This window comes from Eriocheir sinensis, chromosome 9, assembly GCF_024679095.1.
Source record: "Eriocheir sinensis breed Jianghai 21 chromosome 9, ASM2467909v1, whole genome shotgun sequence".
NCBI classification, from domain to species: Eukaryota; Metazoa; Arthropoda; class Malacostraca; order Decapoda; family Varunidae; genus Eriocheir; species Eriocheir sinensis.
Window position 1 is genome coordinate 8,852,614 of NC_066517.1, and position 72,089 is coordinate 8,924,702.

Consider the following 72,089-nt stretch of genomic DNA (forward strand, 5'->3'; position numbering starts at 1 on the left):
AGGAAGAGATAAAAGAACACTCCCTCTCTGTCCTCGTCTTTCTCAATACCTCCTTGGTCCTGTCTTTTATTTCCAGAGCTCACCGCAGATTTCCCAAGAATCAGAGGGGAATGGAACACACACACACACACACACACACACACACACACACACACACACACACACACACATGATCCTTTTTCACTTTATGCCTTTTTCCCTCGTCTCCTCCGTACCACTTTCCCTCTCACACCGCTCTCTCTCCCTTCCCTTCACTGGCTCACTGAGGTATTTCTGAGTTACCTTCGTTTTGAGCGCTCTCTAGATCTAAGGAAAAAGGTAAACTCGGTGCGGCAACGTCTAAGGTCATATGGCACCGAAGAGCAAAAGAAAATATAAAGAAATGTTAGTTGATAAATTAAATAAGAAGAAAGAAGTTAAGAAATGAGATATAAGAGATTAATTAATGCAAAATCAGAAAAAAAAGACTTGGTGCTGGAGTGTTTAGGGTCAGATGGCACCAAATAACCTGAGTAAAAAAAATGTATATATAAGTTGAGGAAATAAATAAGAAGAAACAAGTTAAGAAATGAGAAATAAGAAGATAATGCTACAATACACCTATCAAAACCTTACATAATTTAACGAGTCTAACGTTCAAGGGCGATTTTTTTCGTTATCATAATAATTCTTCAGTGATTTTGTTTCCTTTGAGTTCTCGATATTCTTTTTTCGTGGTTATAGCATAAGTATCCCTTTTCCCTGGTGGTGAGTGTGTGTGTGAGGGTTGGCTGCAGGGTGATTTCCATGAACCTCAGCTGAGGTAATGTGTTTGCCTGTGCATTTAAGGGATATACGCAAGTGGTGGTCAGTCGATATTCGGGAGGCATTAAAGGAGATAAGGAGAGAAGGAAGGAAATGAAGAAGGCAGGAATAAAGGAAGGAAGAAGGAAGGAAGAAAGAAAAGAATAAAGGAGAGGAAGAGGAAGGAAGGAGGAAGGAAGGAAGGAAGGAAAGGAGGAAGGAAGGAAATTAATGTCTTTACCCTTTTCCGTGATTATAATCTTGCAGTCATTCGCCCTTTTTCCGCGATCTTATCTCACACTCTGCTGGGCACCCTCATCCCGTCACCCGCCCGCTGCCCGGCCGACCCCCACTCCCGTCCCCCCCCGGGCCAGTACCCCCACTTCCGTCCGCTAGCCTGAGAGGGGTGGGGCTGGGGGAGGGTGGGGAGTTGGGGAGGGTCCAGCTGCCCCCTCTTCCGTCACCCCCCTGCTGACCCCCCCGCCTCCAACTTCCGTGCCCTCCCCACTTTCAACTACCCCCACTTCCGTACATTTGTTACTACTCACAAGAAGGAGGAAATACAGTGATATGAAAGGAATCCTCAGGTGTAATAGTAATAGGAATGAAAGTTTGAGGATAAAGCTAAACTCTTGCATTATTTTATTTTTTTTACAACAAAGCTCAAGGGTAACAAAAAGAGTGTAGAAAAAAAAGACCGCTATTTGTCGCTCCCACAACTGACACAAGTAACGAGTGGCCAAAAGAGAAGTCAATTTCGGGTGGAGAGGTGTCTTGATATGCTCTTCTTGAAAGAGGTCAAGTCATAGGCAAGAGGAAATACAGACGAAGAAAGGCTGTCCCAGAGTTTACCAGTGTAAGGGATGAAAGAGTGAAGATGCTGGTTAACTCTTGCTAGAGTAGAAAGCCGAGTACAGCGAGGCCGCGGGAGGGGGAAAGTCATGCAGTTAGCAAGTTCAGAAGAGCAATAAGCATGAAAATATCGATATAAGATAGAAAGAGAGCCAACGCGGCGGCGGAATTTAAGAGGAAGAAGACTGTCAGTATGAGGAGGGGAGTTGATGAGACTCTACTCTGTTCAAGAGAGCTGTTTGAGTAAAGCCCCCACACACAATGTGATGCATACTCAATACGAAGGCGGACAAGGCCCCTGTATATGGACAGCATCTGTGCGGGGGAGAACTGACGAAGACGATACAGAACGCCCAACCTCGAGGAAGCTGATTTAGTGTGAGAGGAGATATGGAGTTTCCAGTTGAGATTTTGAGCCTCCAGCCTGAAATCGTATAGTTCCTGTTGGGTTGGCCTTCTATCAAAAGAAGTTGAGTAATGCAGAGTAGGGTCATCGGCGTGAGAATGGATAGGATAGTTCGTTTTGAAAAGTAGATCATCAATGAATATGAGAAAGAGAGTAGGAGATAGGACAGATCCCTGTGGGACACCACTGTTGATTATTGAGTTCGATAGTATAACGACAGTAAAAGGACAGTATAAAAGTCTTTGTTTAGCGAAATTGTTACACTTTAGGCTGTGTGACGTTTTTGATGGTGTTTCTGTAGAGCTCCGGACACACAAACCAGGCGTCAATGGATCTTGTTCCGATGAAACGCATGCCTCGGGCTTCCATAGCCGAAACTAAATCCTTCTTTCCACCACTCAGATGGTTGTACTCCACATGCATCACGCGCACCTTCACCTTGTCCCACGGTAGTGTGTCCAGCACCTGTAATTCAAAAAGGGAATCCCGTTATTTGACTTTACAAACGCATCCTTCCACCACTTAATGTATTCACTTTTGTCGAGGCTTCCTTTTAAAACTGACCAATGATCACACAATATTAATTTGCTTTACAAACGTATCTTTCGACCCATTGGATGTCCCCACTCTTACCGAGTCTTCACATTTTTTACTAATCAATAAGCAGACAACTTGCAAGGACAAGAAAAAACTTGTTTTATAATCAGGCAAATTATATGGCGGAACTCACCCGATTATTTTATATCAGAGGAGTCAGGCAAAGGGAAAACAAAACAAAAAGATCCTGACGGTTAGAGAAGTGCATTAACATTCCCCATTTGATACAGGAGAGCTCGTCAGTCCGTTAGTTCAGGTAGCAGGTAAATGTTCATTATAAAAGTATCTTTCGACTCATTGGACGTCCCCACTCTTACCGAGTCTTACTTGAGACTAATCTATAATCAGATTTGCAATAATCTTTCTCCATCTTGTTCGGTCTAATGCTAATCCTTCCTCTATTTCTAACACTTTCAAGTCTTGTTGCACTGTTCTTCTACATGTTCTTCTTGGCCTTCCAACTAATCTACTTCCACGCACATCCATTTCCTGCACCATCCTCAGCATTCCGCCTTCTGTCTCTCTCTTTTCACATGACCGAACCATCGCAACTTTCTGAGTCTCATTATCTCTTGTAACTCTTTCAAGCCACATCTCTAAGCCACTTCCTCTTTGGACACCCTGCCCTACCATCTCACTCCAGCCATTTACCTCAGCATCCTTCGATCATATCTTCTTAGGATGTCCTCTATTCTTCTTGTCCATGTTTTAGCACCAAACAACATAAAGTATGGAGTATGCATCTCATGTGTGGGGGGGTCCACTCACACAGCTCTCCATAACTGAGTGGAGTCAAAGGCTCTTCGTCTCATCAGCTCTCCTCATACTGATAGTCTTCTACCTCTCAAATTCCGCCGCCATGTTGCCTCTCTTTCTATCTTCTATCGATATTTTCATGCTGACTGCTCTTCTGAACTTGCTAACTGCATGCCTCCCCCCTTCCCGCGGCCCCGCTGCACACGACTTTCTACTCATGCTCATCCCTATACTGTCCAAACCCCTTATGCAAGAGTCAACCAGCATCTTCACTCTTTCATCCTCACGCTGGTAAACTCTGAACAATCCTCCTTCACCTGTATTTCTCCTGCCTACGACTTGAACTCTTTCAAGAAGAGGGTTTCAGGACACCTCCTCCTGAAATTGACCTCTCTTTGACACTCCTTTGACCTCTATTCAGGAGCAGGTAGCGGCTTTTTTATATTTTTCTATTCCCCCTTCAACTGTCTCCTTAGCGGTAAAAAAAAAAAAAAGGTCTAATAATACACATTTCCTCTACTCTTCAGTGGGATACTTTGTTCATTAACAAGCTTGCCTATATATCTCTCCATTTTTTCCACGTCGTTGCCATTGTTGCTGTCACTGCTCCCTTCACTCCAGCATCACAGTCCAACTCATCTCCAAGGTAACAAAACTCATGTACTTCCTCTATTCTCCTTCCCACAGTCGTCCATCCTCTTTCCCTTTCCTCTCTTATTTAAGAACATAAGAACATAGGAATGTAAGGAGTCTGCAAAAGGCCGGTGGGCCTGTACAAGGCAGCTCCTGTAAACCTAGCTGCTGTGAATCTAACCCAACGTAATATCACTGTCCATGAAATTATTCAAACTATTTTTAATGTGACTATTGTATTCACACGACACACACACCTTTTCCCAAAATTCAAAATTCAAAATGGCGTTCAACAACAGTGCTCTGAGTCCCGCCTTGGGGGACCACAAATTCCCCCAGGGAGGACTCCCCTTCTGGCTGCCGACCTGAGAGGTGTCTTGATAACTCCTCGAGCCTTTTTCTTATCAATTTCTGCAACATTCACGGTCTTCGTTCTAATTTTCATTCTGTGGGACCCATCTTTCCTCCTCTAAACCTCACCTTCTCTTCCTCACCGAAACACAGGTTTTTGAGGCTACTGACAGCATTCTTTACTATTTTCCCTCCTACTATCTATTTCCTAAATTTTAATCCAAAGCTGGATGTTGCGTCTACGTGCACAACGACATCACTTGTTCTCGTGCCCACGACCTTGACTCTTCTGAATTTTCCACCATCTGCCTAAGACTTCATTGTCATTATATTACTAAATATTTCTTTGCTGTTTATCTCTCACCTAACTCTACTGACTATGTAAAATTCTTTGATTATATGAACTCTAAAGTGGAGCACATCTTGACCCACTCTCCCTTCGCTGAAATCTCCATCTTGGGAAATTTCAATGTTCACCACCAGCTTTGCCTTTCATCCTCTTTCACTGACCAGCCTGGTGAACAAGCCTACAACTTTGCTCTTCTCAACGATCTAGAGGAGTTGGTTCAGCACCCTACACGTATTCCCGACCGTTTTGGAGACCGGCCCAACATACTAGACCTCTTTCTTACTTCTAACCCTTGTGCTTTCTCTGTCAAACTGTTCTCTCCGTTGGGCTCCTCCGATCACAATCTTATTTTTGTATCCTGTCCTTTCGCCTCGGTACATCCTCTGGACCCACCGAAGAGGCGATGCTTTTGGCATTTTGCTTCAGCTCGGTGGAACGACCTGAGGATGTGCTTTTCCGATTCCCCGTGGAATGATTATTGCTTCCAGGAGAGAGACCCCTCTGTGTGTGCCCAGCGCATCACAGAGGTGACTGTCTCTGGAATGGAGGCATACATTCCACGTTCTTTCTCTACTCCTCATGCTAAAAAGTCTTGGTTTAATCTTGTTTGTTCTCGTGCTATTAAAGATAGAGAGGCAGCTCACAAAAGGTACTAGTGGAGTGTTGAATGTTAACAGTTACGTCGGTGCGTGCGGGATGATCAGCCATATTGAGGTAACTGTGGACATCTCTTTTTCAGACTCTGGCAAGGGAGTATTGCCAATTGCAATATTTACAACTATTTGGTCAAAGAATCAGTCAGGTGATAGGTGAAGCTATGCAAAAATGCCGCTATATTGGGCAAGAACATCCACCAGTTACTCGTCCGTAGATTTGCCGCGCTGAGCTGATATGATTTTCCACCAAATCTAGTGAAGAACCCACTCAATTGGCAATCCTGTGTTTTGAGAATTAGTGTTGGAACACACTCATACGCGGGAGATCTGAGTGCGGCTGAAGCTCGCAGCGAGCGTTTAGCGCCACCAGCAAATACGCCTAACGCCCCCTGCAAGTGTTTAGCAATGAAAGGGTTATTAATTGACTTTTGGTCATCCTCTCTTAGCCGTTTCGGTGAATCTTTCTCTGTTGCGCTAGAAATATCGACAGCCTTCGATAGAGTCTGGCACAAGTCTTTGGTTTCTAAACTCTTTCGGATTCTATCCCTCTCTCTGTTCCTTTATCTCCAGTTTACTTTCCGGCCGTTATATCTCTTCGGTGGAAGACGGTCACTGTTCTCCCTATTAACAGTGGTGTTCCACAGGGCTCTGTCCTATCACCCACTCTCTTCCTGTTATTCATCAATGATCTTCTTTCCATAATAAACTGTCCTCATACGCCGACGATTCCACTCTGCATTATGCAACTTCTTTCAATAAAAGACCATCCCAACAGGAAGTACATAACTCCAGACTGGAGGCTGCAGAACGCTTAACCTCAGACCTTACTATCATTTACGATTGGGGTAGAAGGAACCTTGTGTCCTTCAATGCCTCAAAAACAATTTCTCCACCTATCAACTCGACACAGTCTTCCAAACACCTATCCCCTATTCTTCGACAACACTCAGCTGTCACCTTGTTCAACACTAAATATCCTCGGTCTATCCTTAATTCAAAATCTTAACTGGAAACTTCACATCTCCTCTCTCACTAAATCAGCTTATCAGCTTCCTCGAGGTTGGGCGTTCTGTATCGTCTCCGCCAGTTCATCTCTCCCACGCAGTTGCTAGTCATATACAGGGGCCTTGTCCGCCCTCGTATGGAGTATGCATCTCACGTGTAGGGGGACTCCACTCACACAGCTCTTTTGGACAGAGTGGAGTCTAAGGCTCTTCGTCTCATCAGCTCTCCTCCTCTCACTGATAGTCTTCTACCTCTTAAGTTCCGTCGCGATGTTGCCTTTCTTTCTATCTTCTATTGATATTTTCACGCTAACTGCTCTTCTGAACTTGCTAACTGCATGCCTCCCCCCCCCCCTCCCGCGGTCTCGCCTCACACGACTTTCTAACCAAGCTCATCCCTATACTGTCCAAACCCCTTACGCAAGAATTAACCAGCATCTTCACTCTTTCATCCCTCAAGCTGGTAAACTCTGGAACAATCTTCCTTCATCTGTATTTCATCCTGCCTACAACTTGAGCTCTTTCTAGGGTAGGGTATCAGGACACCTCTCCTCCCGAAATTGATCTCTCCTATTGGCCACTCCTATGTACTCTATTCGGGAGCAGTAAGTAGCGGGCTTTTTTTTTTCATTATTGTTTTATTTTTCACGCCCTTGAACTGTCTCCTTTTCTGTAAAAAAAAAAAAAAAAATGGCGCTCACCAGCCCAGCCTGTTCCACTCTTCTACTACTCTGTCAGTAAACCAATTTATGTATATGTTCCTGTTGAATTTATCCAGTTTAAACCCATTACTACGTGTCCTACACGGTTCTCTTACTTTCAGAGCCTTATAAATATCCCCCTTATTAAAGCCCTTCATCCATTTATAAACTTAGATCAAGTCTCCTCGCACCCTTCGCCTTTCTAGAGAATGCAAGTTTAATTGTTTGAGTCTTTCCTCGTATGACAAGTTTCTTAACCCGTGAATCATATTAGTCATCCTTCTCTGTACCGATTCTAAAATTTTGATGTCCATTCTATAGTAAGGTGACCATAACTGAACCAAATGACCAAGATGAGGGCTAACTAATGCTAAATATAGCTTGAGGATGACTTCGGCGCTTCTGTTACTTACGCCCCTTGAAATGAATCCGAGTACCCTGTTTGCTCGATTTCTAGCATGTTTGCATTGTGCCCTTGGACAGAGATCAGAACTCACTAAGACCCCTAAATCCCTCTCGCACCCATTTAAACAATACTTATGTGAGGAGTTGTTCCCACCTACACTAAGAATATTGCAAATCTTTACATTGAACTGCATCTGCCATTTCTCCCCTCAGTCATACAATCTTTTTAGTTCATCCTGGAGAATACTAGCGTCCTGATCCGATTCAATTATCCTACCGATCTTGGTATCATCAGCAAGCATACTAACATCACTACTAATACCTGTATCTAAGTCATTGATATAAATGATAAACAACAGTGGACCTAATACCGAAACTTGTGGGACCCCACTCGTAACACAGCCTCAGTCAGATCATTTACCATTGATTCGCACCCTTTGCTTCCTATTGCTTAACCCCCCCCCCCCCTGACCCAGTTCAAAACTTTACCCTCTACTCCAAGAGCCTGTAATTTAAGCAACAGTCGGTGGTGAGGAATTCTTTACCTCATATGTTGCACTCTATTCAGAAAACTGAATTTACTCCCACTCCTCTTCCGCAACATCCACAAGGTCATTTTCCTGACTATACTGTGATTAGTGCCCTTTCCAGTTACCATTATTTTGTTTTCTCCAAGTTGATTTCCAATTCTCTTGTTTCCTTTCCTCCCAAACGCTTCTATTATTGTTTCTACTGTCAATAAATCATCTACGTATGACAACTCCCATGAAACTCCCTTTCAGGTCTTTCTAGCTGCTCCTGTCATTTTATATGATGAATAGTAGCGGGCACAAATATCAAATTCTTCTGATGTTCCTGCTGTTTTTTTCTTGTTACCACATACAGTCATAATTATTGTTACCACCATTCTTTCAGGTACCCCATTTCTCCTTAAGTCCCACTCTATTACCTCCCTTGGTACTCAGTCAGAAGCTTTCTCTAGGTCCAAAACAATGTGGTAGCACTTTTTTTCTTCTGGCTGTATTATTTTTTTGTAGTTGCCTCTTGCTAAATATTGGCGCTGTAGTGGATCTGCCTGGGTAAAACCCAAACTGATAGTCACATATATCAACCAACTTTCTGGGTCTCTTCTTCAACACACCTTCTTATACTTTAACCACATGTCCAAATAGCCTTACTCCTTTCTACTTGGTACATTTCATAGTATCGCCCTTCCTCCTTACAGATTGGTATGGTACTACTACATCTACATCTCCAATCTTCTGGTACCCCCTCTCCATCTAGCCTTTTATTCATGATGTTAGTCAGTACTCTCACGCCTTCTTTTCCTGCTGCATTTAAAAAAAATTACGTGTTACTCCACTCGATCCTGCTCCTTTCCTGCTCCCAATTTTTTTCCAAGTTGCCTCTACCTCCTTTTCCGTGACCTCCTCCAACGGTCCTTCCACTTTTGCTGTTTCTTCGAATTGCTCTTCATTTTGTTCGTTTAGTAGATATCTGAAGTATTCCCTCCATCTCTCCATGATACCATCATTTCTACTCTGATCCCTATACTATTGTCTTTTAAATAATTTCTTACTACTATATCTTCTCTCTCTCTCTCTCTCTCTCTCTCTCTCTCTCTCTCTCTCTCTCTCTCTCTCTCTCTCTCTCTCTCTCTCTCTCTCTCTTTTCATCTGCTTGACTATTCTGAAAAGATCTTCCCTCTTCTTTGTTACACTCAAACTTCTCATCCATTCCTCCGGAACAAATCATTTGACGCTTGCCACCTCCCTCTTTGCTTGTCTTTTTCTGCTGCTTGTGTGTTTCTCAGTCGATCTCTGCTTAACTTTGCCATTTTTTGTAAGCCTCTTTCTTTTTTCTTGTTACCTGCCGAACTTTTTCATTCTACCACAAAGTTTCTCTTCTTCTGAAGTTTCCAGCCGTCTCCCGACAGATTTATCTACCAGCCTCCATGATAATGTCGCAGTTTCTCCCAAACTCCTTCACTTTCCTCCATTCTCTTTCTCACATTCTCTTCAAAATTTGTCCTGACTGCTTTCTCCCTTAGTTTTTTACTGTTTTATCTTCATATCTCCTCTCTTCCGTCTGCTTTTCGTCAAACCTATTGCCCTGACATTACTACACAAAAGTCTATGCTGTGGCATTCTTTCAGAATAACCTTACAATCCTTTAACAGTATTTTCTCATTCATCCTTAATTATATGTAATCAATCTGTGTGTCTGCTCTTCCGCTTTTGTAGGTGATTATCTGCCCAGTCTCATTCTTATAATTGTATTCAGTATCCTCAGCTGTCTATTCTAGCGAAACTCTCCCCCATAACCATTGATCCCCATGACCTCCTCGAAAAACATAATGTCCATTTCTACGTACCCATCCAGTTCCCCACCAGTCATCATCAAGTCCTCTTCCGGTATTCTACTCGGTATTCTACTCAGCACTCCGTTTGCCAGAGTGCTGAGTTCTTAGCAACTGACCACAGGCTTGTTGTTGCAACACTAAAGCTTCATGTCAGGTCAAGAAAAATCTCGAGGTGCAACACTACTGTGTTCCATCTCGAGAGGCTGAAGGACCTAGCATGTGCTCAGGAGTATGCAGTGACAGTCTCAAATCGGTTTGAAGTGCTCGGCACCCTGGAGGAACCTGTTGAATTGTGGGATACCTTCAAACGTGAGACTCTGCAAGCTGCCAAGGAGTGCATTGGAGAGCGCCCGAGATCTAGGAGTAGCTTTGCCTCGGTGGAGACGCTGGAGTCGCGCTGCCAGACTTGCAGGGAACCGGGACCAATAGAGGGCTCTGTCACGTAGGACTAGAGCTCTCCTTAGGAGAGACAAGGAGAGCCGAGGAGGTCGAGGGCCATTTAAATGCGAATGACCTCCGACCTGCGTAACAAGCCTTGAAGAAACTCTGCTCCAGGTCTTCCTCTCAGGTGAGCGCTATCCGAACAGCTGATCCGAACATGGATGGGCAGAGGGCTCGTTGGGCTGAGTACTTTGAGCAGCTCTACATGGCGGACCCTCCACGTGGGCAGCTTCCAGTTAGTGGGTTGCAGGTGGCGGATGCTGACCCACCCATTGACGAAAGCCCACCCTCTCTGGGCGAGGTCAGAGAGGCTGTGGCCAAGTTGAGGGGTGGGAAGGCACCTGGCGCCAGTAACATCAGTACGGAGCTGCTCAAAGCTGGAGGTTAGGCCATGTCCCACGGGTGTCATGCGGTCTTGACTGCCGTATGGCAGTCCGGTACCATTCCTCCTGACTGGAAGAGGGGGTTGGTCGTCCCTATCTGGAAAGGGATAGGGGACCGCCAGGACTGCAACAACTACCGTGGTATTACACAGCTCAGTGTGCCAAGCAATGTGCTTGCCCACCTATTGTTGATGCGAATTCGCAGCCAGCTGCTGAAGCTGAAAAGACCTGAACAGTCTGGGTTCACGCCCGGTAAGTCAACAACTGACTGTATACTAGCGCTTCGCGTACTGGTGGAGCGCCGACGTGAGTTTCGGCAAGGGATTCTTGCAGCCGATGTCGATCTCAAAAAAGCGTTTGATTCAGTGCATCATGAGGCACTCTGGGATCTTCTGCGACTCCGTGGGATTTATTCAAGGGCTATTGGTTTGCTGACTGGCCTGTATTCTGGGACAGAGAGTGCTGTGAACTGTGTGTGTGTGTGGGGGAATGTGAAGGTAGGAGTGAGGCAGGGCTGTGTCCTTGCCCCATCGCCTTTCAACACTTGTATAGACTGGGTACTGGGCAGAATCGTGAACCACAGTCATTGCGGAGCAATGGCAATTGGCAATGCCAGGGTCACCGACTTTTATTTTTTGCCGATGATGCAGTAATCCTTGCTGAGTCGCCGGAAGTTTTCGTGATGGCTCTAGAAGCACCTCACGAGGAGGCGAAGCCCTGGGACTTCAGGTCCCCAGGGCTAAGACCAAGGTACAGGTGTTTGGAGGCTTGCTAGATGAAACAGTACAATGTGTTCATGCGTGTGGCGAGGACGTTGAGATTTCAGAAAGTTTCACATATATTGGTAGCGTTGTTCATAACAACGTGGCACGTTTTCCGGAAGCTGATCCTGCTCATCGGGTTGTCTCTGTATGAGACAATTCTGAGTGGAGGAAGCCAAGGGGACGCCCACGGAGTTCGTGGCTGGATCAAGTCGATAGCTCCTGCCGGGAGGTACTCGGATTGGGAAGGGGGCCTGCATGGGAGACTCACCCGGTGAGTCCCCCGGGCTTGGCGTCGTAGGGTGGGCGAGGCGTATGCCCTCATTGATTGACTGATTGATATTATCCAATTTTTCACAGAACCTTTCCACTTATGACCTTCTATCTGATCCCCAGTATGGGTTCCACAAGGGGCGTTCTATTGGCGATCTTCTTGTTCTCTTAACTAACTCTTGGTCATTTTCTCTTAGCCGTTTCGGTGAAACTTTCTCAGTTGCGCTAGACATATCAAAAGCCTGTGATAGGGTCTGGCACAAATCTTGTCCGCCCTTGTATGGAGTATGCATCACATGTGCGGGGGGGGTCTCCACTCACACAGCTCTCTTGGACAAAGTGGAGTCAAAGGCTCTTCATATCATCAACTCCCATTCTCATACTGACAGTCTTCTACCTCTTAAAATCCGCCGCCGCCATGTTCCCTATCTTTCTATCTTCTATCTATATTTTCATGCTGACTACACTTCTGAACTTGGTAACTGCATGCTTCCCCCCCTCCCGCGACCCCGCTGCACTCGACTCTACTCTAGCTCATCCCTATACTGTCCAAACCCCTTATGCAAGAGTTAACCAGCATCTTCACTCTCTCCTCCCTTACACTGATAAACTCTGGAACAGCTTTCCTTCGTCTGCATATCCTCCTGCCTATCACTTGACCTCCTTCAAGAAGAGTGTATCAAAACACCTCTCCACCCGAAATTGACCTATCTTTTGTCTACTATGGGAGCGCTGAGTAGCCGGCTTTTTTTAACACTTTTTGTTGCCCTTGAGCCATCTCCTTCGTTGTAAAAAAAAAAATTATCCGCCCTTAAATACCTTGATCTTCATTATCCTTGGTGTTTTCCTCTGTACCTATTTTATTTCCTGTACTAGGTCCACCTTCACCTTGTATCCCGACACCATCTCTCCAGACCACCCTCATCTCCATCCCCAAATATTGTACAACCTTCTCCACGGTACGGGGCTTGTTTTACACAGCAAAAGTCAACTTTCCTTCTTGCAACCATATCCATCACTTCTCTACTTTTTTCCCACCATTGTTCCGATGTTCAGTATATCCGCTTTTAGCCCATATTTGCTTTTGTTCTGCCATGCGATTCTTCGCACCCGCTGCCCATTCAAGTGCTGCTGGGGACTGGAGACCAACATCTGTTCTCAACTGACCATCGTCTCTGAAGTGCCAGGAGCGAATTAGCTACGGTTGCATTCCCTTGCAAACCCCGACCACCTGTTGCAGGCAGTGATCCTAACCTTTGTTTAGGCTATAGTTTGCAAGGCAGCACGGCTCCTATTTCACCCATAGCTGGGAATGGATGGCCATTGGCACAAAAAGTTCCTCTACCCCTTGAATGGTTTTGGTTTTAGTCCAATTTGGTGTCCAGCACACCCTCCGCTCTGGTATGCCTCAGGGGGGTGGCCGGTTTAGTTGCCGACAACTCAACCATGCGGCGAGTTGTACTAGGTTACATGAAACCAAACTACTGAGTAGCAGGACTATACCCTGACCAGACGACCATCAATTAATATTCCGCCCATACACGTTCAGTTTTTACTGCAGTCACAGAACTGTTCATAAAACTGACAGTTTGGCTGTGCGGGTATGAAAGGGTTACTTCGATTTAGACGCATAAATCGTCTGCGATTCTAAACAAGATGTGCACAGTGCTGAAAGGATTAATTACTATATGACAATATAAAATCCTATTTATTCATTTAATCATAGGCATTAAAAAACATCAAGGAATATTGAGCTTTACTAAAGACTTAAATGATCATTTATAGGGAGTAGGCAGGAAGACACCTACCGAAACGGGCGAAAGCCACTCACGGTGATATAAATTTAATACGGGAAGCGAGGAGGGTGCTTCAAGCCCACCAACGACCCTTCCGGTGTCCTCACTTTCCGTTTCCCTATTGTCTCATCAACACCAGAGAGTAGTTCAGCATGCTCTCTAAAGACAGACCCTCTCTCTTTTCGGACCACACTGCATAGGGTAGGAGGTGGCTGAGTGGTTACAGTGCTGGACTCACATTCACCACACCATGGACAACGTCAGTTCGAATCCCCACGCTAACACCTGGGCTTTTTCAATCACCGCTGAGTGGCCTACGTCTACCCACATGCTGTCCAGAAGACCACCCATCAACCCGGACTCTGGAAGAAACCGTCCAGTGAATCAAGAATGAGTTCCGGGGAGCAGCATGAGCCAAGCATAACTAGCGCCACAATAAAAACCGACCATTGGGCGCCTGAAGAAAGCCTACCGGCGCTAAAGGCGGGGATGTAAGTAAAAAAAAAAAGTGATACACATTTTAAAATGGTGTACAAACATAATGCCTCAGAGTACCCGCCTGGAGGGGGGGGGGGGGGGGCGACCACAAATTCCCCCAAAGAGGACTCCCCTTTTGGCTATCGACCCGAGATGTGTCCTGGTAACTCCTAAAGCTTCTTCTTCACCAACTTCTGCAAGATTCGCGGTCTTAGTTATAATTTCCGTTCTGTGAAACACCATCTCTCCTCCGCTAAACCTCACCTTCTCTTCCCCTCCGAAACACGTATCGGCGGCTACTGACAGCAACTTCTACTCTGTTCCCTCCTACTATCTCTATCCTAAATTTATATCCAAAGCTGGATGTTGCGTCCACTTACACAGCATCACTTATTCTCGTGCCCACGACCTTGACTCTTCAGAATTTTCCACCATCTGGCTAAGACTTCATTATTGTCACTAATACATCTGTACTGTTTATTTCTCACCTAATTCTACCAACTATGTAAAATTCTTTGACTATTTAAATTTCAAAGTGGAGCACATATTGACCCACTCTCACTTCGCTGAGATCTCCAACCTATGAGATTTCAATGTTCACCACCAGCTTTGGGTTTCATCTATTTTCACTGATCAGCCTGGTGAACAAGCCTACAACTTTGCTATCCTTAATGATCTAGAGCAGTTGGTTCAGCACCCTACACGTAATCCCGACTGTCTTGGAAACACACCCAACATTCTAGACCTATTCCTGACCTTTAACCCTTCAGCTTATTTTGTCAAACTGTTCTCCCCGTTGGGCTCCTCCGATCACAACCTTATTTCTGTATCATGTCCTATCGCCCTTGTACTGTCGCTAGACCCACTGAAGAGGCGGTGCTTCTGGTATTTTGCTTCAGCTCGGTGGGATGACCTGAGGATATATTTTTTCCGATATACCGTATATTGACTTCTGCTTCCAGGAGAAAACCCCACTGTGTGTGCACAGCTCATCACAGATGTAATTGTCTCTGGAATGAAGGCACACATTCAACTTACTTTCTCTATTCCTCATGCTAAAAAGCCTTGGTTTAATCACGCTTTTTTCGAGATATCATAGAGAGGTAGCTCACAAAAGGTACCAGAGTCTTTACACTCCTGCTAATCATGATCTTTACATTTCCGCTCGGAATCGGGCCAAATCTGTTCTTCAACTCACCAAAAATACTTCCATCAATAGAAAATGTAACAACCTTGCTTTCTCTAAGTCGTCCAGTGACTTCTGGCACCTAGCCAAAAATATCTCCAATTTCACTTCTTCATCTTTCCCTTCTCTCCTCAATCCTGACTACAGCACCGCCGTCACATCTATCTCTAAGGCTGAACTCTTCTCTGAAACCTTCGCTAAAAAACCCACTCTGCACGACTCTGGGCATATTCCTCCAACTCATCCCCCCTCTGACTTCTTTAAGCCCGTTATTAAGATTCTTAAGAAAGATGTTTTCTATGCCTTCCCTGGCCTCATCCCTCATAAGGCTTTTAAATACTGTGCTTCCGTGCTGACGCTCTGCCTGATCAAACTCTTTCATCTCTGCCTGTCAACACCTACCTTTCCTTCATGCTGGAAGTACAGTTACATACAGCCTGTGCCTAAGAATGGTGACCGTTCCAATCCCCCAACTAAAGCCCTATAGCTTTACTTTCCTATTTTTCTAAAGCTTTTGAATTTATCCTTAACCGGAAGATTCGTAACCATCTATCCACTTCTGACCTTCTATCTGATCGCCAGTATGGGTTCCGCAAGGGGCGTTATACTGGTGATCTTCTTGCTTTCTTAACTGACTTCAGGTCATCCTCTCTTAGCCGTTTCGGTGAAACTTTCTCAGTTGGGTTAGATATCTCGAAAGCTTTCTCGCACAACTCTTTGCTTTCTAAACAGCCCACATACGGGTTATATCCTTCTCTCTGCTCCTTCATCTCCAGTTTCCTTTACGGCCGTTCTATCTCTCTTGTGGTAGACGGTCTCTGTTCTTCCCCTAAACCAATCAACAGTGGTGTCCTGCAGGGCTCTGTCCTGTCTCCCACTCTCTTTTTGATATTCGTCGATGATCTTCTTTCCACAACAAACTGTCCTATCCACTCATGCACCGACGACTCTACTTTGCATTATTCAACTTCTTTCAACAGAAGACCATCCCAACAGGAATTACAAGACTCCATACTGGAGGCTGCAGCATGTTCAACCTCTGACCTTGCTATTATTTCCGACTGGGGCAGAAGGATGCCTCAAAAACTCAATTTCTCCACCTATCAGCTCGACACAATCTTCCAAACACCAATCCCATATTCTTCGACAACACTCAGCTGCCACCTTCCACACTAATCATCTACGGTTTATCATTAACTCAAAATCTAAACTCGAAACTTCACATCTCTAATCTCACTAAATCAGCTTCCTCGAGGTTGAGCGTTTTGTATCGTCTCCGCCAGTTTCTTTCCCCCGCACAGTTGCTATCCATATACAGGAGTCTTGTCCGCCCTCGTATGGAGTATGCATTTCACGTGTATAGGGGGGGAGGCTCCACACAAACAATCTCTTGGACAAAGTCAAAGGCTCTTTGTCTCATCAACTCCCCTCCTCTTAATGATAGTCTTCTACCTCTTAAATTCCGCCGCCATGTTGCCTCTCTTTCTATCTTCTATCGATATTTTCACGCAGACTGTTCTTCTGAATTTGCTAACTGCATGCCTCCCCCCGTCCCGCGGCCTCGCTGCACACGACTTTCTTCTCAGGCTCATCCCTTCATTGTCCAGATCCCTTACACACGAGTTAACCAACATCTTCGCCCTTTCATCCCTCACGCTGATAAACTTTGGAATAATCTTCCTTCATCTGTATTTCCTGCTGCCTACGACTTCAACTCTTTCAGGAGGAGGGTATCAGGACACCTCTCCTCCTGAAATTGACCTCTCTTTCGGCCACTCCTCTGAACCTTTTTTTTTTATAGGAGTAGTGAGTAGCGGGCTTTTATTTCATTATTGTTTCCTTTTTTTGCCATTGAGCCGTTTCCTTTGCTGTACATAAAAAAGAAAAAAAATGTCATTGACTTGTTCGAATAGCTGGATGTTCTAGCGGCTGAGGTGCGAAGAACTGCACGCTTTACTCAACAGGTTTGTAGGTTTAGCTGATAGTCAAAACTGACTATGAACCGTAAGACGAGCTCCTAGTAGATTCTGGACCTTTATAATATAACATTGATTGGGAAACCAATATAAATACTTCATCATGTGAGGGTAGCCAATGTCGGTTATAGTTCGAATTTAGCGTGCAGTGTGCCATTAAGTGATAATTAGTAGCTGGGTTCCGTTATGTAAATTTGGGTCGAAATTTTTCTGAAAACGTTTACTGGCGAGGCATGAAGGCAATATGAATCCAGATTAACACGTGTCTAGTTAATATGTAACCGAAACACGAAGAGGTAAGGTGGGAACGCATATTATAATGTTACATGAATTATCATTTTGTCGTCATCTCAACTGTCTCATTTGCCTCCAGTGATGTACAACAGCTACAGCAGATTAGTTTTGTTCCTTAGTGCTTCCGCATCGGAGATCTCAATGAAGTTTTAGTGTTTTCACTTCTGAAAATCTGAGAAGTTAATGCAAACTGCTTTCTCATCGGAAATCTCAATGAAATTCTAGTATTTTCACTTAAGAAAAAAATCAGAGTTAAGTTAAAATTGATGCTGATTATCTCATCTGTTGGTCCCAATGAATCATTTAGTTTTCTCGCCTCCCTTCATATTTAGGTGCGTTGTTTCATCTTATTCAGCTCATTCGCTTAAATACAAATAAGAACATAATTTCCTACCTCCATCTCTGCTCCTTCGATGTCCAATGATAAGTAGTCAATGACAGGTACGTCGAGGGCTTTAAGGATAGCGTACAGCGGCAAGGCTCGAACGGTGATTATTGTTTTGGCCTTCTTGTCCCACACAGAACTTAGCACTCCCTTTGTACCACGAACACTGGAAAGGAAATAGTGCGTGGAGAGCAATCGTAAGAAAATAATAAATTAACTGATTAATAAATAGATACAAATAACAATGAAAATCATCAATAGCATAGCTACAGACGCTGATGAATAGTATTAATAAGTATACTACTACTACTACTAGTACTACTACTACTACTGCTAATAACAATAATAATAATAATAATAATAATAATAATAATAATAATAATAATAATAATAATAATGGGAAGGCGGTGGCTGAGTGGATAACTTGACGGCGCCACGTTCAGGACTATGCGGGTTCGCGGCCAGCCCGGTGCCACAAACTGGGATTTTTCATTCAACGCCGAGTGGCCTCATTACCCACATGCCGTCCAGAAGACCACATATCAACCCGGACTCTAGATTCTAGGATCAAAGATGAACTCCGGGGGACAGCATGAGCCAATGCAAGAAGCCGCCACTATAAAACGCGAGCCTGCCCCACAATGGGCTCGGGCCGACCATCAGGCCATATGAAGAAAGCCTACCGGCGCCATAGGCAAAAATTATAATAATAATAATAATAATAATAATAATAATAATAATAATAATAATAATAATAATAATTTTAACAACAACAACGATGATAATAATAATAATAATAATAATAATAATAATAATAATAATAATAATAATAATAATAAATAACAGACACAAACATGTAAGAATATAAGCAAGAGGCCGTCATGAATATACGTACTGTACATTTTTGTTTTTTTCCTGTGTTCAATTTTCATTCATCTACCAAACTCATACCCGGCTGTCCTACCACCAGATCCTTTTTAAAGCCCTTCATCCATTTATTGATTTTGATCAAATTTCCTCGCACCTTTTGCTTTTCTAGAAGAGCATATTTTGTAATATACCTGGATAAACCGGGTCAAGGTAAATTGTGGTGATCTCGGACCGAATACTGTTATGTGCCCCGAGTTAATGTAATCTTCCCACCACAGGCTCAAAGGGCCAATGCGACGGAGATGAGTACCGCAGCTACTAGCAACCTTAGCGAATGCACTCACCTTTACCTGTTATATGGCACATTTATCAATAATTTTGGCTACCCTCCTTTCCACAGATTCTAATTTTTTTTGATGCCCCTCCTATAGTAAGGGTATGAGAAATATATCACATAATCAAGATAAGGTCAAAATAATGCTTGATATAGTTTGAGGATGACTTCAGAGCTTTTACTGCTTAAGTTCCTTGAAATGAAGCAAAGCACCCAATATGCACGATTCTTACTTAGCCTGAACGGACTGAATCCTTGGTCGGAGATTAAAGTTCACTTAGATTCTTAAATGTCTCTCACATCTAGATCTGCTTAATGGAGTGTCTTTCAAGTAAAAATTATGAGCAGGGATATTCCTCCTTACTCTCAAAATACTACACTTCCACAACTTCATTTTCCACTTCCCCGCCGAATCGAATAATCGATCAAGTTCGTAGTGCAGCACACTAGCCTCTTGATCTGATTTAAGAAGTCTACCGATTTTTGTATCATCCGCAAACTTACTAACCAAATCATTAATATAAATGATGAACAGCAGTAGACTTGATTTAATAAAGAACGCTGTGAAAACACATTCGTAACACAGCCCCAGTCACATTTTTACCATAATTTGCACTCGCTGCTTCCTATTGCTAAAGCACGCCCTGATACATTCCAACACAGTTCCATAGACTCCGTGAGTCATTAATTTTAGAAACAGCCGGTGGTGGGGAACTGTCTCAAACGCTTTACTAATATATATTATATATATATATATATATATATATATATATATATATATATATATATATATATATATATATATATATATATATATATATATATATATATATATATATATATATATATATATATATAATCATAGTTTAGATATCTATGCCATAACTTAAAAATTGCCAGTGATCGCTAGCTACTTTAACTAATGTTGGGATCACACATCCGCAATTTCGCTCTGCGACGGTTGGCGATTTTGAAAATTTCCGAAATCCGGCCGGTCGCGCGAACATTTTGAGATGTTCAAAAAGTTCGCATAAAGTCTGCGATATTGGCCAAATCGCAAAATTATTCACACGGTTAAGCGAGAGACCATCGCAGTATGCGCTAGCATACCCTCGTCAAACGCAAGGGGTCACGGTGTATGCACGCGTATGTGCGAGCGACTTTGTACTTCATGCGTATGGCAACGACGCTGCTTCGGAAAGCGAGATGGCAGCGAGCGAGCGGGATGGTGTGAAAAACCGTTGGCGAGCGACCACTCGCTCGCACTCACACTGTCCTGCCACACTCTGCTACCCTGCCCGCCTGCAAAATAATAGCCTATAGTCGGTCCAAATTAGCTTGGCCAATTTGCACCGAGAGGCCCCTCCCCCATTCTGGCCTCCTTTCACCTGATTGGCTGTTGATGACATCATAGATTGTATCAAAGACACGTACCAAATATATATGATTGAGATAATCTAGCTTCTTTCATGATTAAAAAATATTCGAAACTTAATTGAATAACGACACTACTTAAACAATCAATGACATCACTTAAGAAACAAAGTACAATCATAATACTGCAAGTTTTCAAGGGAGAACGGGCCCTGCAAAACGAGCACTGTAGGTGATGATAGTAGTTGCTGTTACTATACAATTATCACTAAGGCCGGTGTCACACTAGGCGGTTTTGCCGAGCGGTTTCGCCGAGCGGTTTCGCCGCTTTTGCGATAACACACACAAACCAATTGGAGGTGTCACACTGGGCGATTTTGCCGCGCGGTGCCGCACGGCAGCCCCCCACCACCGCAGCATGCTGCGGCAGAACCGCCCTGCCGCGCTGCCGCTGCCCGCCGCGATTGAGGACACAACACACACAGTTCAATGCACGTGGTCACACTGGGGGGTTCCGCCGCGCGGTCGACCACCATGTTTGACGTTGATTTGTTTATTCAATTAGTGTAATTGTCAATCTTTCCTTGGCAGATATTGCCCTCCTGAACTGTGTGTTTTGTTTGGAGATGTGAGACCTTATAACTTGCAGCAATTTATCAAATGAAGCCTTGGTCATTCGGTAATTAACAACATAAGAACATAAGAACGTAGGAGTGTGCAAGAGGCCGGTAGGCCTGTACAAGGCAGCTCCTTTGAACCTAAGCTCCCATGAATCTAACTCCAACTAATATCACTGTCTATGAATTTATCTAATCTATTTAATAATCCGACAATTGTACTGGCACTCACCACATGACTCCTCACCCTGTTCCACTCATCTACCACTCTGTTAGTAAACCATTTTTTGCCTAGTTCCTTGTTGCATCTGAATTTATCCAGTTTAAACCCATTACTACGTGTCCTACCCGGTTCTCTTACCAACATAACCTTTTTAATATCCCCCTTATTACAGCCCTTCATCCATTTATAAACCTCGATCATGTCTCCACGCACCCTTCGCCTTTCTAGAGAATGCAAGTTTAACTGTGTGAGTCTTTCCTCGTATGGCAAGTTTCGTAACTCTTGAATCATCTTAGTCATCCTTCTCCGCACCGATTCTAACATTTTTATATCCATTCTATAGTAAGGTGACCAGAACTGAACCGCATACTCAAGATGAGGTCTAACTAATGCTAAATATAGTTTGAGGAAGACTTCGGCGCTTGCTTACGCTCCTTGATATAAAACCCAGTACTCTGTTTGCTCGATTTCTAGCTTGAATGCATTGTGCCCTTGGACTGAGAGCAGCCGCACGGCGAAACCGCCAAAGTGTGACATGGTACTGGTTAGTAGGGGTGGGCAGGTACCGGTACCAGTACCGGTACTAACGGTACCAGCTAAACGGTACGGTACCGGTACCAGATTGCTCGGTACCGGTACCAGTTGCTCGGATTTATTTATTGGATTTATTGATAATTCTTCATGTCCGATTTTTTTTTAGGTTGCTAATAAATATTGTTATTGTTATTAGACTATGATCGAGTACATCCATAATAACTATACATGCTATTTTTTTATCGAAAAAATAAATATTCACTTCATTCAGAGAGAGAGAGAGAGAGATCACCACTTAGTAAGTGGATATCTCGGTGATATGGGTAGTAGGTACTCGATCATAGTCTAATAACAATAACAATATATATTAGCGTTTTCTAAAGACTCGTGGGACTCACTAACTTTTAACCCAAGACTTCGTTTTCATTTTACTTGCCACTGTTAAATTCTTATGACTCGTTAACTTTTAGAGAGAGAGAGAGAGAGAGAGAGAGAGAGAGAGAGAGAGAGAGAGAGAGAGAGAGAGAGAGAGAGAGAGAGAGAGAGATCATATTTATCCAATAAAGCATTAACGAAAAAAGAGTTTGAATCTCTTGGCGAGAGTTTTTGGCTATAAACAATTGCACGATTGATTTTATTAGATGATTAAATTTTGGTGGTGAGTAGGAGAGAGAGAGAGAGAGAGAGAGAGAGAGAGAGAGAGAGAGAGAGAGAGAGAGAGATCATATTTATCCAATAAAGCATTAACGAAAAAAGTTTGAATCCCTTGGCGAGAGTTTCTGGCTATAAAGAATTGCATGATGAATTATATGTTTAAATATTGGAGGTGTAGCAGGCGAGAGAGAGAGAGAGAGAGAGAGAGAGAGAGAGAGAGAGAGAGAGAGAGAGAGAGAGAGAGATTTACATAGAAAATTAGACCACACAGACCCCATGGTACAGACTAGGTGGTCTGTCTTTGAACCTAAGTGATTTTACATTAATCAGAAGGCTCCTAAACGTTGCATTTCTACTCTAGTTGATATTAAGTTGAAGGAAGAGAGAGAGAGTTTTCTTTACAGGAAATTTGTTTGGGAATTTCATCAGAAGTCATTACGAAAAAAAAACTCCTTTGGGTACCGGTACCGGTACTAACGGTACTTGAGTTTTCGGTATCGGTACTACCGGTACTCAAATTAACGGTACTTGCCCATCCCTACTGGTTAGGCGGCGCCGCCGCTTTTCCTCACCCAGCGGTTTTGCCGCGCGGCGAAACCGCCCAGTGTGACACCGGCCTAATAGTAGTAGTAGTTGTAGTAGTAGTAGTAGTAGTAGTAGTAGTAGTAATAATAATAATAATAATAATAATAATAATAATAATAATAATAATAATAATAATAATTATAATAATAAAAAGTAATAATAATAGTAATGTAATAATAATAATAATAGTAGTAATAATAATAATAATAATAATAATAATAATAATAATGATAATTATAATAATAGTAACAGTAATAATAATAGTAATAACAATAGTAATATTATTAACATAATAATAATAATAATAATAATAATGATAGTAACTAGAAATAATAGTAATAACAATAGTGATAATAATATTACTAAAAATAATAATAATAATAATAATAATAATAATAATAATAATAATAATAATAATAATAATTATATTAATAAACAGGAACAAGAACATTTAACAAGAGCTCACCGGAATTTAACCTCAGTGGACTTGTTGGTAAGGGACAATGCGGTCTGGATGGAGTAGGCCTTCCTGTGCTTTTGCAGTAGCTGTTGGTAAGTGCCCGGAAATGCCTCAATCAGAAGGCCTCGCCATCCCATCTGTCTCTCCAGGTAGAGCGTGTTACTGTGCAGTTCCCCGTCCGCCGCCCCCACCTCCAAAAAAAAGCCACCTTTCTGGGACAATAAGCAAATGATTCGTGAAAATATGACCGATTATAGATGTAAACGATACATGCAAAGACTTTGGGGACCCTATTCACAATGTTTTTTTTACAGTAAGGGATGCAGCAAACAGACAACATAAAAACGCTGAGCGCTGCTCTTTTCGTTAAAAAAAAAGGATAGGTGCAGGGGCCAGAAGCTAGGGTCACATTCGGTTGGTAATATGTCTTAATACTCCCCTCTTGAAAGAGTTGAAGTCGTGGGCAGTAATAAATACATACAAAATTTGGCTGTTTCAGAGTTTAGAGCCAAAGGGATAAAGGAATGAAGATGCTGGTTGATTCTGCATTGAATTTGGAAAGCACAGGTATAAGCTAGAGTAGCCAGTAGAGTAGAGTAGCCATGGGGACAGACACATAACTCATTGCCAGCCCTCTCTGTGTCAGTGCACACACTGAAGTCGGCCAAACAATGAGTGTGTCACAGCTTAAAGGTAAGAAACAAAAGCAGAAACAGAAAGTCCCTCTTGACGTTGCTCCAACAAAAGAAAACACAACGAGGCTAAAAGAGAGCTTGGCATATAGTGGAGCGGATAACAGCCAAAATACTCCCGAATCGTGCATGGTGATACAAGCACACAATTTGGCACAGTGGTAGAGATTGAATACCTTTTAATTTTACCCGATTTGCCACTTGAAAATCCAAGATGGCCACCATTTTTTCAAGATGGCCGCCATCAGGACCTGTAAAAAATGTAATTCTGGACCTTAATTTGGATGTAGTTCATTATATTCAACACATTGGTGTCATTTTATATGTTTTAAAGCATCTGATGGACATAATGTCCTTTGAGAAGCGCCATCCAGAAGCAGCTAAGGAGTTTCACCAAGGCAACTTTGTTGTGCACAAGTCAACAAAGGTGTTTTCTGGGATGCCCATAGACCAAGCTCACGAACAAAATAACGCTGTCATGAAAGGAGATGGAGGAGCCACTGGACTCACAGAAGATCCTGGAAAGCTGCGTCGCTGGATGGTGGCTGGGCCAGATGTAAGCCGTCTTATCACTGGATATGAGAGTGTCAGGCATGAAGGATGCAGCATTTGGCAGCCGGCATCATGAGCAGACCTCATGTGCCCAAAAGACCTTCCTGGAGAAGTTGAAATCTCTCACTTAAATTAAGTGACCACTGAGATGGGCAACCCATTCCAGGGGGAGTCAAGTGGCCTTCTTGTCCTCGACACAAAGAATGTTGCTGATCCAGCCATGACGAGCTGCTGAAGACCCACTATCAGAGAGGCCAGGAACAATTTATATCTTTCAAAGAGAGCTTGTACAGTGGAGAGGAAAATGCTTTCTACGCACCACTCAGGAAGAACAAAATAACCCTCTGCAAATCTTAACATTCTGCCAAGACCACCAAGGATAATGTCCTAAAAGTAGACTGTCAAATATTCTCTCGACTCTTCATCTCGTGCCAGAACCGGGAATATATAAAAGAGTCATGAGAACCAGTCGGCACCAGCCTCACTGAGTGATAATGGCCAGCTACACACCACACAGAAGTCTCAGCTGGCAGAAATTCTCCAGAAACAAGTCACCATGCCTGTGACAGAACCTGAGGCTGATGCAATCATCATTGACGGATCAGCACTCATCAGAGCCTTCCCTCCAAAGTCATCAAAGACCTTTGATGTATATGTGCAAGAAGATCTTATCCCAAAGGTGGAATTATATGGGGCAAAATACAAAATATATAGTCCTTGATGTCTACAAGAAGGACAACCTGAAAGCAGAGACCAAGTCGAAGTGGGGATCAGGCATCAGAAGACGAGTCTTGGCAACAAGCAAAACACAAGTCAACTGGAAAGGGTTTCTCAGGGACGACAGCAACAAGACCGAGTTGTTTGAATTCCTTTCTGACAAGGTCTGCAGAGCCGAGACAATCAGGAACCTGGTGATAGCTGCAAAGGGGAATCTTGCTATCACCAACTCAAGCAACAAGTTCATTGATGCCATCTCCCCATGCAGCCATGAAGAAGCTGACACCCGACTCTTCTTACATCCCCGAGACGCAGCTCTCAATGGAAGCCAGTCCCATGTCATCAAGGCCAATGACACTGATGTGCTTGTCATAGCAGTGTATGTCCTGCCATCCCTTCTGGAATCTGGTCTTCAAAAGATGTGGGTCTTCTTCAGACAAAAGGACCTACCACTAGATGGATACCTGTTCATGACATAGTATCGGCAATCGGTCCACAGAAGACACGCGGGATCCTCTACTTCCATCGTTTACTAGATGCTATGTTGTTTCTGCCTTTCGAGGCAAAGGCAAGAAATATGCATGGCTCACCTGGAACATGTGTGATGAAGTGACCGAAACCTTTATCACACTCAGTCAGACTGCAAGTAAAGTGTCTGACAATGATCTCCAGAACCTGGAGCGTTTCGTCATAGTACTATACTGTATGACAGGGCCAATTCAGCTACAAGTGTTGACGAACCAAGACTGGAGCTGTTTGCTCGCAAGCAAAACACTAGTCATCACGTGCTGCCTTGAGGGAACATGCAAAGCGTGCTGCCTACCAGGCAGGAATAATCTGGGCTCAGGCAACAACTCGGGAGCCCGATAGTGACAACCCTGCCGATTAGGGGTGGACCCAAGAGGAAGGCACATGGAAAGTTGTCTGGACGACGCTCCCACCAATCGCAGCATGTTGTCAGCAGTTGACCAAGTGTAGCTGGAAGGGAGAATGCAAGGGCAGATGTAAATGCTACCACCATGGACTTACCTGCTCTGCTCTCTGCAGTTGGAATTGTGAGACACAATAATCATTACCATGTTTATTATGCTAGAATTTTACTCTCAAACAATTCATGTTCCAAGATGCTCGAAGTAGGTGTTGGCCTTAGCAAGCATACTTTTGATTTCAGTGAGCAGCTGCATTGATGTACATGTGTTCTGCATAGTTTTGTTTGTGACGCACAAATATTATCTCAAATCTCATGTAATTTCTGTCTATTTGTATCTTTACTAGGCATTTTTTATTAAAATGTTTGTTTCCTGTATGTTTGTCTTTTATTTTCATGTTTCTTTGGCAGCCATCTTTAAAAAAATGGCCACCATCTTGAAGTCTCAAGTGCCCATTAAAGCTGCAAGGTCATCATGACCAATATTTGTGTAATTGTAAATGTAATTGTGAGTGTCATTGAGCAAATGAAACCCCTTCCATGAAAAAAGTCCATTCTGTGGGCTCATCTTGGCGGCGATCTTGAAAAATGGCGGCCATCTTGTACCATGACTCAAAGTACAACTGAGCCAAATATGATGTTTGTATCACCAAGTGCACGATTTTTCCATTATCTGTCCCGCTATAGTACATCTCTTTCTCCTCAGCCCTGAAGAGTGGAATCATTTTCGTAGCGCGTCGCTGAACTCTTTCTAATAATTTAATGTCCTTCCTATATTTAGGGAACCAGAACTGCAATGCATATTCCAGATAAAGTTTTACCATTCTCAACTCAAGGCGTACGAGGGTACCTACCCTCGATCTTATTCCTCGAAATCCAGACTTGTTAGGGGAGATATTGCCATTGCACTCAAAATAGTGTATTAGACGGAAGTTCACCATCTTCTCCATCAGTTTGCAGAAGCAGGATGTTAGGACTACGAGGTGGCAATCTAAAAGTTGTGAACCATTATTCCAAGGCTTACGGATAGAAAGTACAGTTTATTCACGCCATCAATTTGAAATAATATCTATGCTGTAAATCTGGGGTAGCAAAGTCATGGTTGCAAAATTAAGATGTCGGAGCACGGCGTACATGATGTTGTCAGGACCCGGCGAGGTGACGTTACAGGAGAACTGATTTGATTGGAGTTCATGCATGGAGAACATGGAGAAGGGGACGTTGTACTTTTCTCCTTTCAAGGACGAAAACTCTAGCTGGCAACGCTCATGTTCTTCCAAGTGACAATGTACGGACGACGGGTAGTCTGGAATCCGACAGAGAACACAACAGCAAATGCAATGGCTATGGCGTCGGCAACCTCAGCGCTTTGTGACACTAAATCATTGTTGATTTTAAGTGTAGGTGGTGGACGTGACGAAAAATTTCCAGGTATTCAATGTACTCTCTCTCGCATCTGTGACATTTGTGTCTGATTTATTGATGATACATATACAAATATATATATATATATATATATATATATATATATATATATATATATATATATATATATATATATATATATTTTTTTTTTTTACAACAAAAGAGGCAGCTCAAGGGCACACAAAAAAAGAAAACAATAATAAAAAAAAGCCCGCTACTCGCTGCTCCTAAAAAATAAACAAAAGAGGTGGCCGAAAGGAAGATCAAATACGGGAGGAGAGGTGTCCTGATACCCTCCTCTTGAAAGAGTTCAAGTCGTAGACGGAGGAAATACAGATGTAGGAAGATTGTTCCAGAGTTTACCAGCGTGAGGGATGAAAGAGTGAAGATGCTGGTTAACTCTTGCATAAGGGGTTTGGACAGTATAGGGATGAGCATGAGTAGAAAGTTGAGTGCAGCGGGGCCGCGGGAGGGGGGGAGGCATGCAGTTGGCAAGTTCAGAAGAGCAGTCAGCGTGGAAATATCGATAGAAGATAGAAAGAGAGGCAACATTGCGGCGGAATTTAAGAGGTAGAAGACTATCAGTATGAGGAGGAGAGCTGATGAGACGAAGAGCCTTAGCCTCCACTCTGTCCAGAAGAGCTGTGTGAGTGGAGCCCCCCCACACATGAGATGCATACTCCATACGAGGGCGGACAAGGCCCCTGTATATGGACAGCAACTGTGCAGGGGAGAAAAACTGGCGGAGACGGTACAGAACGCCCAGCCTCGAGGAAGCTGATTTAGTAAGAGATGAGATATGAAGTTTCCAGTTGAGATTTTGAGTTAAGGATAGACCAAGGATATTTAGTGTTGAGGAAGGTGATAGCTGGGTGTTGTCAAAGAATAGGGGATAGTTGTTTGGAAGATTGTGTCGAGTGGATAGGTGGAGAAACTATGTTTTTGAGGCGTTGAAGGACACCAGGTTCTTCTTGCCCCAATCGGAAATAATAGTAAGGTCTGAGGCTAAGCGTTCTGCAGCCTCCAGCCTTGAGTCGTTAAGTTCCTGAAGGGTGGGTCTTCTATTAAAAGAAGTTGAATAATGCAGAGTGGAATCATCGGCGTAGGAATGGATAGGACAGTTCGTTTTGGAAAGAAGATCATCAATGAACAACAGAAATAGAGTGGGAGATAGGACAGAACCCTGTGGGACACCACTGTTAATAGATTTAGGGGAAGAACAGTGACCGTCTACCACGGCAGAAATAGAACGGTCAGAAAGGAAACTGGAGATAAAGGAACAGAGAGGGATAGAATCCGAAAGAGGACAGTTTAGAAAGCAAAGGCTGGTGCCAGACTCTTTTGAAGGCTTTCGATATGTCTAGCGCAACAGAGAAAGTTTCACCGAAACGGCTAAGAGAGGATGACCAAGAGTCAGTTATGAGAGCAAGAAGATCGTCAGTAGAACGCCCCTTGCGGAACCCATACTGGCGATCAGATAGAAGGTTAGAAGTGGAAAGGTGCTTTTGAATCTTCCGTCAATTATTGTCAATTTGAAGCTAAAAATATTAATACTATCGCAAATAGCTACTTTGTTAGTATAAAAGCTGCCTTTTTTCTCCAAGTGGTTAATAATTATAATAACCAAGGATGATTAATAATTATAATCAGCGATCTTTAGAGTTAACATAACAGCTGTTTGCTACAGTACTAATGATTTTTAACTCAAAATCGTCTATAATTAGTGGTATTTGTAATTGTTGCTTGCATATTATTGATAATGACGACTGTTTGCTATGCGTAGGCTATCAAACATAATCTACGAAATCGGACACACCGTGTGAGAGGGGGTTGTCAGGGCTCGAAAATGCACACTTCAGACTTGGGTGAACCGATATCTTTTATATAGAGGAGCACTCTCGTGAGTGCAAACTGACCAAACTCACCTTGCAGTCCACTAGCCTGCTCTGGTTCTGTAGCAGCCACCGCTCAAGCAGTCGCGTGCTCTCTTCCAGTGAAAACGGAAAATGGGGCGTTGCAGTATAGACTCATTGTTCATTCTTATTTTGTGTCAATGTTTTCGTTCGTGCTCCCGTCTCGCTGTTTCTTGTGCGTCTAATTGTTTATCTCTTGTTACTTGTTTACCTTTGACTGTCCGTCCACTTTCTCTTGTTGTCCACCGTTACACATTGTTCCACACATACACCAACACTTAAATGTTAACCTACACAAACAACATTCACACAAACGCATACACAAACAAACACCTATCCTATGTGTTGTCCTTGTCGTGATGATCTGTGTAAGTTTTGTCTAATAAAGTAACCCTGGCGGATATGACTTTCTCTATCCGTGAACCGATTAGCACTTAGAACACTCGCTACCACCAACAATTGGTGACCCCGCAGTGTTGCTATGGTTCAAGGTGGCTTATAGCCGGTGCCGTTTTAAGGGCACTCTCTCCTAGAGTGGAGGACCTGGGCAAGGTAGCTTGTCCATTCGTCCGCCCTCTCCTGGGGCAAAAATCCTCACCTCCATTCGGGGTTCGTGGGGCTGAGCACTCAGGTCGGGAGAAATATTACGCCGTAGGCGTAGTTGCCACCTTCAGGGTTCTCCCCCGCCCTCCCCTAGGCGCCCTCTGCGCCTTCCCCAAGCACCCTCTGTGCCTCCCCCAGGCACCCTTTGTGCCCTCCTCCAGACGCCTTCTGCGTCTCCCCCAGGCACCCTCTGTGCGCCTCCTCCAGGCATCTTCAGCGCCCTTCAGGCATCTTTTGTGCCCCATGGTGCTTCTCCCGGCGCTCACCCACCCACCCCCACCCCTCCTCCTCCCTGCTTTTCTGCTGGTCCGGCGACTGAGACACGCACACCGTGTGACACACTACACAGACTCAGTGAACACTCAAACACAGTGCGACATATTACTGAGACACACAGTGCCACACACAGACTCAGTGTACACGCCACACACAGACTCGGTGTACACGCCATACAGACTCAGTGTATACGCCGCCACACACCACACAGACTCGGAGAGACACGCAGACACAGTGTGACACCCCACTGGGATTACTAGCTGCCCCCTGGATTAACCACCGCCTCCTGGATCTACCACCGCCCTCTTGTATTACCTTACTCTCCTGTGGATCTTTGTGTACAGTGCAGTGTGTCCAGCAACAGTTCAGTGCAGCGCGTCCCCAGCAACAGTTAGTGTCACAGTGTTCCCACTAAGTGTACAGTGTTGTGTTACAGTGCCTTTTTGAACGCTGGTTCACTCGCCGAGCCACAGAGGCCCCTGGCACGTGCCAGCGCCTACAGTACACGCAGTTCGTTTTACTCTCACGGACTGCCGCGGCTCCTGGCACATGCTAGCGCCCCTAACTTTTCAACTCGCTGTGGCCCCCGGCTCGCTGGCATCTAGCGCCTTCCCACGCAGTCGTTCGACGCACTCACGACTGCCGCGGCTCCTGGCATATGCTTGCGCCCCGCAATTCTCAACCGGCTGTGGTCCCTGGCACGCTGGCATATAGCACCTTACCACGCAGTCATTCGACGCCCTCACGGACTGCCGAGGCCCCTGACACGCTGGCAGCTGGCGCCTTTAATACACGCAGTCGTTCTACTCTCACCGACTGCCGAGGCCCCTGACACGCTGTCAGCTAGCGCCTTCACACGCAGTTCCCTCGACGCACTCTTTGACTGCCGTGGCCCCCGGCGCGATTACGCCAGTGCCTATTGCCCATCTCCACGCCGCTCGACTTCACCATACCTGACGACGACATGCAACTCTTCCTCTACTACGGCGGTGTCCTTCAGAGCACCACTCTTCTGCTCAGGACCCGTCTACGTGGTTCGCGATTCGGGAGTGCGGATTCAAGCCTTCCAGGATCTATTAAACAGCCAACCACTCAACTCACCGCAGCCCACCTTACGCAGCCCACCTCACGCAGCCCACCTCACGCAGCCCACCTCACGCAGTTCAACTCCTCGCTGCTCAACCCCTCGCTGCTCAACTCATCGCTGCTCAACACTCCAGCTCGACTCACCGTAGCTGTTGTCACTGCACTACTCACTCCAGCTCGACTCACCGTAGCTGTTGTCACTGCACTACTCACTCCAGCTCGACTCACCGTAGCTGTTGTCACTGCACTACTCACTCCAGCTCGACTCACCGTAGCTGTTGTCACTGCACTACTCACTCCAGCTCGACTCACCGTAGCTGTTTTCACTGCATTACTCACTCCAGCTCGACTCACCGTAGCTGTTGTCACCGCATTACTCACTCCAGCTCGACTCACCGTAGCTGTTGTCACTGCACTACTCACTCCAGCTCGACTCACCGTAGCTGTTGTCACTGCACTACTCACTCCAGCTCGACTCACCGTAGCTGTTGTCACCGCATAATTCACTCCAGCTCGACTCACCGTAGCTGTTGTCACTGCACTACTCACTCCAGCTCGACTCACCGTAGCTGTTGTCACCGCATTACTCACACCAGCTCGACTCACCGTAGCTGTTGTCACCGCATTACTCACTTCAGCTCGACTCACCGTAGCTGTTGTCACCGCATTACTCACACCAGCTCGACTCACCGTAGCTGTTGTCACCGCATTACTCACTCCAGCTCGACTCACCGTAGCTGTTGTCACCGCATTACTCGCTCCAGCTCGACTCACCGTAGCTGAACACTACTCAACGCAACTCTACTCAGCGCAACTCACCGCGCAACACTACACACCGCAACGCATCAAAGTCTGCCACAGCGCCCCCGCACCTGGGAAGATTTCGTTCCTCCTTCCTCGTCACTGGGGGGGAGTACTTGTAGCAGCCACCGCTCAAGCAGTCGCGTGCTCTCTTCCAGTGAAAACGGAAAATGGGGCGTTGCAGTATAGACTCATTGTTCATTCTTATTTTGTGTCAATGTTTTCGTTCGTGCTCCCGTCTCGCTGTTTCTTGTGCGTCTAATTGTTTATCTCTTGTTACTTGTTTACCTTTGACTGTCCGTCCACGTTCTCTTGTTGTCCACCGTTACACATTGTTCCACACATACACCAACACTTAAATGTTAACCTACACAAACAACATTCACACAAACGCATACACAAACAAACACCTATCCTATGTGTTGTCCTTGTCGTGATGATCTGTGTAAGTTTTGTCTAATAAAGTAACCCTGGCGGATATGACTTTCTCTATCCGTGAACCGATTAGCACTTAGAACACTCGCTACCACCAACAGTTCTATGTTTGTGGCATTTTTCACGTTTTTTTTTCGTTTTTATCTGCAATTTTTATACTATCCGAATCAAAGAGCGCTCGAATGTGATTAAAAATAGAACACTGGCATTGTTTTGGTGTTTTAAGAGAGTTCAATCTAAGTGAAAAAAAAACATTTATTCACTATTTTGTTTGATTTTTTGTGTTCATCATTCACGTCTTAACATCATGTTATGCATCGGTTTCATAATATCGGTCGACTGAATCTTAAGGTAAAATGATTAAAAAAGGAAAGAACGAGTACGACATTGAAGACTAATACAAACGTTTCCCCGGGTAGTGTAAGACTTAAAATGTTTTCACATCACTGCCCTTATGAAAATATCGACAGTGGAGGACGACAAAAAAAAGTTTACCACTGAAAGGGATTACAGAATGGAGACATATTAACTTATCCATTTGAATGGTTGGACATCATAGGCATGACCTTGAGTAAATAGATTTGTGCAACATGGTCGCAGGATGGTTGAAGGTATGTATTAGCAAGCTAATAAAAGACCAGCTAGCCAAGCAAAAAAATTGTGGCTGATTTTCATTAAGATGTTAAAAAGAATCGAATAATCGGACACGTACCATGTTAGGAAAGATTCTCTGCATGAGGAACTGGGTCTGTGAATACTGAGAAAAGTGTTCCTTCTTTGGATTGGTGAGGTTGTAGGGCAGCTTAGAGGGGGGCGCTATCAGGGAGCGAATGTAAGCCGCTAGCGCTGGGTCCTCTTGGTCCATGTCTAGTGGAAGGGGCCCCACTTCCTTGACGGTTGACCTTGGAAGTGTTTCTTGCTTGATGCTTTGCAAGGGGGACTCTTCAAGGCTCTTGCTATTCCCAGGGGAGCCCATATCCCTCTCTGGTAATAAAAAATAAAAAATTACTGCCCGTGCATGTGTGTGTGTGTGTGTGTGTGTGTGTGTGCAATTCACCCACATACATTACACACCCCATCCCCCTTGCTCAAGGGGGGACAATAACATTAGTTTTCAGCGGAAAAATCCCGGAGTGAGCGGGGCTCGAACTTCCGCCTGCCAGGCCGCGAAGCCTGGCAGCGCAGTGCTTTAGCCACTAAGTTATCGGAGTAGTGTGTGTGTGTGTGTGTGTGTGTGAGAGAGAGAGAGAGAGAGAGAGAGAGAGAGAGAGAGAGAGAGAGAGAGAGAGAGATTTACATAGTTTTACATAGAAAATCCGACCACACAGACCCCATGGTCCAGACTAGGTGGTCTGTCCTTAAACCTAAGTGATTCTACATTAATCAGATGGCTCCAAAGCTTTGCATTTCAATTCTAGTTAATGTTAAGTTGAAGGAAGTGTCGGTCGAGCTTGTTATATAGAAGTCAGTCGTGTTACACTGGACCACTGAAGGTGGGAGCCTATTCCATTCTCGCACTACAACATTGATGAAGAAAAATTTGGTGCAGTCTGAATTTACTTGCCTACATTTACGTTTTGTGCCATTATTCCTCGTTCCAAAGTGTCATCGATCATAAACAATTTTGATTTGTCCACATTCGTGAATCCATTAAATATTTTAAAATGTTCGATCATTTTCTTCGGAGGCGACGTTTCTCGAGAGGAAGGGATCATTTTTGTTGCCCAACGTTGAACACCTTCTAATTTAGCAATGTCCTTTGCATGGTGGGGAGACCAAAACTGTACCACATATTCGAAGTGGGGTCTGATCAAACTATTATAGAGCGGAAGTATTACATATTTATTTTTTAATAAAAAGTTTATTTTCATGAAGCCCAGCATTCTGTTCGCTTTATTTGCTGCATCGATACATTGCTGTGAGAATTTGAGGTTTGACGCGATTTTGAGACACAGGTCCTTGACGTATTGAACGCTTTTGAGTTTGACGCCGCGCATTTCGTAATCGAACTTCTCATTTCTTGTTCCAACTTGAAAGACCTGGCACTTGTCTACATTAAAGGGCATCTCCCATCTATCAGACCAAGCTGAAATTTTATGCAAATCCTCGTGGAGGGTTTGTCCGTCTTCGTCAGTGAGAACCGAGTTACCAATCTGTGTGTCGTCTGCAAATTTACTAATGCGATTATTGATTCCAACATCCACATCGTTGATGTAAATAATGAAGAGCACTGGGCCAAGAACCGAGCCTTGAGGGACGCCTAGTGACCGGCGCCCACTCTGAGTTAAATCCGTCGATCACCACTCTCTGTTGTCTGTTGCTCAACCAATTCGCGATCCATTGGTATACTTGACCGTCAATACCTAGTTGCTTTAATTTATAAAGTAATTTATGATGTGGCACTTTATCAAACGCTTTCTGGAAATCAAGACAGACTATGTCCAATGATTTTGTGACGTCATAAACTGAGAAGAGGTCGTTATAAAAAGTCAATAGGTTTGATAGGCAGGATCTTTTGTTACGGAAGCCATGTTGTGAATCCCCAATTAATGAGTGGCTTTCAAGGTAACGCACAATTTTGTCTCTAATTATGCTCTCGAGTAGCTTACCAACAATTGAAGTTAGACTAATGGGCATGTAATTACCTGGTATTTTTCTGTCTCTTTTCTTAAAAATCGGTGTCACGTTAGCCTTTCTCCAATCCGAAGGGACGATGCCTTGTCGCAAGGACATATTGAATACGGTTGTGAGGGAGGAGAGTATTTCGCCCTTTGTTTCTTTAACCCGTTAGCAGCGACGGGCCAAATTTGTGGCTTTACCGTGTACCAGCGACGGACCAAATTTGTGCCATGATAAAGACCCCCCAAAATAGATGATGCATAAACTGATCACAAATACGTTGATACATATTATGAAATGGTTTGCGTGAGTGATGATTGTTTCTCATTTTTCTTGCTTAGAGGGACCTTTAAGAAACATGGTTCTCGCAGCTACCGGGTTAAGCAGTATAGGATATACTTTGTCTGGTCCGGGACTTTTATTTGTTTTAAGGGATTAGAGAGCTTTTAGGACTTCATCGGTAGTTATTACGAAGTAGGGCAAGGCATGCTCGAGATTTACATTAGTACTGTTGTCGTCACTGGTTTTGATGGTAGTGGTGGGAAGACTGCTAGTATTAAACACCGAGGAAAAGCAATTGTTAATAGGTTTGCAACGTGTTGGCTGTCACTAGTTCACCGTCACTGTTTCTTAAAGGTCCAATTCCACTTCTGATCGCCTTCCTATTGTTTATATAACTGAAGAAGGAGTTCGGATTATTTTTACAGTTGGCCGCAATGTTTTCTTCATATCTACGCTTTGCCTGACCTATTAATATTTTTACTCGCCGCCTGGCTTCATGATAAAGTCAAATGTTTTCGGGCGTGTTTTGTTATTTATTTAGCCTGTAAAACAATTTTATCTTCTTAACCATTAACCAAGGTGGGTTTTTATTAGTGTTACTTCGCTTCTCGCACAATAGGACAAATGTGTTCTGCTGAGTAAATGATGTTTTAAAGTTTAGCCAGATTTCCTCTACGTTGCCGTCATCTGATAGTTGTATTTCTGTTAGTTTTCGTCGGATTTCAGCGAAATTAGCTCTTTTGAAATTGGGTACCTTTACTTTATTTTCAGACACTGTTGTTTGAGCTCTCATGTCGACGCCCACTAATTTATGATCGCAAGAACCGAGGTGTTCTCCTACCGTAACATTACTGTCTAGATTATCTCGGGTCGCTATAACAAGGTCTAGTATATTATTTTGTCGGGTTGGTTCAGTAACCATTTGGCTTGGATAATTTTCTTCTAAAAGTTCGATCATTCTATGTGACTCGCCTTCTGTACCTGATAGTGTCGCCCTGTCGATATGGGGGAGGTTAAAGTCTCCTAATATCAGTGAGTCGCTGTTATTAAGTGACTGCCTTAAAACGCTGTACATTTCAACATCTTCGAGTGATTGCCCCGGAAGCCTGTAGGTGACATATATTTAGATTGATTTTTGCAATTTTTACTCGAACGCACAAATGTTCAGCGTTACTGTCTCTTGGTGTTCTGTCAGTGGGTTGCAAATAGCTTTTGACATAAAGGGGGACACCACCACCTCTACGGCTTTGTTGAAGAGTCTGTAGCGATCTATGTTGTATTCTGAACTTAAATCAATGTATGTGGTGTCGATGAATGATTCGGTTATAGCAATTACGTCAAAATTTTATGTTGAAACAAGACGTCTCAATTCATCAAACTTGTTTCTTAGGCTACGTGCATTGAAACTTAGGACTTTTATGTTATCTTAAGGTAATAGAGGTGGTTTTACTTGCGGGTTCACGTTTTCGCGATTGTTGTGTTGCATGCCGTCTCTTTACACGGGTGGGGTGGAGGGACGCGTCCGAGAGCAGTTTTTTTGTTCGGGTGTCACGTACTGCGTCGTTAAGGAGCCTTCCGAATCTGGCTGCCCTGATGGGAGACAGGTGTATTCCGTCCCTATGGAAGAGCTCACCCTGGCCGTAGAAATTGTCCCAGGTGTTAAAGAACTCGACGTCAAGCTCCTTGCAAAGAGTCTGTTAGCGGCTGTTGAGGCTGAAGGCCTTGCTGAAGAAGTTTTTAAAGGTTTGCTAATAAAATTATACTGTTATTGTTATTAGACTATGAGTCCATCCATAATAACTATGTATGCTATTTTTTTATAAAAAATAAATATTCACTTCATTCAGGAGAGAGAGAGAGAGAGAGAGAGAGAGAGAGAGAGAGAGAGAGAGAGAGAGTTTTCTTTACAGAAAATTTAATTAGAAATTTCATTAGGCGTCATTAGGATAAAAAAAACACTGCTTGCTGTACCGGTACCGCTACTAACGATACCTGAGTTTTCGGTACCGGTTACTGCTGGTACTCAAATTAACGGTAACTGCCCACCCTTATGAGTGACTGGTTTATACTATAGTCTTTCGACTCTAACTTGAACCCTGTGGCTTGGCCCGGGGAACCTCCCATTTTTTTGCACATCTAGCGATGACCTGCGCATGGCGATCTGTCTCACTGTTAGTCTGTACGTTATCTATTTATAGAATATATATAATCATAATACGACTGCATGGTGTTATGAATGGCTTGGGATTCGAGGGAAAGACAACGACTCTAACAACGTGGCTCATGAGACGGTGCCGCACCATTCACCCTTCCGCCACCATGGAAGACTCACGTAGGTCTCACTCTTGCGTCCCGCACAGCCAAGCAAAGGATATTATATAAAACGTAAATAAGAGAGAGAGGGGGGGGGGGGGTAGAGAGCTCCTCTGAGGAGAGTGATGGGGTGATGTGGCAGTAGCGTGGTTCAGGGGAGTCGTGCCTAAAGGCTCAAGTTATAGTCGATCGACTATAGTCGGTATCATTACATCTGTCCACTCGCGAACGTAGATGTATCATATGTTTATTGTTATTTCGTGATCGCGAGAAGATCAGCTTTTCTTATTTTCAGTGATATATTTGAATGTTTGTGTATACAAAGAACACTCAAGCCCTTTTATATAAACCGCAAACATTCCGATTTGCATCGATATTATACAATACAAGTACACGAAATGCAAACCTTTATCAAACAGTATAGTGAGATCATACTCGAACATGGGTAGCCTAATATTCCAAATAGCCTAGCATCACACTCGACAGTTAATATTAACTTTTTCATGTTATTTCGAACATTAATCGTTGTTTATTAAGTTATTAAAACACACTTTAATTGCAATTGCAAAGCCAGAAATCTTTTTAATGAATTAATAGGCATTTGAAAATCCATAAAATCATAGCTTGTCTTTCGTGTGCTTGTATGGTGTATTATCGATGCAAATTGGCATGTTTGGGACCGATTTTATTTTGTATACATAAACATGTATACATGACTTCAATGGTATTATTGAAAAATTAGCTTAAATATCCAGCACAACAGTTGGGGGGTCGAGGGGCGGTGACCCCCCCCCCCCCCCCCGAGCCTAAGGTTGGTATTCGGGGTTGGTCTAGTTTATAATTAATTCCTGACTATTGAGAGAGAGAGAGAGAGAGAGAGAGAGAGAGAGAGAGAGAGAGAGAGAGGATATTCGTTCGCACAGGTTAGGTTAGGTTAGGAAAAAAAATAAGTCGGCAAGACTGCACGGAGGGGCGGGGCGGAGCGCGCGCGGGGAGTACTGATGTGATTACCCCCAAAAGTAGGTTTTTAACTAGTTTGTCCAGAAAACATCGGTCTTCACGAAAGAAAGTCATATTTTGCCCATGAAAACAATACCTACGTTTACTTCTGCTGCATTTTTTTTTTTTTTGTTGTTGTTAAGAGGTTATTTTATTATTCTTAAAATTATTGATAGAAATTTTGAACTTTTACATAAATGTATATGTTTTTATCTAAGGTGTTGTGTTCAGCGCCATATGATTGCTGTAGTTGCGGCGACATGAATACCTAGCTCAAGCAATCAGTCCGTAAATCTAAAAAGCAGACTCTGGGATAGGAATCATGCATTTCTAGAAAGGCAGAAAGGCAAGGAGATATACAAACATACTTGCAGGCAGGCAGTACATAGCTGTGCAAGGAATGAACTGGTATACACTTGTGGAACATGGCAATCAGTAATTCTGACGGACTGACGCACACACCCAAGCGCACACACAAAACATTAATAGACTTACTCAGACTGAAGAAGTCTCCCGCTTCAGAGTTGGGCGGCCAATGCAAGTTAAGAGTGACACACAACGCCACCACAAAGCCAAATACCAACACAACATTCCTGTTTCTGTCACACGAAGTTTTCATCACTAATTTTGTTTTGATATCTGGAAAGAAAAAATAAATATTCCAATGCTCAACAGTGTTCATTATAAGGTTATGGTAAATAATATCCATTTGCAGCACTGAAAGACGAAAGTTAGCTTTATTGTAGCCGGAGAGCTGATTCCCTGATAGCTTCAGCTCCAGTGCTGCCTCGACCAATATGTACCAGTATTAACAATATAGTTGGTTCCACGAGAACTGGCAGAGATTTTCCTTCAGGGGTGGACTCGCAGACTTGGTATTATTGCATGGGTGATGGTACTGCGCGCTCATTGGTCAATTCTTAACTTGTTATGATGCGCATAAAATTGATTTTGTATTCCTACCAAAACCCTTTGTGAGCTGTTAGATAACAGATTGCACCGATAAAAACTAATGCAAAATTATCTTTATTGATGTGCCTTTTGAACTATTGTAAATTAATCTGAAACGACGTTCATAACCAAACTAAGTCAGAACTGCACGTAAACGGACAACGTCCAGCGAATGAAGCGGCTGTTGATGGCTTGATGCTAGACTTTTTTATTACTTTTTACTACTACAAGGTGCTAGGCTACAGTCTAATTAACTCATTTATTGTAAGATTTCTTGGTATATTTTTAGGCCTGGCTTAGTACTAACATAATGTGTAGTGATGCTACGGAGTCATAACGTAACATTGGCCTATCCTATCATTATTCCTGAAATATGTTTCTAATATTTGTGGGTGATAAACTAATAAATAGCCATAAGGAAGAGCGATTATAAGAATAACTACATTTATATACCAAAAGTGTTGATTTTAAAAAGTAACAGAGCAAGAGCTATAGTCTGTTCACTTAAGCTAGATTCCTGGCGCCTAGGCAGGTTGGTAAGCTTGCAGCTGATTGGCTGCTCCGCTCTCCCGCTAACACTCATGTCGGACCACATCTTGCATGCTCGAGTGAGACATGTTTCTTTATTATATGCCATAGCTCACCTCATATACGAGCTAGCCAGTTTTGGTTGACACCATCAGACTCAGCAGTGACTGTAGAATCAAGATATATTGTAAAAACTCGACAAAACAAATAAGAAAATAGATTTATGATGAGTTGAACCATGAAGATGTTAAAAAAATGTTTATAACATGTTTTACTTATGCTCACTGATTTCAACAGTTGTTCATTGACTGCAGAAATATATTATTACATTACGCAGGAAAATTTCTCGTGAACACGATAGTGTGATCAGAATGCAGTTAAAGCTCTACGTTTTGAAAACACAGAGTTATTTATAGCAACATTTCACTCGCCCCAACCATCACGGCGTCGAGACACCCTGTATGATGATGTTAAAAAAAATGAGTGTCGCGCGCGCCATGATGGTTGAGGCGAGTGACATGTTGCTATAAACAACCCTGTGTCTTCAATATGTGGAGCTTCATCTGCATTCTGATCACACTATCGTGTTCATGAGAGATTTTCCTACGTCATGTAATAATATATTTCTGCAGTTAATGAACAACTGTTTAAAATAGTGAGCATAATTAAAACGTGTTATAAACATTTTTTTAACATTTTCCCTGTTCAACTCATCGTAATACCATTTTTTTTTTGTCGAGTTTTTACAATACATCTTGATTCTACAGTCACTGCTGAGTCTGATGGTGTCAACCAAAACTTAAACTTGGGAGGTTGGGGAACCCCGAAGTTTATGAGAACCATTTCATGGACTTCCAGGTCGCAAATACTTGTCATGATCAGACCCACGGAAGGGGAGGGACTTCCCACAATCACCACCAGGAGCCATGAAAGGCTCCGGCGTGGTGATGAAAGTGGGTCGATTCGGAGTATCCAGGGAAGCGCAGGCCGGGGAAGAGTAGTTTTGTTACTCATATATCTATAAATAGCAGTTTCACTTTCCCATCCTCCCAATGTACGGGACGCCACGCGCGGCAGACACGTGGGGGTGACACTAGTCCTGCCCAAGGTTGTAAAAGGGAAGGCGCATACGACTTCACCGGTAAGCCTCCTATATCGGTGATGAAGGTCTAAGAGGTCTGGTCTAAGAGCTCGACGGGCACCGAGCCCTGCCGAGGCAGGCACGCTATCGGGTAGGTGGTGCCGCCACCCCGCTTCAAACCCCGCCATCATGACAGAGTGACTCCGCTTCGACGGGGAATACATGAAGAAGCAAAGGTTTCTTGTATACGGGATTATTTTCTTCCGTACCGCAAAAAAGTTTATTATAAAAAAACCCTCGGCTTTTTTTCAAAGGTTGGATTATGTTTTCTTATTTTGATATAAACCGTTAAACGATCCACCTGATCTCAGTGCAAATGTCAAGATCACACACACACACACACACACACACACACACACACACACACACACTTAGCGAGTCCCAGCGCCTACCGGTGCCACAGGCGAAGACGTAAACACACACACACACACACACACACACACACACACACACACACACACACACACACACACATACCGCATTTATGATAATATTGTGTTGCTTATAAATGATTCATATAGCATGCAAACATGTTGAAGCTACATGTTATAGTTGTATACCTCATCTTCTCACCGTCCGCTTGCCAGGGCCCAGATACACTAACGCCTCGCAGATACGACAATCTTAAGCGGATCCAATATGGCGGAGATAAGATTGTCGTATTTTGCGATTCACAAAAAAATCTTAAGTCCGCCATGTTTAGATTTTTCTGCCTTAACGCTGTTTCACACTCCCGCCGACAGACGGCGTAGTGTGTTGTTGACATATTTCGTTCAACCAATGGCAGCGCTCGATACATACGTCTTCAAAATGATGTTTTCTATGCCCTCTCTGGCCTCAATCCTCAGAAGGCTTATGGACCTGATGGAGTGCCTCCTATTGTCCTTAAAAACTGTGCCTCCGTGCTGTCACCCTGCCTGGTCAAACTCTTTCGCCTCTGCCTGTCAACATCTACCTTTCCTTCTTGCTGGAAGTATGCCTTCACACAGCCTGTACCTAAGAAGGGTGACCGCTCCAATCCCTCAAACTACCGTCCTATTGCTTTACTTTCTTGTCTATCTAAAGCTTTTGAATCAATCCTTAACCGTAAGATTCAAAAGCACCTTTCCACTTCTGACCTTCTATCTGATCGCCAGTATGGGTTCCGCAAGGGGCGTTCTACTGGTGATCTCCTAGCCTTCTTAACTGACTCTTGGTCATCCTCTCTTAGCCGTTTCGGTGAAACTTTTGCTATTGCGCTGGACATATCAAAAGCTTTTGATAGGGTCTGGCACAAATCTTTGCTTTCTAAACTACCCTCCTACGGTTTCTATCCTTCTCTCTGTACCTTTATCTCCAGTTTCCTTTCTGACCGTTCTATTTCTGCCTTGGTAGACGGTCACTGTTCTTCCCCTAAATCTATTAACAGTGGTGTCCCACAGGGTTCTGTCCTATCTCCCACTCTTTTTCTGTTGTTCATTGATGATCTTCTTTCCAAAACGAACTGTCCTATCCATTCCTACGCCGATGATTCCACTCTGCATTACTCAACTTCTTTTAATAGAAGACCCACCCTACAGGAACTTAACGACTCAAGGCTGGAGGCTGCAGAACGCTTAGCCTCAGACCTTACTATTGTTTCCGATTGGGGCAAGAAGAACCTGGTGTCCTTCAACGCCTCAAAAACAGTTTCTCCACCGATCCACTCGACACAATCTTCCAAACAACTATCCCCTATTCTTTGACAACACCCAGCTATCACCTTCCTCAACACTAAACATCCTCGGTCTATCCTTAACTCAAAATCTCAACTAGAAACTTCTTATCTCTTACTAAATCAGCTTCCTCGAGGCTGGGCGTTCTGTACCGTCTCCGCCATTTCTTCTCCCCTGCACAGTTGCTGTCCATATATAGGGGCCTTGTCCGCCCTCGTATGGAGTATGCATCTCATGTGTGGGCTCCACTCACACAGCTCTTCTGGACAGAGTGGAGGCAAAGGCTCTTCGTCTCATCAGCTCTCCTCCTCATACTGATAGTCTTCTACCTCTTAAATTCCGCTGCAATGTTGCCTCTCTTTCTATCTTCTATCGATATTTCCACGCTGACTGCTCTTCTGAACTTGCTAACTGCATGCCTCCCCCCCTCCCGCGGCCCCGCTGCACTCGACTTTCTACTCATGCTCATCCCTATACTGTCCAAACCCCTTATGCAAGAGTTAACCAGCATCTTCACTCTTTCATCCCTCACGCTGGTAAACTCTGGAACAATCTTCCTTCATCTGTATTTCCCCCTGCCTACGACTTGAACTCTTTCAAGAGGAGGGTATCAGGACACCTCTCCTCCCGAAGCTGACTTATCTTTCGGCCACCTCTTTGGATTCTTTTTGGGAGCAGCGAGTAGCGGGCTTTTTTTTTTTATTAATGTTTACTTTTTTGTGCCCTTGAGCTGTCTCCTTTGCTGTAAAAAAAAAAAAAAAAAAAAAAAAAAAACTCTAGAGACAGTAGCCAATCACAGGAACCTCAACACCAGTGCAGCACGTGGCCCGTGACAGAGGCAGGCGCTGTCTGTGACAGAGGCAGACGATGTTGTCTGCGCCACCGGGAGTACGGAGATGAAGTGAGGAAGTTCAGGTAAGCCAATCACTTGTCATGTGGAGAGTCAGCTTGGTATATTGTTGCTAAAACGTGCTCGTGAGTGAAACATTTTTGTTAACCTGCATGAAGGTATCCTTTAGGTAACGTTATAAACGTGCCTTTCTGTCAGTTCTTAGCCATGACTTTGTCCTCCAAGTTGTCCATGATCAGTCTCATTACCCTGTTTTGACCTCCTCTGTAGGTAAAAGTGTAATATAATTGCATGCACCAAGTTATCTCACCATGGAGAGGGGAAAGGATATGGGGCCACACACACTTCAGTACGTGATGTCATTTCAGTATTTTCAGAGGTGAGGCCATTTACTGAGCAGCAGAGCTTAGCAAACATATCAGTCATTAAGATTTGCCACTTCTGCCACCAGGGCACTGCCCAGTAATGTGGCTAGGATTAGGAGTGGAGCTCAGACATTGTCAGCTGTTCAGATATTGGAAAGTAGATAAAACGGCATACTTTCCAAAGAGCAGCTTGCTGTATTATGGCTTAAAACACTGTCGCTCTACTATAAGTGCAATAACAATAAGTAAAAAGCTCTTTCATAGTGCTTGAGATAAACTAACTTCCTATTAAAACATAGATACTTTAAATTCACTATTATAACTTAGTCATTGTATTTCTTTGCTTTCTTCATTTCCACAGATTAAGTTTATTAACTATAAACTTTCTACTTCATTGCTTCTTAACCTTTAACTACTAGCCAGTCACTTTTACCTCTCTCTCTCTCTCTCTCTCTCTCTCTCTCTCTCTCTCTCTCTCTCTCTCTCTCTCTCTCTCTTGGGCGGAGAGCGACTTTGGGCGGAGAGCGACTTTTTCAGTAAGGCCTTCAGCCTAAACAATCGCTTACAGACTCTTTGTAGGGAGCTTGACGTGGAGTTCTTCAACGCATGGGACAATTTCTATGGACAAAGTGAGCTCTTCCACAGGGACGGATTGCACCTGTCTCCCATCGGGGCAGCCAGATTCGGAAGGCTCCTCAACGACGCAGTACGTGTCATCCGAGCAAAAAACGAGTCACAGCCACGTCCCTCCACCCCGCCCGTGTAAATAGACGCCGTGCATCGCAACAAACCCGTAACCGCAAGTACCACCACCTCTATTACCAAGCCTCTAGATAACTTAAATCCTTAGTTTCAATGCGCGTAGCCTAAGAAACAAATTTGATGAACTGAGATGTCTTGCTCTAACAGAAAATTTTGACATAATTGCTATAACCGAAACATTTATCGACACCACAAATATTGATTTAAGTTCCGAATACAACATAGATGGTTACAGACTCTTCAACAAAGATCGTGTAAACCGTAGAGACGGTGGCGTCGCCCTTTATGTCAAAAGCTATTTGCAACCCCCTGACAAAACACCGGGAAACAGTAATGTTGAACATTTGTGCGTGCGAGTCAACATTGCAAAAGTCAATTTAAATATATCTGTCATTTACAGACCTCCTGGGCAATCACTCGATGAAATGTACAGCGTCTTAAGGCAGTCACTTAATAACAACGACTCACTGATATTAGGAGACTTTAACCTCCCCCATATCGACTGGGCGACACTGTCAGGTACAGAAGGCGAGTCACATAGAATGATCGAATTTCTAGAAGAAAATTATCTAAGCCAAATGGTTTCTGAGCCAACTCGACAAAATAATATACTCGACCTTGTTATAACGACCCAAGATAACCTAGTCAGTAATGTCACGGTAGGAGAACACCTTGGTTCTTGCGATCATAAATTAGTGCGCGTCGACATTAGAGTTCAATCATCAGTGACTGAAAATAAAGTAAAGGTGCCCAATTTCAAAAGAGCTAACTTCGTAGAAATCCGACAAAAACTAACAGAAATACAACTATCAGATGACGGCAACGTAGAGGAAGCCTGGCTAAGCTTTAAAAATCACTTACTCAATCAGCAGAACACATTCGTCCCCTTGTGCGAGAAACGAATTAACACTAATAAAAGCCCACCGTGGTTTAATAGCGAAATTAAACAATCAGTCAATGAGAGAAAATTGTTTTACAGGTTAAAGAAAGAACAAAGCACGCCCGAAAACATTAGACTTTATAATGATGCCAGGCGACGAGTAAAAAGACTAGTAGGTCAGGCAGAGCGTAGATATGAAGAAAATATTGCAGCCAACCGTAAAAATAATCCGAAATCTTTCTTCAGTTACATAAACAACAGAAAGGCGATCAAAAGTGGTATTGGACCTTTAACAAACAGCGACGGTGCGCTAGTGACTGACAGCCAACACATTGCAAACCTCTTAAACAATTACTTTTCCTCGGTGTTTAATATTAACAGTCTTCCTCTCGCTACCATCAACACCAGTACTATTGTAAATCTCGAGCATGCATTGCCTAATTTTTAAATAACAACCGATGAAGTCCTTAAAGCTCTCCATTCACTTAAAACAAATAAAAGCCCCGGACCCGACAAAGTATATCCTATACTGCTTAAAGAAACAAAGAGAGAAATACTCTCCTCCCTCACTACCATATTCAATATGACCTTGCGACAAGGCATCGTCCCTTGGGATTGGAAAAAAGCTAACGTGACACCGATTTTTAAGAAAGGAGCCAAAAATACCAGGTAACTACCGACCCATTAGTCTAACTTCAATTAGGTAAGCTACTCGAGAGCATAATTAGAGACAAAATTGTGAGCTACCTCGAAAGCCACTCATTAATTGGGGATTCACAACATGGCTTCCGTAACAAAAGATCCTGCCTATCAAACCTATTGACTTTTTATAACGACCTCTTCTCAGTTTATGACGTCACAAAATCATTGGACATAGTCTGTCTTGATTTCCAGAAAAGATTCAGCCTGTCAAACCTACTGACCTTTTATAACGATCTCTTCTCAATTTAAGACGTAACCAAATCAGTGGACGTAGTCTATCTTGATTTCCAGAAAGCGTTTGATAAAGTCCCACATCATAAATTACTTTATAAATTAAAGCAAATAGGCATTGAGGGTCAAGTAAACCAATGGATCGCGAATTGGTTGAGCAACAGACAACAAAGAGTTGTGATTGACGGATTTAACTCAGAGTGGGCGCTGGTCACTAGTGGCGTCCCTCAGGGCTCGGTTCTTGGCCCAGTGCTCTTCATTATTTACATCAACGACGTGGGTGTTGGACTCAATAATCGCATTAGTAAATTTGCAGACGACACAAAGATTGGTAACTCGGTTCTTACTGACGAAGACAGGCAAACCCTCCAAGAGGATTTGCACAAAAATTGAGCTTGGTCAGATAAATGGGAGATGCCCTTTAACGTAGACAAGTGCCAGGTCCTTCAAGTTGGAACAAAAAATAAGAAGTTCGATTACGAAATACGCGGCGTTAAACTCACAAGCGTTCAATGCGTTAAGGACATGGGGATTAAAATCGCGTCAAACCTCAAATTCTTACATCAATGCATCGATGCAGCAAATAAAGCGAACAGAATGTTGGGCTTCATTAAAAGAAACTTTTTATTCAAGAATAAAGATGTAATACTTCCGCTCTACAATAGTTTAGTCAGACCCCACTTGGAATATGCGGTACAGTTTTGGTCTCCCCACCATGCAAAGGACATTGCTAAACTAGGTGTTCAGCGTCGAGCAACAAAAATGATCCCTTCCTTGCGCGACAAATCCTACGAAGAAAGGCTTTCCACCCTTAACATGTTCTCTCTTGAGAAACGTCGCCTCCGAGGAAAACTGATCGAATGTTTTAAAATACTTAATGGTTTCACGAATGTAGACAGAACAAAATTGTTTATGATCGATGACACTTTGCGAACGAGGAACAATGGCACAAAACTCAAATGTAGACAAGTAAATTTAGACTGCACGAAATTTTTCTTCACCAACGTTGTAGTGCGAGAATGGAATAAGCTCCCACCATCAATGGTCCAGTGTAACACGATTGACTCCTTTAAAAACAAGCTCGACCGTCACTTCCTTGAACTTAATATTAACTAGAGTAGAAAAGCAACGTTTTGGAGCCATCTGGTTAATGTGAAATCACTTAGGTTTAAGGACAGACCACCTAGTCTGGACCATGGGGTCTATGTGGTCTGATTTTCTATGTAAATCTATGTAAATATCTATCTTATGAACCTGGTTATGATGACCAAGCAAATAATTTTCCTTTTATAGGAAACTGAGTGTAACCTGTAAGTGTAGTGGGTGCTACAACACTTAGCAGCCCATATGTCCCAGCATTGGTGCAGCGTCGGACCCTTAAACTTCCAGGCAGGAGACACAAGATAAAAGATTCTGAAGAAGCAAGACCAGCATATATTACTGGATAGTTTGCAGAAATGTGTAATTTCCTTGAATAGTTTCAACCAGAATGACTGCAATAGCTGGAGCTTTTCAGGACTTTGTTGAATATTGCAGGGCATGAAATTCTGTATTTCTTATGCATCACTAAAGGTCTATTTTGCTTTCTTCAAACATGTTTTGGATTTGCAATTTATTTAATTGTTTTCTATAGGAAATAACATATAAAAAGATGTTTAATAGCAGGCTGTGAAGAATTGCTCCAAATAATTCACACCACAGGTGCTATAAGCTTTACATTTTATTAAGTGTATAATAAGCTCAGCCATATTGTCCTGCAGTTAATTTTTAGAGTTTGATAATGTCTCCCCTTTTTTTACAATTTAAGTTGTGATTGTGTTCATGTATACCAGCAGTTCTTTCTTTAATTGGTAAAGAAGTTGTTATCATATATATGAAGTCAGATTAAGTGACTTTCAAAAGCATTATAATTAAGTTCATTTAGCCTGTGCCACTCTCAAAGTTATACGCCTCCGTGGTCTAGTGGTTACCGTGCCTGGCTTCTACTCCGCAGGCCCGGGTTCGAATCCCGGCCCGGGCAGTCGGCGTGCAGCTCACCCAGCTGTTCATCCTCCCTCTCAGGCTGGTCGATAAATGGGTACCTGGGGAAATCTGGGGAAGGTAAACTGTGGTAACTTATATATCTGGCCCTGTGTCCCGGGGTAATAGGCTCCCTTCCACCACAGTCTCAAGGGCCAATGTTACGGAGATGAGCACAGAGGTCATGTGCTGCTACTGCGTATCCCCCCAACTTTACTACTCTTACTCTCAAAGTATATAATTGTGTGTTTGTGTGTATGTGAGTGTGTGTGTGTGTGTGTGTGTGTCACATCCTGGAGAGCCCAAGACTTCTCTCAAAACTCTGATGACTTGAGAAAGAGTCTGGCTTCCAGCTATATCTTGAGAGCTAACAGTCGTCGTGGAAATTTTCTAGGTATAGTGGAATGTGTTTTGACAGTGGGCAGTGCCATTGTCTTTGAAGAACTCTACCGAGTTCTTAACGAAACACACCCAAACACCAATTTGCTCGATGATTTCCTGTATTTTATTGCCAGTACACTATTTAACACATTTAAATATTTAATAATGTATATATCAATGCCCACTCTTTCATTATGTTCTCAACTTGTACCAGCAACATACGAGTCAGTACTTTAGTAAGGTTAGGTTACATAAATGAAAAAAGTGCATATATGAGTTAAAATCAGAAACATTATTTTCTTGTCAATACCCCCAAAATAACTTGAATTTCAAGGTGAGAAAGATTTTTTATAGTCTATGAACAAATAACCTTTATTTTCTAGTTTTAATGTTGTGCTATAAATAGAAAATGAAGTAATTATATATTTCACTTAACCTTTTGCATGAAATATATATATATATATATATATATATATATATATATATATATATATATATATATATATATATATATATATATATATATCTATATATATTTAGCCTCAACCTAAGATAATAAAAAACTTTTTCACTTATAGTAACTATGACACTATGAGTGGGAATAAAACTGGGTGATGAATCAAACCTTGACAGGTGTTGCTAGGTTGCTAATTTACCAGCAATAGGTTACCATGTGATGGAGATGAACACCGAGGCCACACACAGCTATGTTTATGCCCCCAACTTCACCCTACCTTTACTAGACACATCATCTATAACACCCAGTAAAACTAGCATACTAAATAGTAAATGTAATACCTTAATACAGTAAATATCATTGAGACAAGAATGAGCCATGGGATGACTAAATTACCAAAATATCCAACAAACATATAATGCATGTTGCAAAGAATGGGTAATTGCTTAGCAGGAGCAGTCTATTTGAGATGCATATTACTTATTTCCTGTGGTATGTTATGATGCTTTTTAATGGGGATCTGTTTATTACCACAATAATTCAGCTATGAAAGTGCTGCAGCAAATTTACCCCAGAATTCACTATAACAAGCACTGCGGCATATATTGTCCAGCCGTCTGCACTCCCAAATCTATTTACAAACTAACAGACTCATTTTAACCTAGTGGATGGTAACCTAACTCTGCTAAAATTGTAACCTATAATTGCCGCTGGGGATAGTAGCCTATCGTTACAGAGGAGAGTAAACTGTCAACCCAAGTATGAGACTCACCAAATCAACTCTAGTACTTTCATAATTGTTTCCTGGTGATAACTAACTCCACAAAAAAGATATGATAATTTACCCAGTAATGAATAGTTTGTGTCTGTAAAATAGGTCGTTAAAATCTGCTAAACAATGGCAGGGGGACACCCAGAAATATGTTCAGGGAGATTGGAGGGCAGAGAAAAAGACTAACCAAGAGAAACTTTGGGGGTGCAGGGCCTGAAACCTCATCAACGGTAAACGGGTGGAGCCCGGCCCATCCTTGGTTGAGCTAGTGGTCTAAGGTATTACAAACTACAAATTAAGACTAAATTATTCACCGAGCATGTATGAGTGCCCACATTACCCCCTGGTGAATCTCCTGCTTGCATTACAAGCCCTCCATATATATTATCACAAGTGTTTACGGCAGGATATTTGATTCAATAGTGTAGGAGTTCACAATCACCACATATTCAGTGAATGGTATTATATACGGTTGACACGTCCTTATAAAGCAATATTTTGATACCACTGTGACGTTTTGTTCATTATTTTGGCAGCGGGTCTTCCCCTTCTTCATTCCTCCTTGTGTTTTGGAGAAAATCTGCCCTACGTACGGGTCACGATAACTTACGCCATGTCTGGAGCTGCCGTAAAGTTACGGTGCCGGAAGAGTGTCGTAACTGTTCAGTGAATAGCCCAAAGCAGCCGAAGGTTGCCTTAAGACATTTTTTGTGACTTATGAACGTCGTAACTCGTTAGTGAATCTAGGCCCAGGTCTGCGTCGACCTGTCAATTTGCGTCAACCTCCTCCAGCCTGTCCGGTCATCATGCCGTCTCTCTTGCAAAACTTGTTGCAGGGAAGTTCATGCGTTTCTAAGCCCTTCTTTGATGTTCTCAGTCCACCTCCTTTGCGGTTTTTCTAATGACCGTTTACCTCTAGGACACTAACCCATCCAATACTGTGGTACTCTAACCTGTTTCTTTCCACTCTCATATGACATACCTATACTAAACGTAGCTGCTCTCTTTCCACAAACCCTTTAATGCTACCTACATTTAGCTCTTTTCTATCCCTTATATTTACACCCTTGATAATACGCAATACTCAATACGTAAAACTCAAGCTGCCCAAGCTTGAGTTTTCTCGTAGTTTGGTCCAGAGCTCACATGCAACTATAAGTCATTAAAGGTCTTGAAGTAGTTTCATATAGTATTTTCTTCACCTTTCGTGGGACATACCTATCTCTAAGAAGGGGGTAGAGAAGGTTTGCGTTCTTGTTGTAGCTGACAATACGGGCTTCCATGGCCTTTTCATTTCTAGCTTGTGGATATTATTCCATTTGTATATATTGTATATTTGGGAATTAGTATTCTAAAGCCATTCAGATAAAATTAAGTAACAAGTGGTGGTAATTAATATCACACAAAGTAATTAGAAGGGGTATGAGGAGTGTGTCGAATAAGCCTTAAAATATTAATTTGCCTACGTGGCAGTGACGACATGGGTAATTATAATTGACGTCAGAAGTTGAAAATGCGACCGCGTTACTCTCTTGTACAAAACTTTTAGCCGAACACACCACACTCCGCAGATTCTCGGTAATTGAGGATTAACCGAAGAATACTCTGGCTGACTGCATCGAATACCCAGATCAAGACCACGGGAGGCTCCGGCAAGTATACGTGTCCACTACAAGGAACGACCAGCCTCCCCAACGTCACGCAACCCGTATCCACGCTACCTTCCACTACAATCTTCTCCCTGCTCTGAATCCTGACACCTAAGTGCAACATAATGAGAGAGAGAGAGAGAGAGAGAGAGAGAGAGAGAGAGAGAGAGAGAGAGAGAGAGAGAGAGTGTGTGTGTGTGTGTCTTTGAGAGAGAGAGAGAGAGAGAGAGAGAGAGAGAGAGAGTATATAGTAGCAGTAGTAGTAACAATAATAATAATAATAATAATAATAATAATAATAATAATAATAATAAACGGTTTATTTAGTTATGGCAGCCGTTAGGCTGAAAATGCGCATGTTTATGTCACATATTGAAAGTAAATTCGTACGTAATGCATTTACAGGAAAGGGGATGGGGAATGGGGGCTTAATGTGTTTGCGGGTAGGTTGGAGCGATGGTGCTTTGGGAGTGGGGGTTGGGTTGGAGTGCAGGAGGGGGTGGTACCGGGAGGGGGGGAAGGGCAGTCTTTTCAAGGCGTAAATCTGCAAGTCAAACGCTGGGTCAGGTCAAGGGCAGGTGACAGTTGATGGTGGGGTGTAGGTAGGCGGTCTCTTAGGAGGTCACTCAGGTTACCGGCTTAGCGATGAGGTGCTAAGTAAAGCGGCTCGCACATATTCCCGGTCCCGGTCCCGATCATCCCCGATCACTTCCGATAAGCCAGTCGTAGTTGACCGGCGGTAAGATCGGAGATGGTCGGCGGCAGACCGCCGGTGCACCGCCGGTAGACCCTGATGATCGTAGACGCCGCCGACCACAGCCGGTCAACTTTAAAATTTTCAAAAATATCGGGGATGCTCCCGGTCGACCGGCGGTATCAAAAACTACCGGCGGCTGACCGGCGGTAGAGCGTCGGTCAACCGCTAGCAACCGGCGGCAGACCGACGGCAGACCGGCGGTAGACCGGCGGTAGACCGCGAGTGACACCTGTGTTTGACCTGGAGATTAGGGAGGAGTGGCATGCGATTAGGCGGCCGGACCCTAGTAAAACAAAACCTGGTGCTACACATTTCAGTACCTCCTGGAACATATCCCTGTCTATGCACATTAGGTTTTACTTCTCTGCGTCCATGTTCTCACGCCCGATGCCCCACGTCTCTTCTTTATTATCTTCAGTCGTCTATTTTCCAGCAGGTAAAGGAGCATCAACAAATTTGGTAACTATCCACGGCAAATGTGAGGAGTTCAATCTCATGTTCACGAGACCTGAGGAAAGCCATGGCGAGGTCAGATACATGAATGATCAAAAACAATTGGAGGGGCGTTTATTATACACACCGATCCTATACACCCGATTTAAAACCGGTCAACCGCCGACTGGCTTATCGGGAGTGATCGGGGACGACCGGGACGGGACCGGGAACGTGTGCGAGCCGCTTAAGGGGCCGAAAAGTCACAACGGGCGACTTCAGCCCGGCTGTTCCGCGTCGTTCATTCCCGTGAGAACAAATGCACAATCTTGATAGTCAGGGTTGGAAAAAATCCCGGTATAAAAAATAAAAAATAAATGGGGGGGGGGGGGCTTTTTTTGCTTTTCTTAATTTTTGTTTATTCTTCGTATTTATATGTAAATCAATTTAAATATGCAATTGAAAAGTAGCCAAGGGTAAAATAAAAGGTTTGAAGTGTTATCTAAAGGATAGACATATGTTTAGGTCCTGTTGATACAGGTTGTTAACTTGTACAATCGCGAGAGGGAGTGATGTCGCACTTTACGTTGATTTTCGTTCACGAACTAGAATATGGCAAGCTTTCAAATTCTTTACAAATCTTATGTTGAGGCACTGTTAATGCTCATTATTATTCCAACTCAACTTATATATATATATATATATATATATATATATATATATATATATATATATATATATATATATATATATATATATATATATATATATATATATATATATGAACTGTTCATTTTGACAAGTGGATAGGTTTGGTGGGGGGTAAACACAGGGAGGAGTATAGATTCTTTAATTTCTAACGTTTCGGCTAAGAAGCCATCCTCAGAGAAACTGATGCATTGGGTTGAAAACACATTATTTATATCAACATACAAAATTCCCTACTTAGAATCTGCCTACCTGACGATCCTTTTCCGTTTACCTGACCTGATGGCTAATCTGGCGGTATTATCCGCTCACCTGACGATCCTTTTCGTGTATCTGACCTGAGGGCTAATCTAGCGGCATTATCCGCCCACCTGACGAACCCTTCCCTATGATTAGAGACCTCTCTTGTTGTTATAAGGGCCGCCTCTATAGTCTTTCTCATTCTTTTCTTTAATCCTATCTTAATTTCTTTGGCGGCTTCCCATTTTGGCAGGTGGTTGCAACTATCTATATGCACAACGAGTGAGTTTGACGTCTTGTGTTTTAAAATAACTCTCTTATGTTCGGTTATCCTTTTCTTCAGTCCTCTGCCTGTTTCTCCTATGTGTTCTTTCTACATCCTCTACATGGTATACTGTATATAACACTGTTATTATTGATGACTTTGGTCTCTTTAGCCCTCGTTATTTCACCAATTTTCTCTCCCGTTGATGTCGCTATTTTCAGACCGGATTTTGATAGGCACCACTATAAACATGGCGCCACTATAAACACTCGCCTGCGCCAGAACGGGCTGGGCCGACCATCAGGCCCCAACTGGAAGAAGCCTTGGGCCGACCATCAGGCCCCACCTGGAAGAAGCCTTGGGCCGACCATCAGGCCCCACCGGGAAGATGTTGATACCTCCACCACAACCGATTAACATTGCCATGGACAGTGCCCCAACACACAGTTCCCAGTTCCCAGTTCAGGGAACACCCTGAAGTAATTCGACTTCCCTGGCCACCAAAGTTCCCTGATCTGATGCCAATAGAAAATCTTTGGGCAAAGATGGTAAAAAAAATGGGACTGTAATGTGCCCAGGAATAAGGAAAACCTTATTGCCCATACTAAAAATGTTTGGAAAGACCTGAGGTCAGAAGATTTTTGCAATAATCTAGTCATGTCTATGCCAAGGAGGTTAGGGGAAGTAATAAACAGGAGAGGATTCTCTACAAAATACTAGTTGTAAAAGTGGTGTGTGTGTGTGTGTGTGTGTGAGAGAGAGAGAGAGAGAGAGAGAGAGAGAGAGAGAGAGAGAGAGAGAGAGAGAGAGAGTATTAAATTAAATGCATAGCATAAGTCAGATAATGGAACAATAATGTGACCAGATACTGAGAACCTTATTTTACTTGTCAGATTAATTAGTAATGTTTATTGCATTTAGTAGAATTAGAGACGTTAAAGGTAGCTAGCAGAGGACTGTGGAAAATATTTAGTCTTAAGGTATGTGTGTGTGTGTGTGTGTGTGTGAGAGAGAGAGAGAGAGAGAGAGAGAGAGAGAGAGAGAGAGAGAGAGAGAGAGACTGTCTAGACCAGGGTCCGTATCCTCGAGAGCTATTAACTTTTACTCTTAAAGTTACTATCAAAGTTAATAGTTTCAAATTAGTAAGAGTAAAAGCTATCCTCGTCAACTTTGAGTGTAAGTATTAGCAAATCCCTGGCTACTATTATCTTCTTCTTCTTTATGGCGGGCTCGTTGCTAAGGACGCCTCCGTGCAAAACGTAAACATCCGACATGAATTAAGTATATATTTCAAAAGAATAATAAAGAAAAGATGTATAAATGTACAACAGAAACATAATAAATGGCAAACACAAGAAAATACTGAGTTTTGTGGCAGATAGAAGCAGCCTCAAAGGCTGCTTTTACTCCGTCACTCGTCAATGCCCGTATCTCCCCTCCTGCGTCACGACTTGCTCTGCTGAAATTACCGCACCATAACCACGTCATCTGCCCCAATGAGCACATCTACGGGCCGGAGAACCAGCGCAGAAAAGGAGTAAGTTTAATTGGTCGCCAGATGAAACGGTCTTCTTACATCAAATTCAAGAAAAAATACGTATAATCAGAGGGTGTTATGGGAAGAGTATCACCCCTGAGGATAAGAAGAGAGCGTGGACTGAAGTGGCAGAAGCTGTAACAAGGTTGGTAATCACATATTCATGGTTCAATCAGCTTACAAACTAACCTAACCTAATCAATTGGGTATTTTTTGCATAATAACACAACCACTGACCTTCCAAACAGAACATACCTTTTCATTCTGTATCTGAATAGTTTCATTATGATCATTTCTGCCACAACACTCAACAACCTAACATAACTAAACCTAACCATGCCAAACCTGCCCTGTCCTACCGAACACATCCTAACTTAACATGCCAAGTTTGTTGGGGGGGAAGAGGGGGTTGGTATAGATAGTTAAGGCATATTTGCCCTGTTTTCATACTTTTACAAGTACTTTATGTCAAGACTATATGGGAATGGGTAGGTTTTGTGAGAATGGTAAAGTAAGATTAAAATAGTATATTTATAGCATTGGTCAAACAGATTATGGTGATATAATGTTAGATTGGAATGTACTCAAGATAATGAAATTAAGGTTAATGCTTTTATTTTTTTGTTACATATTCACATATTCATGATTCAAGTAACTTGCAAACTAAGCTAACCTTGTCAAATGGGTATTTTTGTATACAAACACAACCACAGAGTTTCCAAACAGAACATACTTTTTCCTACTGCTTCACGTGAATAGCATCATCATGACCATTTCTGCTGCAACCCCCACTCCCTCAACAATCTAACATAACTAAACCAACTCCTGCTAAACCTGTCCTACCTAACACATCCTAACCTAACATGGTAGGTCCCCAAGTGCCAAACCTGCCCCGTCCTACCGAACACATCCTAACTTAACATGCCAAGTTTGTTGGGGGGAAAGAGGGGGTTGGTATAGATAGTTTAGGCATATTTGCCCTTTTTTTATTCTTTATTTATTTTTATTTGTTTATTATTTATTTTTATTGGGGGGGGGATGCTAGGCATGCCAGACTATGGACACCTTTACAAGTACTTTATGTCAAGACTATATGGGAATAGGTAGGTTTCGTGAGAACGGTAAAGTAAGATTAAAATAGTATATTTATAGCATTGGCCAAACAGATTATGGTGATATAATGTTAGATTGGAATGTACTCAAGATACTGAAATTAAGGTTAACGCTTTTATTTTGTTTGTTACATATTCACATATCCATGATTCAAGTAACTTGCAAACTAACCTAACCTCGTCAAAAGGGTATTTTTGTATACAAACACAACCACAGAGTTTCCAAACAGGACATACTTTTTCCTACTGCTCCACGTGAATAGCATCATCATGACCATTTCTGCTGCAACCCCCACTCCCTCAACAATCTAACATAACTAAACCAACTCCTGCTAAACATGTCCCACCAAACACGTCCTAACCTAACATGGTAGGTCCCCAAGTTTGTAAAGGTGGAAAGGGGGTTAGTAGTATAAGAGAGTCAAGTCATATTTACCTGTTATTTTATTTATTCCTTATTTAGATTTTTTTGGGGGGGTGGGTTGGGCATGCCAGGCTCTCAACACTTTTACAAATATTTTATGTTAAGACTATATCGGAATAGGTAGATTTGATGAGAATGGTAAAGTAAGATGAAAATATTATTTTGATAGCATTGGTCAAACAGTTTCTGGTGATATAATGTTCGGTTAGAAGTACTCAAAAGAATGGAATTAAGATTAATGCTTTGAATTTTTTTGTATAGCTGTATTGTGTAATATCCTCCTACTTACAGAAAAGCATTTTAGAAAAGTAGGTAATGAAAAGTAGTATTTATGGCCATGTTCATAACAACTAAAAAGTTAATGTCTTATGATGCATGTAAATAAAATATTGGTACTGATTTAGCTTTCCATCACAGCATGTATTAAATGTTATTGGAGAAGTTATGGGAAATAAAAAGCATGCCATAGTGAAACGATTAAGAAACTTGCTTCACATTTATACCCTGACAGTGCCTTCCCTGGGAGTGGACCCCGTACGCAGGATGACTGTGAGAGGCGTTGGTACAACGTACAACAAAAATCAAAGCCTTGCATTGCCAAGTGCAAGAATGAGCAGCGGCAGACTGGTAATTTTTTTTTAGTTGTTATGTCTTTAAATGTAAAACTTATATTAGTTAGTTTTTTATGTGCTCACAGAATGCAGCTATACTGGCCACAATGCCTTTATTTCAGCTTAAAGTTAATAAGTTCATAGCAGTGAACTGCATATTTGATATAGAATTTTTTTTAATGTTCATCTGTCAATGGCTATCAATCTATCTAAATACCTTGGTTGTCTTCCCCCAGTGAAGGGTTTTAGCCAAGACAGGCACACACTTACTCACACACTCACACTCATGTACACCACTTTCTCAGCTGCACAGCCCCTGAGGTAGTAAAAAAGGCCCTCACTGTATGGGGGATTAGCTGCACAGTTCAGACAGGGAACTTCCACACCAAGGCCTCACAGCATACACTGGTTTACCCCTGCCCCTTCATAACAATGACATTTCCCCCAGCACCTGAGTGCCCCACACGTGTGGCACCACAGATACGCAGGCACCTGCCTATATAACTAAGACATTAACTGTGGTAGATAAACTGGTGTATGACATCATAGGCTGCTCGTCTCATGTATTTGAAGGGGTACCAGACCCATTCAGCATTGACATGATGTGCTAGGGATAGGACAGCAGCAACAGTCAAGCAGCAGTGAAATATTGACTGGCCTGTATGTTTTTGGCAAAAACTTTTATATTCTTATTAAAACAATTTATCAATTACCCTTAAATTCATATTCTTTGTAGATACACACTTTATCAGTATTGCTAGAGACCATCCCAGCACATTGTTCATTACTTGTGGAAAATATACCATTAGCTGCTCCGGCAACAGCCACTGCTTCAATATCTGCTGGCCCTATGACACCAGCCACTGCTTCATCATCTGCTGGCCCAATGACACCTGCCACTGCTTCATCATCTGCTGGCCCTATGACACCAGCCACTGCTTCATCATCTGCTGGCCCAATGACACCAGCCACTGCTTCATCATCTGCTGGCCCAATGACACCTGCCACTGCAAGGGATGACAATGAAGCTGCTCCACCACAGTCACCACCTACTTCATCGGAGTTAAGAGATGCCTTTCATAGGGCAGCAGTATAATTTTTTGATGCTGGGGCTGAATATTACTGCCTCAAGGCTATGATTTTGTCACTTTTTTTATTACTGAGGAGGTTAGGGTGGAAGGGGTGAAAAATAATCTCTGCTGTTTTTCGACAGAAATGGTTAGCAAATTCATTCAAAGCACAAAATTTACCGGAAAAAAAATTGTGTGCCATTGTGAGTGGGTTCACTTGAGATTGGGCTCCAATACGCCTCCGTGGTCTAGTGGTCAGCATGCCTGGCTTCTACGCGGGCCCGGGTTCGAATCCCGGCCTGGGCAGTCGGCGTGCAGCTCACCCAGCTGATCATCCTCCCTCTCGGGCTGGTCGATAAATGACTACCTGGGGAAACTGTGGTAACCCGGATGTCACACTGGCCCTGTGTCCCGGGGTAATGGGCTCCCTCCCACCACAGGCTCAAGGCCCAATGTTACGGAGATGAGCACCGAGGCCACGCGCTGCTACAGCGTATGCCCCAACTTTACCTTTACCTTTATTGGCTCGACTGACAGACATGGCTTTGTATGTCGAAGGTCACTGGTTCAATCTCCACAGCCAGCACTCTCTAACTTGGATTTTTCCGAGTTCCCTAGAGCCTAGATTAATTTCTCGGTGTTAAATGAGGAGATTTGCACCGGCACCCAGTCATGGGTGTTACAAGATGCGTTGTTACAATCAGGGGCGTCATTTGGCCTTCAAAAGTGGGAGGGACATTAGGGCAGACAGTTTTATATATATATATATATATATATATATATATATATATATATCTATATATATATATATATATATATATATATATATATATATATATAGATTTTTACCATCATTAGCTTATAACACCTTTAGGCACTGTTCATATTTGCATTTTATGTAGTCTGTGATGCAGGTAGGATATTCATTAGCACCTAATTAGACTCATGCTGCTCTCCAGTGCTCTCTGATGAACTCACAATCAAAGATGTAGTATACCTATATGGTAGCATTGAGTAATCTTAGGCCACTTGGTAAAGTGTTCACCTAAGTCCGACCCAAGCTGACAACATAAACCTAAGCGTGTTTGCAAGCTGAGTGTTTAGAATATTGGCATAATAATAAAAGATGCTGAAAACTGGATTCCACTACTTTATTGAATATATGAATAACTATATACTGAATTTGTAATGGAGCTAAGATAAAAAAAAAGCTATGTTTTCAGCGGTCATACCATGATCTCATGAAAATAATTAGGTTAACATGTATAATTAATTACTACGTATTTTGGTATGATGACCATTGCACGTTAATACAATAGCTTTGCGAGCATTGAGTAATCTTAGGTCACTTGGTAAAGTGTTCACATAAGTCCGACCCAAGCTGACAACATAAACCTAAGCATGTTTGCAAGCTGAGTGCGTAGAATATTGGCATAATAATAAAAGATGCTGAAAACTAGACTCCACTAATAGAGTAATTATATACTGCATTTGTAATGGAGCCAAGATAAAAAAGCTATGTTTTTCAGTGGTCATACCATGATCTCATGAAAATAAATAGGTTGACATGTAATTAATTACTACGTATTTTGTTATGATGACTATTGCACATTAATACCATAGCTTTGAATCCAATGATGAATATCTTCAAGCAAGACACAAATAGCAACAGATTGGTCACCAATTCACTCAGTAAACATAATACTCCAGAAAAGTATACACTGAATTCACAATAAAGTTGTTTTTTCACTTGGAACTTTGTAAACAGAAACCAAGTAACCTCGTTTTACTTCACTCATAAGTCATGATGTTCGCGATGTGGTCACCTCGACCTTTCGTTCCTCCTCCCTCACACTGGCAGACGTCTCTAACAAGCTTTCTTACCACCATTATCTCAATATGAATAACCGGCAGCAATAATTATAAATCATATTCTAAATGACATTTTAATGCAATTTTAATGTCATCTTTTTCATTTGCATGTGTGTACCTTTCTGCTACAAATAAAGTTTTTTTCCCATGTTTTGTTTTCCTTAACTCGAATATTTCACATTTTAATCAATAACAAAGGCATCAAACACTAATTGTATGTTCAAGCTATGTTTATTTATTTTTTCTGTTGACATAAACTACATCGTTTTCCTTTGGTGCCATTATTTTCACATGGGTACAGTCTATCACTCCCACAACACCGGCAAGTTGGTAGAATTCTGCTTGCTTTACACGGATCTCCACCCTATCAAGGGGAGACTGGATAAACCTCCCGACTACCTACGGGTCACTGAGGGCGGCCAGAGTTTCCACAATCACCCTGCTTACACTACTCTGGCTTACCCCCTAACTCATCACTTGAACACTGCAGCATTTTTCCTATAGCCAAGTACCTTTAAGTCAAAATCACTTTCAACCCCGGGGTGAGGGAATGCTCCCTTTGAACTGGATCTTGTAGCTCTCTTCTCACCAAATCAGTCACATACTCCATTCCTGCACGATCTAATATGTATGTCTTGACAAGTTTACCATCGTTATACAGTTCCAAAGCGCCCTATCAAACTCTAAATTGCGGAGGCGGGCTGGGCGAGGAAGTCCGGTGGCCATGTTGATATGGGTCTGGGTCTGGGATTCACTATTAACTTTACTAGTAAGTGTTTAGAAGTCCTCGCCAGCACTCTCAAGTTAATACCAAAGTTAAGAGTAGGTATTGGGCTAATAGTTGTTGAGGATACACTTTGAGAGTGAAGTTAATACCAAAGTCGAAAGTTAATACCAAGTTTAGTATTAATAGTTGTCGAGGATACGGGCGGCTCTAGACAGACAGAGCGTAATAAAAGTGTTTCCTAAGCGTTTTTTTTCCACTAACACCTTAACCTTCTTTTTTTATTGCAGAGATGAAAAGAAGCACCGAATGAACTGTCGGGCAAATATTTGTTGCAATATATTCCTGTATGGCACCTTCAACTTGGGACAACTGTCACTCTCCAGTATAACGGGGCCGTCACCCCCATCACTTTGGCAAAGGCCAGCGTTCCCAGACGTACGATAATTATCGTACAAATACAATAATATAGCTTACTGTAAGATAAAAAATATAGTGCGTACGATAGTACGATAATCTGCAATTTTGTGCAATAATTTATATATTTCGTGCAATAATTCCTGGCCCGGAGAGAGAGAGACGTGGGGGGAGTTGGTGAGTGGCTGATGGAGGGAGGGAGGATCGCACTACACGTATTGAGGGACTTCGCTGGAGTAGAAAGACACAGAATTTTATCACCATCACGTACAAGATGGCTCTCCCACAGTGCTGTCATCAAAAGGATACTGGAACAATGGGGTGCTCTGCAGCTGTTTTTTACAGACTTGCACAATCAGCAGAGTAAGAGTTACTCACAGTCACACGCAGTAAAGGATGCTTATCAACTGTTGCATGATCCTTTTATCAGACTATATTTTTGCTTCCTTGAATCAGTGTTGCCCAGATTCACCCAGTTTAACCTTCTTTTTCAAAGTGAAAGAGTTGTGATAAATGCACTTCATAGTCAAGTTTGTAGTCTGTACAAGGATATATTGTTAATGTTCATGAAGAGAGACTATACAATGAAGCAACCACTTGGTGATATTGAACCAAGAAATGAGAGGGAATGGAATATGCTGGAGCAGGTGTACTTATTAGCTTCTGTGCTTAAAAGAGTAACAAGTACTCCTGATTTGTACAAGGATAGATACAACATGACTGAATTCCGGAAGAGATGCAGATCATTCCTTGTTACAGCTGCAGAGCAGATCAAGAAGAGATTTGATTTTGGAGACCCAATTCTCTCGAGACTGTCTGTCTTGGAGCCAGCCCACGTTCTGGGTAAGAAAGGAGTCCGCGAACCTAGTCTGGTTCCTCTGGCGGTGCATCTTCCACGCATAATTAGTGAAGATGCTACTACACTGCAACAATTGGATGACGAATGGAAGCAGCTTGAGTTCGAAGATCTCCCAGTGAACATCATGAGTGGGGGCAAGGAAACGGAAAAGCTAAAAGATGAAGCTCCTGATTTGTTTTGGAGTGAGATAAGGAAGATTGTGGATAGCGAGGGGTGTTCAAAATACAAGTGTGTGTCTGAGTTTGCACTGGGATGCCTCTCACTGCCCCATGCAAATGCAGATTGCGAAAGATGTTTCTCAGACATTAATAGAATGAAATCTAAAGACAGAAATAAACTAAAAACAGAATCAGTGAGAGACATTATCTTAGCTAAACAATCCAAGGAAATTGCACCTCATTCGAACCATCCAGGAGCATGATAAGAAGTATGACTTCAAAAGTACTATATCCTACGGATAAAGAAAGTGACCAAAGCTACCCACAAATCCATGGGGACTCAGCCATCGACTTATAAAGTGGTGAGTACACGATATAGCTTCTCGTAACATGCAATACTTTTAATTTTCAGAACCCCATATCAAATGTAACATCATGTTATTGTTGTCTGATGTTCCAGTGGTATATTTTGTGATATTCTGCAAGACTGACAACAAGTAGACAGGTGAATGTTGGTGTACGATAATCTAGCTCAAAATACGATAATTTTTGACGGGTGTGTACACAAGCTGTGTAACTTATTGTATAAATTCCTGGCTAACTGCATAATTTTTCACACCATGCACCATACCATGCAACTTAAATTTTAAGCATGCCGCAAAACTCACAGCCAAACATCCTCGAAAGCCACCTAATCTGCACACTTTCGGCACTTGGTTCCTCGACTCAGCTGAATCTTAAGGTCCCAAGATCCGAATATAAGTCTCCGAGCCACTTAACCTGTCCACTTTGATCATCTTACTCTGCTACCAGACGCTCTAGCAACGATACTAATTGTTCCCTCTCCTCTGGGTTTAACTTTCCTCCCAACGTCACGTCATGTACTGACTCTGTCTGTGTAGAAGAAACATTGAGAGGAGCCTCGCCGTCCTCATCATCTTGTATTACTACTGCCGCTCCCATATCTACGGTCTGAGGTGGAGAATAGTGAGCTTTAACTGACTCTAGACGCCTCACCTTCTCATCATCATACTCACTTTCTCGCAAGCAACCTGCGGCTCCATCTGGCCGGTAGTATTGTTTCAATATGTTGATGTGGAACCGTTTTGGGTGTCCGTCAACCAGGAGAATATAATTAAGGTCATTAACCTTCTCCTGAACCTCGTAAGGTCCCTTCCACTAAGCTAACAGCTTGTTGCTCGCTGTGGGAAGCAAAACTAGGCACTGTTCTCCTACATTGAGCTTACGCAACTTTGCCTTCCTGTCGTAGTAACTTTTCTGTACTTGTTTAGCTTTGAGTAACTCCTCCTTAGCAATGTTACAGGTCTCTCTCAGCCTGTCACCTAAATCTAACACGTACTGGTATGTGATCCCACAGCTCTCTCAGTAACTGAAGCGGACCTCTAACCGACCTACCATACATTAGCTCAAACGGGGAGAACCTGGTGGAGCTCTGTGGCGCTTCTTTGTACGCGAACAACAAAGGCGCCAGGTACCTAGGCCATTCCTTGGGTTGTTCGGCAGCCATGCGTTTAAGCATTTTCTTAAGTGTGCCGTTAAAACGTTGACACAGTCCATTCCCCATGGGATGGTAGGGCGTGGTGCGTAACCCCTTGCACGCTAGCAGACGTAGTACCTCCTCCATCATCCCTGAGGTGAACTGAGTACCTCGATCACTCAGTATTTGTCTGGGTATACCTACTCGGCAAAATAGTCATGAGAGCTTCAGCCATAGTTTGCGTTTCAATATTTTTCAGCGGCACTGCTTCTGCCCAACGCGTGGCAAAATCTACAAGGGTAAGAATGTACCGGGAGCCATCGCTGACTCGGGGCTCGATCGGCCCCACCAAATCTACCGCTACTCTTTCAAAGGGAGAGTCAATAATGGGCAGTGGCTGTAAGGGAGCAGGCTTTACCCTACCCCTATCTATAGTCTTTTGACACACATCGCACGACCTCACAAACCTAGCTACCTCCTGGCCTATCCCTGGCCAATAAAAATGTGATTGTACGCGAGCAAGTGTCTTGGCTCTTCCCATATAAGCCTAGAATAGTACTGTGACCTAACTTGAGAACAGCCTCTCTGTATCTCACAGGCACAACTAACTGCAAATTCCTTTCACCCGAGGGAGAGATAATCTGCCTATAAATCAAGCCACTCTGCTTGATCAAACTGACGCGGTTGTCGTTCAGCTGAATGACAATGTTTTCCTCCAAACGTTTGCGTACGCCGTGCAGGGTGTCGTCTCTCTCCACCTCCTTCCTTACGTCCTCGCTGTTAGTTAGATATCCAAGAGATGTAACCATGAGAGGCCTAACAGTGCTCTTACGCTTAGCAGCTGCTCGGGTCACTACTGCTGCACCCATCTGAAGCTCACCTTCTCCTTTTACCCTTTCACTTTCTCCAAAATCCTCTGGATCCAACACCGCGTTAGGTGTTTGAGTGACTGCATTTTTACTGACCCCGTTAGTAACTCCGGGAATGTTGCCAATCACTAAATCATAGAGCGGTGTTTCGAGTGTCACCGTCATGATCCAGCCTGTGTAATAGAGTGACTTGACTTTTATCTTGACTTCAGGAGCTATCACTGGCGCGCTATTCAACTGCCATATTTTTCTACGTTTGCCTATGAATTCATGGCTCCTAGCTAGGCTGTGCCTCTGTGTACAAATGGTAGAACCACTATCCCGCATCACCGTAACCTCTCGGTCTCCTACCCAACCTTTACTCAAATTCAACCGCTCATCGTACTGATTTGTGGCGGTTCTGGCCACTAGTCATGGATTCTGCGCCTCATCGCGAGACTGGCCGTTCACGGAAGGCACAGGTGGTGGCGAACCCTGATTTCTACCATAATTACCATGCTGCGTTGCACTTTCTTGTCTTACTGCAGGATTTGTGTGCCACTTATTACCCTAATACGGTCGCGACCCATAACTTCCAGTCTTCGGACATGGTTCATAATGTTGGTTACTTTTGGCTGAAGGCCACGCTGGGCTGATCGCACCATGGTAGGTGGCGACGCCTGAACCAATCTTTCTAGGGACTTCACTCTGCATGTTATTGCTTTTAATTACAGGCTTTTTCGTCCTACCGCAGGCCTCAAAATAGGAATTAGCCATTTCCTTCATAACTTTCAATTTCCTCACCTTGTCTATTTTGAGCCTCGTGACTAATTCATCTGGGCAGGATTTTACGTACTGCGCACGCAATATTAGGTCCTTCACACCTTCAACTGTCTCCTCAGCAACGTCTTTCTTGAGCCATTGATCTAAGTTTAATGACGAGATTTTCTATTCTCTTTTTTTCTATTACTCTCTCGGTCCCACACGTCCTCTGCGTGTATCGAAACACACTAGAAATTAATCACAACAAGGAGAAGGTATTCCCCGGCTGCCTGAGATTGAACCCGCGACCAGCGTGACGGGAGAGCCACTCCTTACCGAGTCGGCCAAAGAGGTACCCCACTGGCTAAGTGGGTTATGGGAGGCTCGTTCATCAGCCCGTCGCCGCACTACACGGCTTTCCCCCCTATGTAGATTAATTTCTGTGTGTTGACAATGTCCCTTTGAGATATAACTCCACAATGTCCCTTTGAGACATACCTCCAACTCTCCCATTTTCTATTATCCTCGGAGAGCATTGGCCATCCAACCTGTTACCCCTTCGGGGAAACTCAACAGAATCGCAGGAGAGGATGCTCACCGTATGCCATCAGTTTAATGAAGAGATTTTCTACTCTCTTTTTCTATTACTCTCTCGGTCCCACACGTCCCCTGCGTGTATTGAAACACACGAGAAATTAATCACAACAAGGAGAGGGTATTCTCCGGCTGCCTGAGATTGAACCCGCGACCAGCGTGACGGGAGAGCCACTCCTTACCGAGTCGGCCAAAGAGGTACCCCACTGGCTAAGTGGGTTATGGGAGGCTCGTTCATCAGGCCGTCGCCGCACTACATAAGTACCCCTTGAGGCGAGCAGCAAATTGAATTGCTGTCTTATCGTCATTTATGGAGGCAGAGGAAAACTGATTCTTCAAATCATCAACAGTCATTCCATAAGCTGCCAATAATGCCTCCTTCATATCTTTATACTCACGAGAGTTATCATCCAATCTATGAATCACCTCCAAAGCTTTACCTTCAAAAGACTCATGAATTGCACACGCGTGTTGACCTCATCGTACTGCATTAAGTGAGCGGCTTCCTCAAACCGCGCTATAAAAATCTCAATCTTGTTACCTTCTTTGAAATGATTAAGCTTTAGCTTTGGAGAAACTACTTTATTATTCTGAGTTACTACCATTCCCATTATTTGCCGCTAGCTCGGCCATTTTTACTGCATGGGTCTCCTTTTCTCGCTCTCTCTCAGCTTCTAGTTTCCGTAATTCTAGATGGTGTTGCTCCTTTTCCCTTTCTCTCGCTTTCTCCTGCTCTTTGATTATATATTCTCTGGCTTCCTTTGCATTGTACCCTAACTCTTCCGCTTCCAGTTTTCACTGTGATATAGATATCTCTTGAGATAAATACTTCGAGCCTAACAGCCAATACTTTCCTATGGAGTGTGAGGTCAGTTTACTGTCCGGGCGCCATCTTGAAAGGTCTGGACTTCCGAAAATCCCGCAAATTCTCAGCAATAAAAATATAAAATAAAATATCTGAAAATTGAGTTGTCAGACTCACAACCCCTCTAGTCACTTATTTTATTTATCTGACCAGTCACACTTCCATAGATTAAGCAAAGACCAGATGAACCTGCTCTTAAGTTTATTTAAAGCAACAAAGAAACCCTCTGGAAATTAAGAAATAATTAATTAATGCCAGGCACACAGCAACCTAGCTATCTATCTTAAAACATCTTATGCAAATAGATTACTTAACTGGAGATGGGCGCAGCGGGACCCACACTTGATCTACCTCGTGGTCTGGAGCCCTGGAGTCCTTCTTCAGTCTTCTCTCTTTCCTCTCTGCAACACGCCATGCCCTCCTTACCTCCCACGGGCTTTCCTCACCTGAAGTACGCAGTCTCACTGACTTGTGGATACTAGAAGGCTGGAAAGACCACCACGATGAATAACGTGGCGCGGGAGATTGGTGAGGACGTCTTGTCGCGTTGGAGTCTCGGAGGAAGATGCCGCGGGGAGCGGCAAGACCCACAGCTCTCGCCATACTGACATCTCATTTTCTGTGTAACACTTACACTAAACGCCCTACGACTATGGTTTATTATTTATTAATAACCTAACACATGCACTAGGTAATAGTGGGTCATACATCCCACACATAGCTCAGCTTTGGCAGTAATAACGAATATGATTTGAATTAGGTGCTGTTTCCCGCCTGCCTGGTTTCCCTCCTTGGTGAGGAACTGAGTTCCCGCTCTCAATCAAAATGGCGGTCACTTCCGCGTTATTTTTCCACGGACTATTCCTTGAATAATGAAATCATGACAGTGTGTGTGTGTTGCCTGCGGTGCCTGTGTGTGTGTGTGGTGGTGGTGGGGGGTTGTCCGCGGTGCCTGTGTGTGTGTGTGTGTGTGTGTGTGTGTGTGTGTGTTGCCTGAGGTGTCTGCGGTGCCTGTGGCACCCGGCTCACACACCTGACCCCCTACATTAACAGAACCTCTCCACCACTATGTCAAACGTGTGATAATACACTATCCATCGGTCACCTCATCTTGCGTTGCAGTAGATTTACCCGTGAACGCGGTCCACTGGTAAACTACTGCAGCGCCAGGGACATTCCCATCACCTTGGACACAGTTCTTGGTGACGGGAATCCCGAGTTGACCGACCTGTTGATGCTATTCTTCAGAGAGACCTGCTTGATCGACGAGATGTGACCAAAATATATGTATATATTTTTTTTGTCTGGGTTGATAATTTTCCTTATCATTATATAAAATAATAACGGCGGCGGCTGAATGGGGAGGCGGTGGCTGAACGGATAGCGAGACGGCCCCGCGTTCAGGAGGACGCGAGTTCAATCCCGACCGGTGCCACCAAGCTGGGAGTTTTCAGCCGCCGCCGAGTGGCTTAAAACTACCCACATGCTGTCCAGAAGACCACCTATCAACCCGGACTCTATATTCTAGGATTAAAGATGAGCTCCGGGAGGGCAGCATGAGCCAACGCCAGATGGCGCCACTATAAACACTCGCCTGCGCCAGAACGGGCTGGGCCGACCATCAGGCCCCACCGGTAAGAAGCATTGGACCGACCATCAGGAATCCAGGATCCACCGGGAAGAAGCCTACCGGCGCAATAGGCCAAGACGTAAATATATATATATATATATATATATATTTATATATATATATATATATATATATATATATATATATATATATTTATCATACGAGGGTAATCTTACATATAAAATATGTAAACCAATGTATTGTTACTGTTGTGGTCCACGTGATAATCAGCAGGTGATACATATAAAATTGATATATATGTTATCTCATTTTTATATGCGATGTTGGTCTATTGCTGGGCCACTCAGCCCCGTGTGTGTGTGTGCTGTGTGCTTGTGTGTCCCTGCCCACCCCTGCTTAGCTAGCTTTGGTTAGGTTCCCCGGATGTAATGTGGAGTGTATGTGCTGAATGAATGACTATGAATGATGATTATAAAAATGACTGTGTGAATGATGATAATAAAAATAAACAACTACAACAACAAAATAAGCAAAACCTACAAAAAAAAGCAAATAAATATGGCCTAATATCCCATCCAGGGCTGATTGAAAAAAAAAAAAAGTGCCTGTGTGTGTGTGTGTGTGAGAGAGAGAGAGAGAGAGAGAGAGAGAGAGAGAGAGAGAGAGAGAGAGAGAGAGAGAGAGAGAGGATGAGCAAGGAAACCACAGTACCAGAGGGAACAGGGATTATCCGAGGTAGGCAAAACGACTTCCTTTCGGTGCACAGACATTATTCCAAGTGGATTGCGTGACTCAACTGTTCTTCCTATGCTTAACCCTATAAGCTCCGACGTTTTCAAATTTTCGCGCTCGTAACACCTAGCATCGTACTCATTTATCTGAACAATGATAACGCTCATGCACACTAAGTACTGGTGCCGAATCAATAGTGTAAAACAATAATGAATAATGAGTGAAAAGAAGCTACTGGAAAGTAAAAAGAAAAAGAGTACAAAAAAATATGAGGTAACTCTCTCTCTCTCTCTCTCTCTCTCTCTCTCTCTCTCTCTCTCTCTCTCTCTTCCTCCTTCCCTCCCTCCCTCTGTCGCTCGTCACAGGCTTGGATGAAGAATGGAGACATCTCCACTCGGCAAACAAATGTCGTACACACGCTTCATGTATGTAGCTACCTCGCTGTTGATTTTATCATTCATGAAAAATCAGCACAAAATAGACAGCGATGATAAGAGATACATACAAGTGTGTCTGAGAGAGAGAGAGAGAGAGAGAGAGAGAGAGAGAGAGAGAGAGAGAGAGAGAGAGAGAGAGAGAGAATTTTTGCCACTTGAGTAAGACACCCACGGACACATCCATGGTGGAGAGTCTTTGAATTACCTTTTTTTTTTATATTTATTAGTAAGTTTCTGATACGTCAAGGGGGTGGAAATATGTTGACCGGAAACAATTTTATCCATTGCTGGAGCGGCGCGGCGCGGCGGGGACAGCGAAAGCTTTTATACAGAGATAAGAATCACAAATATTACACTACAGACATTGCAAATACCCTTAAAAGAACGATTCGTTACATCGTGATAATAATATATACCTAAATAACCAGGGCAGGAAAGATGGAGAATAAGACACAATCAATCGGTCAACTTGCATTTCCATTTGTATATCCTCGTTTTGACATTCAAGAAAAAAAAAAATACCCCATCAAAATCGTACCAGTAATTTGTCTAGTTAACTAATCATATATCTTAATTTCTCTTTTCCATTATGGGGAGAAAAAAAGCGGAAGGATAACCAGCTCTGAGACCGTAGAGTACTTAGTTTTCATTATGTTTTCACTATTAGGCTACTTCCTCGACAACAAGGAGACAGTCATTTAGAAGGTTTGAGGAAGCGGGGGGAAGAAGAATGGCCAGTACTTCGTCTATTCTTTCTTCGCCCCTCTCCGTCACTTGAACTATTCTTACTTCTTTTCCAGTATTTCTTTATCCTCGATGGTAAAACAGAGGCAATTAGAATGTTCAAAAGGAAGGGGAAAATGTTAGTTGTCTACATTTTGTTTTAATTGTCATTATTTTCGTTCACATGGATAAGTCAGGCTGAAATTTGTCCCTTGAAACGTTACCTCTTCCATTATTTCCTTATTATTACTTCCTGCTGCAGGAGAGAGAGAGAGAGAGAGAGAGAGAGAGAGAGAGAGAGAGAGAGCGGCTGCCACCCTCTCTTTCCCCATCTCATGAGAATTTTTTTTTT

The 72,089-nt window shown here is 43.1% G+C and overlaps 1 protein-coding gene across 1 annotated transcript; it reads right to left on the minus strand.

The window, feature by feature from the left end:
* Positions 1 to 1,402: 1,402 nt before the first annotated feature.
* LOC126995895 (uncharacterized) lies at positions 1,403 to 39,754 on the minus strand. Its single transcript, XM_050855793.1, has 5 exons — positions 39,615 to 39,754; positions 33,619 to 33,890; positions 23,485 to 23,690; positions 17,837 to 17,993; positions 1,403 to 2,506 (listed from the first exon to the last, which is right to left on the minus strand). Exons 1-5 carry the CDS (start codon positions 39,736 to 39,738, stop codon positions 2,300 to 2,302), a joined length of 966 nt encoding a protein of 321 aa, XP_050711750.1. The 5' UTR covers positions 39,739 to 39,754; the 3' UTR covers positions 1,403 to 2,299.
* Positions 39,755 to 72,089: the final 32,335 nt, after the last annotated feature.

What these genes read in the sequence shown, in the direction of transcription:
- LOC126995895 (XM_050855793.1), bottom strand. Translation starts at nt 39,738, where the DNA reads ATGAAAACTTCGTGTGACAGAAACAGGAATGTTGTGTTGGTATTTGGC. An exon ending in AGAGAATCTTTCCTAACATG is followed by an intron (nt 23,691 to 33,618) that starts GTACGTGTCCGA and finishes TTATTGTCCCAG; the next exon opens with AAAGGTGGCTTTTTTTTGGA. An exon ending in TCCACTGAGGTTAAATTCCG is followed by an intron (nt 17,994 to 23,484) that starts GTGAGCTCTTGT and finishes TTTCCTTTCCAG; the next exon opens with TGTTCGTGGTACAAAGGGAG.